The sequence below is a fragment of the Suncus etruscus genome, chromosome 14 (genome assembly GCF_024139225.1).
Source record: "Suncus etruscus isolate mSunEtr1 chromosome 14, mSunEtr1.pri.cur, whole genome shotgun sequence".
NCBI lineage: Eukaryota > Metazoa > Chordata > Mammalia > Eulipotyphla > Soricidae > Suncus > Suncus etruscus.
The window spans coordinates 74,693,711-74,765,361 of NC_064861.1; the positions used below are offsets into that span (position 1 = coordinate 74,693,711).

Sequence of the window (71,651 nt, forward strand, 5' to 3'; positions counted from 1 at the left end):
TATCTGAATGCATACTATCACCAAAGTAAACAACCTTGGGCTCAGGTTTGCCAGTCATTTTCTTCAGAAGTTCATAAAGATGTACAGCATTCCCTTGCGAGTACCAGCCAGGTTTATCCAGAGATGGTAGTGTCTCTTGCTCCTCGTCATTTTCAAGTGTCCAGAAAGGTCTTTGAGTTGGTAAATGAGAGAAGAAACCAGGTTTCAATGCATTTGTAATCACAACATCAAAAAGATCTGGAAAATCATTCCCAAGGATATATTCACAAAGAAGTCGACAGTAATCACTGTGAGAGCTGGTGATTAGCAAAAGAATTTTTCCAGAATTCTTTAGTTGTCGAAGCCACTTCTTTACAGATTCAGGACATCTGTGTATATATTTGCCTGGATCTCTTTTTATTTCTGGAAAATATATGCCATAGTTTTCCTTGAAAGCTGACATTTTGTAATTGTGTTGTATAGCAGCAACTATATCCTTCCAAAAATCAAATGTTTTTTGACCATTGTTGTGCTTTGTTAAAGTGTCTACAACTCTGGCACACAGAAGCGCTCCTGGCAGATCAAAGTAGTTATCATAAAAATAATATTTTCCTGAGCGACATGCCATCTCTGTGTCTGACATGAAGTGCTTCCACTCCTTTCTGCCATATTCTTCTGCAACAGCCTCTGGAGACATCATTTTTGTGCCATTGCTTGCTCTGAGCACAGTGCCATTATCTGCAAGTTTAATGAAGCTCCCATCTTCCAGATCCAAAGCTAAGCCCTTGCAACAGAAATCCCAATCCTCTGGCGTGACAGTAAGCAGTTCCTTGTCATACCCTTTCTCCTTGACTAAGAATTGAGCAAAGCTATTATAAATAAGCTGGCGATGCTCAGGGGTTACTCCTGGCTGTCTGCTCAGAAATAGCTCCTGGCAGGCACGGGGGACCATATGGGACACCGGAATTCGAACCAACCACCTTTGGTTCTGTATCGGCTGCTTACAAGGCAAACGCTGCTGTGCTATCTCTCCGGGCCCCTGAATTGTGTTTCTTACATGTTGGAGAAGTTTCGGGGCGCTCTCGGGCAGGTTGTAGCGGCACAGAGTGTGGTCCAGGTCGAAGCCGACCACGTCGCACGCGGCCAGAGAGAAGTGCTGAGCCATGGCTGCGGGGCTACCGGGGCTGGGCCCGCGTGGGACGGGGCCGGGAGCGCGGGGACCTCCTTTTTTTTTTTTAATTTTTTTTTCCTTCTGTCACTTTCTATGGTGATCCAGCATTGTCTCCTCAAAGGATCTGCTGTTCCTCTAGGGCACATGGGTTGTGGTCTCCAATTTTGGGGACCCCTGGCAGGGCATCTCCTCAGTGCTGGAGATGTAGCTTTGTCTCCTCTCTTTCCCTGCTGTGTGCTTTGGGGTTTCTCTGCATTTTCCACTTTGATAAGTGTCACCCAGACAGCAATAGGTCTCAGACAGTGGCCTCCTGGGGGTGGCATATAAGGGCTTCTGGGATGGAGCACTGGACTCTGAGCTCAGTTGCTGTGCTCATGGCTGCCTTCTAGCTTGACCATCCTCTGACCTAGGGCTCTGAAAGTACCTGCTCTGGCTAGTTTGGGGGCTCAGAGCACCCAGGGTCTCTCAGCTGCCTCAGGGTGTGGTTTCCTCCTCCTTCCAGCCTCTCTTCTTCTGGGTTTGATGGGGAGGGCTGAAGGTGACCCCTTGGGCACCTGCATTGTGGGAACAGTTGGAGGACTGCCGGCAAAGGGGCTGAGTTTTCTGGGGGCTATTTCACTTTCAGGGCCCAGATGCTGGGACTTTGCCTGAGCAGTTGGATTGGTAGCTCGTGCTGCAAATTGAATAGGTAGAAGCCAGTGACCTTGGCACTTCCAGATATACATGAGGGACTGTGGCCCTGAGCACAGACCTGGGGGTTGGGCCATGATCGTGACCCTTAATAGACAGGAGAGGGGCTTACAGGGGGATTTTGGGGCTCCAGCCTGGGAGAGACTGTTCTTGGGGACCAGGAGTGTACCTATCTGAGACCCTGGATTGGGTGTAGCTACCTGAGACCCACCCATTTCTGGGAGGGGTCTTGGGAACTGAATATTAGGTGTTACCTTACCTGCAAGACCCCGCCCATTCCTGGGAGGGGTCTTGGAAAAGTTAGATAAGCCTTGGACCGAGGGAATTCGGCCCTTTTGGCCCTGCTGAGCTCTCTGGCTTTAGGGTTTCTGCCTCTTTTGGTTTTGGACCAGGATGGAGGCCAAGGGGAAGATAGCTGAAAGGGTTTAGATGCAGGGTAGCCTAGAATGGCTGAATGCTTAAAAGGTTATGAGATAGGCCACACACATGTGGTAAATAGGGCATGAATAAAGTTAATGCTTCCTGATGCCTGTCTCTGGATAAGTCTGATTTCCGCCTTTCACCTGGGCCTGGGACCCGCCGGCTAGATGGGGTTGCGGAGCCACGTGACCTGGGATGGCAGAAAGAAATCCATCGCCATCCACCGCCATTCAGCCCCATCCTTAATTATTTGATACAACAGGGGCAAGGTTGTGTTTGAGAAGAACTCCACATGGGGCCCTACATACACACCCTTGTGGGAACCTACACAGGTTCAACCCACTGTCCCCTTAGCGCTGCCCATTCACCCAGCCTGTCCCCTAGGCCTATGGCCAGCCCCCAGCAGTGCCAGTGGCTTAGAGTTCCTCGCTGCAGTCAGTATTGGTGAGAACCATCGTGCCCTCTGCCAGGGGCTATGGGTGCCTCTCAGGACCCCTGGAACATCAAGTCCACAGTGGTGGTGAAGGCTATGGGTAGGAACCCTGCAAAGGGGCGGGGGAGGATCCTGCAGAAAGTTCTGGTTTCTCTCTTGGGGCTGCTGGAGAAGAGTCAGCTGCCCCTTCACCTCAGTGCCAAGCTCAGGACACAGCAGGGGCCCTCCTGGTCTGAGCCACCAACCAGGCTTCTACCTGCACCAGATATACTGTAGAAGGGACAGACCAGATATGGCATATGTCACAGGCTTTATTGCCCGCCAGCCAGTCACTTTGTTCCCAGTGGGGGCAGGTGCCCCCCCCAGGGCTCTATGCTCCCCTCCAGAGTGCCCCTGAGCAATCAGTATGGTCATATTACACAGACCAGTGATTCCCTCAACCCGCCTGGAGCTGGATAGATGGACCTGCTAAACTTACAAGTGAGAAGGTGCTGTTTGCTGTGTGAGCAAAGGCGAGTTGCCATACCTCTCTGTACAGAAAGGGCACTACCTGAGCTGGCTAGGGTCCCTGCACCCTGGGGGTGTACTGAGCACACAGAGGGCTCCCCAGAGCGCTCCGCAGAGGGCCAGCACTGCTTAGCACTGTTGGGGGAAGAGTATCCAAGTCAGGGTACAAGTAAGACCTAAATTGCAGGGTCCCAGAGAGCAGCCATCTCTCTTTGGAAGGCGGGAAGGAAGGAAGGAAGGAAGGAAGGAAGGAAGGAAGGAAGGAAGGAAGGAAGGAAGGAAGGAAGGAAGGAAGGAAGGAAGGAGGGAGGGAGGGAGGGAGGGAGGGAGGGAGGGAGGACGGTAGGGAGGGAGGGAGGGAGGAAGGAAGGAAGGGAGGAAGGACGGAAGGCAGGACGGAGGGAGGGGCGGCGGGAGGGAGGGAGGGAGGGAGGGAGGGAGGGAGGGAGGAAGGAAGGAAGGAAGGAAGGAAGGAAGGAAAGAAGGAAGGAAGGAAGGAAGGAAGGAAGGAAGAAAGGGGGGAGGGAGGGAGGGAGGGAAGGAAAGAGGGAGGGAGGGAAGGAAAGAGGGAGGGAGGGAGGGAGGGAATCAGAATAGGAATAAACCCAAACACATCAACATTGAGGTCATGGGAGGAGGCGATGGGCAGAACCCCTGCGGTGGGAAGCAGGTGAGGGGGGTCACAGGGTGAGGAACGGTGCTGCCTCGGGTAGGTGCTGGGGACCCCAGGTCCCAGCGCCCAACCCAGGCAGGAAAATCCCCGGGGAAACGTTTCCATCCCGTGGCCCCGATGTCGCAGAGCGTTGCATCTCCGACTCATCTTCTGGGCCCGGGGCTGGAACGCAGTCGCTGCCCGAGGGTTAGCAGGGCGTGCCCGGAGGATGGGGTGGTCCAGCGTGGGGGCGCGAACCGCGACATCGTAAGCCGAGGAAAGAGGTCACCGCGGGAACCTTTCGGGATCGCGCTAAACCCGCCACGGGTGCTCCCCACTCCATCCCACCCCCGGTCCGGCCCAGCCCCGGCCGACCAGACACACCGCTTCTCGCACTAGCTGCTAGGGGACCCGCCGCCGCAGGGCAGGGCTGCTAAGCTGGGTGGGCGCCAGGATGGGGGTGCCCTGGCCCCAGCGCTGCAGTCCTCCGGGGGGTACCCCGGTGCAGCCCGCCGGACGGCTGGAGCGGGAGCCAGATCCACCCTGGGGAATCCCGCAGCCAGACCCAAAACCGGGGCCCCCAGACCCAGACCTGCACCTCCCTGAGTTGGACCCAACCCAGAACCCCCACTTCCTGCGGTTGGACCTGCCCGAGCTAATTCCTGGAGGTCTTTTCCATGACCAGACGCCGACTCCCTCCCCAGCGCTTCTCTGTACCCGATTCGGGTCCCGCAGCTCCCACCTGGACGTCCCTCATTTTTTATCTTGGACAAACCCCCGTGCTCCCCCCATCTAGCACTCTCTGGGGATCTCTGCTCCGATAGCTTCTTTCCTGCGCCTCCCTCCCCTCCACCGCCTTCCTCCCCTATCTTTTCTTTCAAGACCCTTTCTCCTACCGGGGGATCTTTGAAAAGGCTACCCCTTGGTGGAGGCCCTCCCCCCTTCCCTGTCAGAGAAGCCTGGGAGACGCACCCCCATTCCTCCATGCAGCATAGAGTAGGTGGGCTTAGGCATCCTAGACTGGAGGGTCTGAGAAATGGGAGTACGGAGCTTTCCCCTACCCTGCCCTGTCCCCGACTTGATTGTTGTGGAAAGTGGGGGTAGTCACTGTCCCCAGTGCCCCCCATGCCCACCGAAGCCAGCTTCCACACCACTGATCTCTCTCCTGCCCCACCCCCTGAAGGTGTCTTCCCAGCTGAGCCTCCTTAGAGCTGTGATTATTGCAGGTGGCCCAGTACCCTGCAGAGACGGAGGATCTCTCCCACACTCTTCATCCACACTCTGGATTGTGACCCCCACACTCTGGCTGTGATACTCAAACTCCTGGGCAACCCTTGAGGCTCTCTACTAGGCTCAGCTGAGGGAATCAGGCAGTTATTGGGGAAGTGACAGCCAACTACAGTTTGGGCTGGTCCGGCCCACCAATCTTACTGTGCCCAGGGGAGGGGACTGGTCTGAGGGATACACAGCCCCTAGCATTAGCAGCATCACTGGTCCCAAAATGCTTAAGCTGGATTTTAAGGCATTAGGCTTAGGTAAAGGATGGAGGAGTGGGCCTGTCCCCCCAGAACTCCCTGAGCCCCCACTCCTGCACCCCAAATCACTCCAGGCCAGACCCCAAGTACCCTTAGCAGCCACCCCTGGAGAGAGTGGGGTGGGAGCGTCCCATTGTGCCTCTGAGGAGCACAGAGGAGCAGGTGACCCCTCAGCCCATCTCTTGAGAGGCCCCTCCTGAGACGGTTCTCCCCATCCTGGCCTGGGTTTTGGGACTAAGGGGGACTTTGATGCCACTGGGTGGGACCCCACACTAATGACTCCTCTCTTTGCAGACCTTTCACTGACTAGGCAAAAGTGGTTAGTTTCCTTGTGTGTGTCCAGAGCTCAGGAGAAGCTGCCTCTGCCATCCCCCTATTCCTCAGTTTCCCCATCTGTAAAGTGGAAATGGAGAAGTTGGATGGTGGGGTAGGAGGTGGTAGGCCTGCTCCCTTCCCTTACCCCAGAATTGCCCCCCATTGCCCCCATAGATGCTGCCCAGATTTGGGGGGACAGGCCAGGTATTCACTGCATTCCCCCATTTGAACAAGTGGTGATGATTCCTGTCTCTCCTGCCCCTGGGGTATCTAGAGGGTTCCTGCAGACAGTGCCTTTGAGCCTCCAGTCTGCACTCCTCCCTGTCCTATAATGTTGGGAAACAGAGACCTCTGAAAAGGAAGGTCACATGTTGGTCACATGTGAATCAAATGCCTGTCACATGTGGGCTACATGCTGGTCATATGCCAATCACACATGTCACGTGCATGTTACATGCCTGTTACACATGGATCATATGACTGTCACATGAAGATCACTTGCCTGTCACATGTGGATCATATGCTGGTCACATGTCCTGCCTGAGGAGCACCAGGATCTGGGGTCCCAGACCCCCAAAGCAGATGCTTTTCGTGTCCCTGGGGTATACAGTAAGACCAGGCATGTCCTGGCACCTGGAAAACGGGAAGCAGCTCCCAGTCCTGGTACTCCTCAGTCAGGTTGAACCAACTGCTGGGGATAGTAACGGGCATGACTGGTGCCCCCTCTGTCGCTTTGAAACACAAATGAGCACGGGGCTGAGATGTCTGACAGCATAGCACATGTGTCTATGTGGCTGTGTACATGTATGACTGCCCATTGCCTGTATGTGAGCAGATCTGTTCACAGGTACAGCAATGTGTGCCCTGTGCCTGCATGTGTGTGTCCATTTTGTGAACATGTGTCCAGGTGTATTTATGTCTGTATGTGCTTATGAATATGTGTGTATCTGTATGCGTGTAGCTGCCTTGTGTACATGCCTCTGTGTTTCTGTGTACCCATATGAGGATTCCTAGGGGTGCCCTGAACCCCTTTAGGCGCCAATGGGCTCATGCATCTTCCTGTGAGAGGTTCCTATAAACACAACTGCACCAACACCCACTCATGGCCCAGCCCAGGCCCACAAGGTGGGGCAGACAAGTAGCAGACAAGTGAGGAACCCTCCTGGCTAGACCCTTCCCAAGGATCTATGTCACTCCCCTAATTGGATGGTGTAGACGGAAAGCCCTGCCAACAGCAGCTCACCACTCTAATCCTGGTCCTCAGGAGAATGGGAACTCTCCAAGGATTTGGGGGCAGACTAGGCTGGTGGGGCTCAGAGGCAGGGCTGGGATCTGCCTTGGGGTATCCAAGGACAGGCAGCTGCTTCACTCCCTGGGTTGCTTTAAAAAAAACCCTTCCTTCCCATAGAGGAGGTCCTGCCAGCCACTCATTAGTGGGGCGCCTGCCTGACCAATGTTCTCAGATTTTCTCCAAGCCTTCAGCTTTGAAGGTAAATGTCAGCCAGAGGCCCCTTTAAAGGTGCCTGGTCCGAAGGTTTTGAGCAGAGCCAGGCAACAGAGCAAGAGGGCAGGACAGGAGGGCAGTAGGACCTAAGGGCAGCCCTGCCAGACCAAGTGCCCCAGTGAACCCAATAGCTGCCTCGGTAACCATGGCAGCTGCCTCAGCGTCTTTTCAGGAATGCGGCTGCTGCATCACACAATGAGCAGGATCTGAGCAGGTCAGGCTGGCTCTGGCCAAGGCCCACCTCATCCTCTTAGAAGGGGGCGTGGTGCCCCTCCACTGTTGCTGATTACTGTGAGGACAGGCTGGGGGGGCTGGAAAGTGCCCCATGCCTACCTGGACACTTCCATGGACCTAGCTTGCACCTGCATTGCATTTGCACACTGCACATATCTCTGCTTGTGTGTGTGTGTGTGTGTCTATGTCTATGTGTCTGTGTGCTTGTACATGACTGCATGCCATGCCTGTGTGTGCCTGTTGGTGCACTGGGGGTGAGATTAGTTTGACAGGCAGAGAAGCCTCTCTCTCTCTCTCTCTCTCTCTCTCTCTCTCTCTCTCTCTCTCTCTCTCTCTCTCTCTCTCTCTCTCTCACACACACACACACACACACACACACACACACAGGAGCAGGTGGTCCTCTGTAAATCAACACTGGGGCTCCCTTTCTAGATGTGGGGGCACCAGTGCAATGGGCCCAGTGTCTCAGTGCCCCCTGCAGACTACAGCTCTTCACCAACTGCATGTTCAGCAGACCCGAGCTCAAGGGCCTCTTCCATGCCATGGACTCCAACACCAAATGAGGGGCCAGCACCACCGCTCTAATAACTCCCCCTCCCTAAGCCCCCAATTCTTCCCTGCTCCCCTTTCAACCCTGTGGGAACTGCTGCTCCATCTGTCCTGCATGTCTGGATTTGGGAGGCCAAGGGTTGAGGCACTGGCAGTTCTGAGTCCTGGATCCAGCCCTTGAGCCCCAAGTGAACCAACCCTCCCAGTTGCTAGGGGCAACTCAGGCTCCTGTGAACATCCTTTCCATCCTTGGTCACCATGTTCAAGTTCTTGGTCTCAGAGCATACAGCTTTGTCCTACCAGCTGCCCATAAATGGGGAGCCCCCATCCCAGGGCCACTCTCCAAACCTCTGTACCTCAATTTCTTGGCTGCGGCTAGAGTAGCCTTTTCCCCCAGAAGTATCTCCAGGGCTGGCCCACTCTGTGCAGAGGTTCTGGGGATCAGTCAGACTTGCTGCACCCCTACCTAGCCCCTGATCCCTGGAACTCCCAGGGTCTGAGCTGTGGGCAATACCCCTAGACATGCCCTCAGAGATGGGCCACCCTCTGCTCAGCCAAGTCAGCATCTGGAACCTGGGCTGCAGAGGACAGGATCTGAGGACCCAAGACCTCCCACTCTTGCCCCTATAAGGTGCCTCTGTGAAGAGAAGGGATGGACACAGAGCTGGTAAGTCTGCTGGGGGTAGTCTACCTTTTGTCAACCCCCCCCCCCATGTTGGCTTTTTGCTGTTTCTTGTCAGAATTCCATTGTTACTGTATGCGGAGAGATGACTCCCAGCTCAGTGGTTTCCTTATCTGCATCATAGATAATGAGATGGGGCCACATTTGAGGGGTGCTTGTTGGCAGTCATTTTTGAAATGCCCAGCTTGACCTCTTTGGGAACAGTTTTGGGAGGTTTGAGCCACACCCTGCAGCACTCAGGAGCTATTTCTGGCAGGCTTGGGGGACCAAATGGAATGCCTGGGATCAAACCTAGGTCAGCCACTCACAAGAGAAATTCCCGCTCAGGCTCATGCACTAGAAAAATCTCTTTTGCTTCTCTCCTTTTTCCCCCTAAGGCATTTATTATTGTTTTATGCTGGTGCTGTCCACTACTCTGCAAATCCATGAATAATCAGGTAAGGTGTCTGCCTCTTCGTTTACACATCAGTTGATAATCAGCATTGGCGTTACCATTAGCCAATGGTGAGGGAATCTCACCCTCCTCTCTAACCTGCCTTTGGGTGGCATCTTTTAGTTAATACACTATGGCCATATAAGGTTCATTCTTCTGCTGAATCACTTTTGAATAACTGAGACTGAGCCCTCCCTTTCCAACCCTAGGCCCTGCTGTTAAAGCAGCCAACTAGGTCTGAAACAGACAAGTGTAGCAATATATTAAGGTTTGTATAGTTCTAGCCACTCATCCCTAAAACTAGATCTTGGTCTGTTATGGGTTTCCACATGCTTATCATTTTCCCTGCCCATTCTGTATACTTCCTCTGTGAACCCTCTTCTCCACTATATATGCTGTTCAGGGAAAAGGAAATTTCTAACAATCAGATTCCAATCATAAAGAATCCACACCTCGGGCCCGGAGAGATAGCACAGCGGCGTTTGCCTGCAAACAGCCAATCCAGGACCAAAGGTGGTTGGTTCAAATCCCGGTGTCCCATATGGTCCCCCGTGCCTGCCAGGAGCTATTTCTGAGCAGACAGCCAGGAGTAACCCCTGAGCACTGCCGGGTGTGACCCAAAAAAAAAAAAAAAAAAAAGAATCCACACCTCAGCCTACATCTCTTAACAAAATGAGGATTTGGGTTTAGATCAGTGAATGCTCTATCTGAATTCCTTCATCACATCTACTGGCAATCTCTCCTGGGCAGCTTCAGCCAGACATATTTCCTGATTTCTGATAAGTACTGGAAATCTCATGATTATGAGTTGCTCCCAGTTGCTTTAGTGGAAGGGGGGGGGGAATAGATGCTGAGACTCACAAATCGGCCTCGGATTCTGTGATGTCACAGCAACTTGTGGTCCAAAGACAAAACAAAACAAGAAAAAAATGAACATGGGCCAGAGAGAAAATGCAGCAGGTATGGCACTGACTTGGGAGTGACCCATTCTATTCTGCACCCCTAAGTTCCCTGGGTGTAACAAGGAAAGTATTCTATTATGCAGAGGCAGAAAATAGTCCTCAGTGGTGCACGATGTGCCACATTAAATGGGAAACAAAGTTTTCTATCCAGTGTAGATTCCCTGCAAAGGTGTGAGGATTCAGGGAAGATCTTCCGCCCATTCCTTCCATACAAGGGGGCCCTCTATGCTGAGCTGTCTCAGATGGAAAGGAAAGCCTGAGGAATGTGGCTTTACAGTTTTTTTTTCCCATTTCAAAGGATTCAATGCAGGGGCCAGATTAATAGGACTGTGGAGAGGGCACTTGCCTTGCAGCAAGCCAAACCTGATCTGATTACTGAAATCCCACAGGATCCCAGAGCATCTTTAGGAGTAATTCTTCAGTGCAGACTAGGAGTAACCTCTGAACATTGCAAGGGTTAGCCCCAAAAAAACCAAAAAATATTTCAATGCAGCAATGTGGTTGTTCACCCTTGGAACTAGTAGCCCAGTAACCAGGCTCAGATTTGGAGCAAAGAATGATACAAAGTGGCTTCACCCCACAGCCCCAGCCATAAGCAGTTTGTGCTTCTTTATTGGGTTCCCAATCCCCATCCTGCCAGTCTCCATCTCTCAGACCTCTTTTATTTTCAGTAGGGGAAGTGCAAAGGCTGGGAAGCTGGGCTGGCTGTGCCAGGGCAACAATTATGATACTGGCTCCTTTCCTACAGAGCACTGAGGCTATGGAAGCTTTAAGACAGAGCAAGCATCAGAGCTTCGAGAGGCTGAATTTGTACAGTCCTCAATAAACTTATTTCACTCAGGAGGACTACTGTGACCCTGGAGTTGATATCAGGATCATACGTGAGTATGAACTTTACAATTATGTATGAGACTGCAGTGAAAGCTTCCCATACCCATGACACGTCTAGGTCTTCTAAAACTCTCTTGTGATCAGTGAGTGCCTAGCGAGTGTCAAAGGATTTCCCCCATTCCAAACATGTGTGGGAACTTCACAATATTGAATTCCCTCATGACGACTAAGATCTGAACACTGAGCAAAGGCTTCCCCACATTCCTTAAATGCTTATGAAGGGTTCACTCCTGATTAATAATGTTTATTTTTCAGTCACACCGAGGAACGCTCAGGAGTTACTTTTGGCTCTGCACACAGGAATCATTCCTGGTGGTGCATGGGGGAATGTATGAAATGCTGAAGATCAAAGTTGAGTTGGCCACATACCAGGCATATGCCCTACTCCCTGGAGTCTATCTCTGAATCCACCAGTATGTATTATAAAATTCCCTACAGACTTTCTCCAATTTAAATATTCTTTTTCAGGACATACTCTGGGGCACTCAAAGATTACTACTGGTTCTGCACTCAGGAATCCCTCCTGGCAGACTTGGGGGACCCTGTTGAATGCCAACGATTGAATCCTGGGGCAATGTACAAGCCAAATACTGTCACTGAAGAATAAATGCTATGGATATAATGTTCATATCTATGAAAAGGTCTCAGGAGGAAATGAAAGCCTTCATCACTCCCTAGGTATCTCAGTGTCTCTCCAGAATGCTGCTAAGATTATTAAGGCATGAGGGAAAAGCAAAAGCCTTTTCTCACTCCTTCATGCATAAGGTTTCTCTCGAGTATGAATACTCCAGTGCCTACTAAGGTTTGACGATTGAGTAAAGGCCTTCCCACACTCCTTACATACATATGGTTTCTCTCCAGTATGAATTTTCCTGTGCTTAATAAGGACTGAGAAGCAACTGAAGGCCTTCCCACATTCCTGACATGTATATGGTTTTTCTCCAGTATGAATTTTCTTGTGCCTACAAAGGCCTGATGATTGCGCGAAGGCCTTTCCACACTCCTGACATATATAAGGCTTCTCTCCAGTATGAACTTTCTTGTGCTTAGAAAGGCTTGAGGATTGAATGAAGGCCTTTCCACACTCCTGACATGAATAAGGCTTCTCTCCTGTATGAATTTTCTTGTGCGCAGAAAGGCTTGAGGATTGAGCAAAGGTCTTCCCACACTCCTGACATGTATAAGGCTTCTCTCCAGTATGAACTTTCTTATGTTTAGAAAGGCTTGAGTATTGAATGAAGGCCTTCCCACACTCCTGACATGAATAAGGCTTCTCTCCTGTATGAATTTTCTTGTGCACAGTAAGGTTTGAGGAATAACTGAAGGTCTTCCCACACTCCTGACATGTATAAGGCTTCTTTTTAGAATGAATTACCTTGTGATTAGAAAGGTTTGAGGACTGAGTGAAGGTCTTCCCACACTCCTGACAAGTATGATGTTTCTTTCGTTTCTGGAGTGTCTTAGGGTCACTTTGGCGTGACAGTTGACCCAGACAATGTCCACCTCGCTGACAATCAGAGGGATTCTTTACACTGGGAGTGTCCGAGGCTATATCATAGTGCAGAACACATGGGAAGGACCCCCTGCACTGCTTACACTCCAGCAGCTCCACTCCACAGAGAATGTGCTTGTGAGACTGTTGCTGTGAAGGGCTTGGTGCAAACACTGCTGGTCTCTTGGCCCAGGGGGGCCCCACCATGGGGGTATGAGTCCAGGGCCTGGGAGGATCAGCCTCAGGGGTGCTGTGCCCAATAATTGGTGGCTGTGGAGCGAAGATGTTACCTTCACTCTGCCCCCCTCCAGAACAGATGCTCCTCGAGTCCTCACTGGCATCAGGATGTAGGCAGGACAATTCCCTCCAGACTGTGTCCCACAGCACAGGATAACTCCCATCTGAGAGGGGCTGGTGACTTCCCTGTGGAATAGCAGAGTTAGTCCAATTACTTCTCTCTCCCTTGACAGTCTCCATGTTCAAATCCAGCCCTGCATGTGTGATTTCCATCACAAAAATACAATTCTCTACATGTGTGGATATCTGTGCAGACAGGCAGATTTCCAACCAAGATGTGCTTATGTAGATAATAGTCTGAGCAGAGGGTCAGAAACTGTTATTTCTGGACCCTAAATGACTAATTACCGGTTTAGGGTTTCAGTGTTCATTCTGGCTTCTTCCTCATACCAAAAAATATCCCTGAGATTTTATTTTTTGCTTTTTGGGTCACACCCTGTGATTGATGCTCAGGGTTTACTCCTGGAAATGCACTCAGAAATTGCTCCTGGCTTGGGGGACCATATGGAATTCTGGGGATCGAACCAGGGTCTGTCTTGGATCGGCCATGCAAGGCAAACACCCTACCACTGTGCTATTGCTCTGGCCCCTAATATTCCTGAGATTTTTGAAGTAGCTGCCCCATACCCTGTTGATAGGGAAAAGTATTGCCTGGTTGATCAATAGATGGGCAAATATATCTATTATATTTTCTATTTTTGCCCAATGGCTTTTTTTTGGGGGGGGGTGCATTCAGGGTTTACACCTGGCAGGCATGGGGGACCATATGGGACGCCAGGGATCAAACCTGGGTCACCCGAATGCAAAACAAATGCCCTACTCTCTCTATGCTATCACTTTAGCCTCTTTCTCCTCATGTTTTATGACTCTAAATGATGGCTGCTGTATTTTGAAGGCAACGCTCTCGTATACAAGGCCATGTATGTCTTGTTTTCTTTTTTATTTTTCATTTCTTTTTTGGGGGGGTCACACCCAGCAGCGCTCAGGGATTACTCCTGGCTCCACACTTAGAAATCACTCCTGGCAGGCTCGGGAAACCATATGGGATCCCTACCTCCATGACATCTCTCTGGCCCTCTTGTTTTCTATTTTTGTGTCATACCCATCAGGGGTTACTCCTGGCTCTGAACTCAGGGATCATTCTCTCAGGGATCATTCTGGATGCTCCTTGGGGGAACTTATGGATTTTGGATATCAAATCTGGATAAGTTCTGAATGCAAGAAAACACACTGCCTGCTGTACTAGCTCCCGAGCTTTATTTCCTTTTCTTTCCTTTTTTTGTTTTTTGTTTGTTTGTTTGTTTGTTTTTGGGTCACACTCAGAAGTGCTCAGGAGACCATATGGGATGCCTAGGAGACCATATGGGATGCCTAGGATCAAACCCAAGTCAGCCTCATGCAAGGCAAATGCCCTACCTGCTTAACAAAACAAGTCAGTTTTTGTTTTGTTTTGTTTTTCGGCCACACCCGGCATTGCTCAGGGGTTACTCCTGGCTGTCTGCTCAGAAATAGCTCCTGGCAGGCACGGGGGACCATATGGGACACCGGGATTCAAACCAACCACCTTTGGTCCTGGATCGGCTGCTTGCAAGGCAAACGCCACTGTGCTATCTCTCCGGGCCCAAGTCAGTTTTTTTAATCCACATTTTTGGGTCCATTCCCAAAACCATTGTTCCATAGATGTTATTTCCATGTAACAATCTAATGGGTTTTTATCACTGTTGATTTTTTTACTAGTAAAATATTTTAAAGATGTAAAGACTCCTCAAGTGTGAGAACATCTCTATTTCATCAAGTCAGTGAACAGGCACAGAATTGTAAATCTATCCCTCTGCATAAACTGAAGGACCAGTTTCAAACATACATACAAGTCATTGTCATTGGGGCTTTGTTAGAACTCACTGTGGGGCCTCTAAGCTCATTAGTGAAAGTCAGATTGGATCCTCACATAAATGAAAAAAAAAACGCTCTTATCTTTAAAATATTTAAATATTTAAAATATCTCAGTGTGCAGCAAACCATAGTTTAATCCCACATCCCATTGGGTTTTCCCTATGGAAAGTTAGCCATGAGTGATCTCTACATTTATAGCCAGGTGACTCCCTGAATATCATCAGGTGTGGCCTCCAAACAAGAAAACAATCAAAAAAAGTCTCACTCTAAACATATTCCTCTCAAACATCAATAAGTTTTTTCTTTTTTATATATTTTGATTTAATATGGGGGGTCTTCACCAGGCAGAGCTCATGTTTGCTTATGGTTGAGTACTCTGCGATCATTTCTGGAGGAGTTCGGGGGCCCACATAGAGTGGCAGGGATGAAACCCAGATTTTCATCCCCCCACACAGCAAGAGACCTTCCCACTGGTAGAGGGATCCAACCAACAAATGAGGCATTTAAACAAAACTCATGCTTACATTCTATCAATCAAAATTACAGTGTTTCTTTCCTCCCCACCTGATTTCTTTACAAATCACAGCATTTCTTGGGTGTGAAAAATATTATAAATTTCTTTAGGTTTGAAAAGTTACTAAATTCCATTTAGCATTCAGGTGAGACCATTGGATGACTTCTCCCAGCACTGGGCTCTTGATCCTTCCAGCAGTACAGACACCATAGATGGGGTGACAGGTCTCAAACTTGGCCCCACTTTACAGATCCTATGTGATTGCAGCACTGAAATATCCCACCACGACAATAATAATATTCATTTGGAACTTGCAAATCTTACCATCTCATTCTTATTTGGAGATCCTGTTCCAATAGCAAACTGCTGAAATGCCAAATTCTGAAGTTGAGGTCTGCATTCTGAAATCAAACCAAATATGTAGTGTAAGAATTTGTTGAATGAAACCTAGCTGAAGGCAACAAAATAGGTGAACTGAATGCATGTTGTTTTTTTATTTACTAAATCAGCTTACAGAAAAGGGAAGATAAGTTGGGAGAATCACAGTGAGTTGCTGGGCAAAATCCACATTAGCTTAATGCTGGGTTCACTTGTCAATAGTTTAAATGTACAGATTAAAAAAAAAAAAAGATTTCCGAGTGAACCAGACAGAAAGCCCAGGTAGGAGAGTGTTTGCCTTGCAAGTGACTGATCTGAATTCAATTCTCCACCTCCAATATAATCCCCAAAGCCATGCAAGAACAAATACAGGAGCACAGAGCCTGGAGTAACCCCTGTGCATCACTGGGTTTGTCCCAAAAGAAAAACAAACAAAATATTTCTTTGTGTTCTGAAAAATCAGGTTAGAGCCATTGTATAACAGAGGATGCTTACCTTCCAAGTAGTGGACTCAAAAGTAACCCCAAGTACCAACAATGAGTGGGCTCCCCCAAAAAAGGAGGCAAGAACCCTTTGTGGGGGGGCACTCAGGGGTTTTTCTGGCTCTGTATTCAGAAATCACTCCTGGCAGGCTCTGGGGAGCATATGGGATGCTGGGCATCGAACCCAGGTCCATCCCTGGTTGGCCGCATGCAACACCCTACTGCTGTGCTTTCTCTCTGACCCCAAGAATCCCTTCTTGAGGTCCCCCACTAATGATCTAAGGGTGAAGGCAAGTGTGAAGACAGACAGGCAAAGAGGTGTTCATCTGCCCCTGAGAAGGAAACTTCAACATGGGGCTATGCAGCCATACTGAGAGCACAGATGGGGGGGCGGGTGAGGACTCAGAATCTTACAATCTGTTCTAAATGCCCACATTGGGGGAACCAGAAAAGGCAAAGCCAAGACAGCAAAACTCCAGATCACTCTGGGACTCAGCATCAGGGGCAGTGAATGGGAGCGGGAGAAGTCCTGCACCCTGAATCTGGGAACATGACTCCCCATGCCCAGCACCCACATTTACCATGTGTCCCTGGCATTCCACACCCACCCTTGTCCAGAGCCTGGGGGGAGGAGGGCTCTCCCCACACTCACCTGCAAATACACCTCTCTGCAGCTTCCCCAGGGCTCTTCCTTCCAACCAGGAGATCAGCACAGGCTTTACCCTGCAATGTCCTGCTTCAGAGGGATGATTCATGGGTTTAAATCAAGGAAAGGGACAGCACACACACACACACACACACACACACACACACACACACACACACCGTGTGAGTCGGGGTCCCTAATGACAGCAAATGACAGCATCTCTGATCTTTATTTGCATGTTGGTGTTTGCACAGATGAGACAGGCTGAAATGAAAGAGTCCAAAAGTGGGACAACACTGGCCTTGTACATGTACAAAGTGCATCTGATCTCTGTACCCTCTCTAATTCTCTGAGCCTCAGGAGTGAGCACTGAGTGCTAAGTCAATAATTAGACCAAAAATGGCAGGGACCAAACGTGCCTTAAAAAGTAGGGGCTGGCGTGATAGAACAGTGGGGCAGGCACTTGCCTTGCTCAGGAATGACAATGATTTAATCTCCAAAACCATATAAGATCCATCAAGCCCCCCAAGAGTGTTTCCTGAGTAATGACCCGGGTGTAAGCCCTGAGAACTGCTAATTGTGGTTCAAATGCATAAAAATAAACAAAGAAAAGTCAAACTGGCCAGGGAGTGATAGAAGCAATGTATTGGGGAGCATGCTTTGCATGCAGGAGCCTCACATTTGATCCCCTGCTCACACAATCTCCCAAGAAACACAGAACCCAGGCTCTGCTGTGTGTGTCCTTTATGAATTCATGGAAAGAACTGGAGTCACAGGGCCAAAGAGATAGCATAGCAGAAAGGGCATATGCCTTGCATGCAGTCAACAGCTTCATCTCCAGTATCCCACATGGTCCCCAGAGCCTACCAGGAGTCATTTCTGACCAAAGAGCAAGGAATAACCCCAGAGCACTGCTGGGTGTGGCCCATAAAATACAACAACAACAACAACAACTAAAAAAGCAACTTAATTCACTAATAAATTTTGCAGTCAGTCTCATAAGGACTAAAACATTAATAGAGAGGGTAGAACATGACCATGTACAAGGCCAAGCAGGGATTTATTAACTCCCTAGAGGATACCTGAAGCCCACCAAGAGTAGTCCCTGAGCTGGGTCCAGAATAAGTCCTGCATACATCCAGGTGTAGCACACCCAAGTTATGAAATCACAAGACTTTCAGGCATGTCCTGCGGTGGTCAGGGCTGACTCCTGACTGTGTGCTCAGGGAGGGCTTCTGGCAGGTTCAGGGGACCATATATGGCAGTGGGAATTGAACCTGAGCTGGTCCTCTTGATCCAAAATGAGATTCTTCATGTCCTCCCACAAATGTAACCCGGACAGTCATCCCAGGGCAGCTCTCACCTATGGCCCACAGGTGCTGGTATGTCTCCAACATCACGTCTCTATAGAGCTGCTTCTGAGAGGTGTCCAGGCACAGCCACTCTTCTGGGGAGAAGCTCACAGCCACATCAGGGAAGGTTACCATGTCCTGAGTCAGCACACAGAGAAAGGTGTCAGAGCCCAGTTGTACCCCAGTTCCTGGATTTAGTTCAGGAACCCCACGGCCATTGAGGGACTCAGTGCCTCTTCGTTCTTCCCTTGGGAGGAACCAGTCTCAACAACCTTTTTGCCATGAGCACCCATTGGAGACAGACCTAGACATCACTTTAAGTCAGGTCATCCAACATATGAACACTATTCTAAAGGTTCTTGGAGTGTTGGTGTTGCACACAGACATCCCAAGACCAATCCCCAACACTACTTGGTCCACTGAGAGCACTGCTGCAAGTTAATACCCAAGCACAGAGACAGAAAAAGTTGAAAAAGCATCTCTCGTTGTGACCCAAATTGCTAAGCACATACCAGCCCGGCCCTATGCCTTCTGCCCAGAGCACAAGGGGAAATAAAAAAAAACTGATGGTACAATAAATGACTTAAACCTGTGTTTGGTGTTATCATGATTCACCCCTAAACAACCACTTCAGAAGCACTCATGGTACACCCCCAAACAAATCCTTCCTGATGCAGGTAAAAATGAGCCGACTCTCAACTCCTATGCCTTTCCCAAAGAACCTTCATTCTCCTTTCCCTCTTATAGCCACAAAGCCATGGGACTGCAGACAAGGAGATTTAGAAAGTGCAATTGGTTTACTGAGGAGAAATGTGGCTACAGGGAGGAGGTGAGACTCTGCAGAGTGAAAAAAATAAGAGCTGAACTGCAAGGGAGTGGGAGTTGTGGAGCAAGGGTCAAACCTAAGCACACATTATGTGACTAGAATGATTCCTTAGTACACAGCAGAGAATAAGCCCTGAATACCACCGATGTGACACAGAATTCAATGCAAAACAAAATAATCAAGAGAAAGCACAGCACAAAGAAACCAAAACAAAACCACAAGGAAATGCATTTGCAGGAAAGGACCCAGCAGTGTTCTTTTCAGTAAGGCAGACAGTACTTCACCCTGAACCAAGAGTTATGAACCCCAGGGGGAGTGTGCCAGACCCCCATGGAGGGTCCTGAATGAAGACAGGAAAGAGACCTGGGTGTGAGCATTGGCCTTGCAACTGGGAGCAGTTGCAAAATAAAAAAGAACTTTGTGCTGGAAAGACAGGAGTGAGGAAGGCATTTGCTTTGAACAGGACTGTGAAAGAATGAATCCCTGACACCCCATGTGGTCCCCTTGAAAAACAGGATAGATATATGAGTCCAGAGCCAGGAGTATTCCCTTTTTGGGTTTGGTGCCCAAAACTAAAATAAATCAAAGAGCTTTTCCCCAGGTGAGCCAGGAATGATGCTTCATGGCATAAATCTTGAAGTCGAGGTCTCATTCCTCACCAACATAGGGTCCATATTACGAGGAATTCAACCCTAGATCCTAGATCCATAGGGTCTGAGACTTGCCAGAAGTGACCCAACAGCACTGAGCCTGGAATGAGGCCTGAGTACCACTGGGTGTGGCCCCAAACCAAACAAAACAAGGACAAAAATGCTCCGAAACAGCAGATTCCTGGTGCCAGTGTGATGGCACTGCAGGGAGGGTCTTGCAAGCAGTGGACCTAGATTCCATCTCTGGCATACCATATGGTCCCCACGCCCTCCAGTAGTGATTTCTGCACACACAGCTAGAGTAACCACTGAACACTGCTGGGTGTGACCCAAAACATAACAAAACACACCAGCAGTGCCCAGTGCCCTGCAAGGCTCTACACACTGGACCAAGATTCCTTCCTTCTACTCTGTACAGCTGCCCCTGGGGCTATGGACTCCTATCCCCATTCTCTGAGCCTACACTTGCCTCCCTACCTGAAGACAAGATGTCAGAAGGTGCGGCCCCATCTTCTCCCGCCTGGGTTATTCCAGAAGAGCAGCAGCAAAGCCCTCTGCAGGAAATCCTGGAGGAAGAAATCACAGTCTTGAGCACCAGAGATAAGCACAACCCCCTCTGCCATAACCAGAAGTACTTGCACCGGGGCTGGAAATGCCCTGATGGGCAGCATCCTTGGGAACCAGCTCAGACCCACATAGAGAGATGCAGCCAGGGATTCCTTCATCTCCTGGGAATGCAGAAGTGGGTTGGGATCTGGACTGCGAGGGAGATAGGAATGCAGGAAGGAAACTGCAGAGTCCTGCATCCTCCCTAGGCTTCACAACTTCCTCCTGGGAGCCCAGGACAGGAGCTGACCCTGGGGCAGAAGGCCCACACGCCAACACTACCTGCACTCAGCCCAGAATTGGCTCTGCCAAAGGGTCTCGGGGGACAAACCCTCTGCTGCCCTCCTGCCTGGGCGCCCACTCCTGAGGAACAGGGTCACCTCAGAGCCCAGTGAACATGGAACTGCCCCAGCTCCTTCCTGCTGGCCAAGTGCACTAAAACCCAGAGAGAGCTGGACCCCTGCCCCCCCACCCCCCAACCTCTCCCAGACAGGCAACAACAGAAACAAAGGCCAAGAGAGGACTATCAGAAACCATCAACTAGCCCCAACCCTGCCCCTGGCAAACTTCTAACTACAGGACTCTGACTTTCATCAGGGTATTCAGGGTTATCCACTCGGAGCTCAGGAATTACTCGGAGCCACCTCTGGGGACCCTATGAGGTTCAGGGGATAGAGCCCTGGTCGACTGCGTGCTAGGCTAGCACCCTCCTCGCAGTCCAGGGCTAACTTCCCTTCCCTACAAAGCACAAGTCCTGCATCTCCCAGGCACTTCTGGAGAGTCAAAAGGGAAGATTCCTTAACGGGGTAGCCGTTTCTTCCCCCCCAATTCACATGAGCCACCACCAGCATCTGTGTGGTCGATTTTTTTCCTCTGTTGTTTCTAAAACTTCCTGCATGAGTTTGCTCAAACTGTCTTCTCCTTGATCACCTGCTTCCCCTTCGCATTCTGCATTTATTTTGGGGTGTCTCGCAGGGAACCCCGCTCACTCACGTGCAACGTAAGCACCCTCGGGCTGCCCGACTCCCGCAACTATCCTCTTTCTAAGTCACTTCTGTCCAATAAAGACTATCTTGTTTCATTCAACAGAAATAAATGCAATATCAAGCTGTCAGTCTGCTGGAGGTGCCACCCCGAAACCTCCCCGGGGCGGCCCAGCTGCTCACCTGGCTGAGACCCTGGAGCTCAGGGCGGCCCCTCAATGTCTTTCAAACCCCCCCAGCGCCTGCGGGAATCCCTCAATTGCTCTAAGGTCCAAAGCGATGGCGGATCATGGGAACCGCCCAGAGAAAATCCAGCGGAAAAAAATCTGCAGATTCCGTGATTTTACAGCGACTTCCTGCAGGAGTCTTAAAGGGCCACGTTCCAGCTCTATACCTGACCTGGAAGGTGAGTTTTTGCTTCTTGATTTGGATTAGGTGATGCAAAATGCTGCGGGTATCCAGGTCATGGAGAGTAGGGGGGCTGATAAACTGACAAGTACAGTAGAGATTGTATTTATTTATTTATTTATTTATTGTGGGTTTGGGGTCCACAACCAGAGATGCTCAGAGGTTACTCCTGGCTCTGCTCAAGAATTAATCCTGGTGATGCTCAGTGGACGCTATATGATGCAGGGGATCAAACCCCTGTTGGCCACATGCAAGGCAAATGTCCTGTCCGCTGTGCTATTGCTGTGGCCTCAGAGTAGAGATTTTGTTTTGTTTGGGGGCCACATCTTGTGGCAGTCAGAGGTTACTCTTGGTTCTGCACTCAGGAATCACTCCTGACAGGCTCAAGGGACCATATGGAATGCCTGGATGGATTCCAGGTCCCAGGTATGCAGTGTGCAAGGCAAATGCCCTCCCCGCTGTGCTATCAGTCCAGCCCACTAGAGAAGAAATATTTTCAATAGGGACTAGAGAGATGGCATGGAGGTAAGGCATTTGCCTTTCATGCAGAAGGACAGTGGTTCGAATCCTGGCATCCCATATGGTCCCCTGTGCCTGCCAGGGGCGATTTCTGAGCCTAGAGCCAGGAGTAGCCCCTGAGCACTGCTGGGTGTGACAAAGAAAGAAAGAAAGAAAGAAAGAAAGAAAGAAAGAAAGAAAGAAAGAAAGAAAGAAAGAAAGAAAGAAAGAAAGAAAGAAAGAAAGAAAGAAAGAAAGAAAGAAAGAAAGAAAGAAAGAAAGAAAGAAAGAAAGAAAGAGAGAGAAAGAGGAAAGAAAGAAAGAAAGACAGAAAGAAAGAAAGAAAGAAAGAAAGAAAGAAAGAAAGAAAGAAAGAAAGAAAGAAAGAAAGAAAGAAAGAAAGAAAGAAAGAAAGAAAGAAAGAAAGAAAGAAAGAAAGAAAGAAAGATTTTCAATAAAAATTGCATACTCCAAATTCCTGCAGCATAAGTACAGCAGGTAGGCATTTCCCTTCCAAGTGGCCTACTGGGATTGAATCCTCAGTATTCCATAGTGTCCCCTAAGCCTGCCAGTTCTACTTTCTGGAGCAGATCCACCTGATCACCTCCTGGTGAATCTCCCTTCCCTCCCCCCGCCAAAAAAATTGCATACTCCAAGAGTCTTTCCAATAGTACAGTGAGAGGGCTTTGCTTGCAAGTGGCGAACCCAGGTTTGATCCTCAGCATTCCATAGGGTCCTATGGAACAAATTGATCCTACCAGGAACAATTCCTTTGTCATGAGCAGGAAGTAATCCTTGCACACCTTCTGATATGGCAAAACAGAAAAATCAAAATAGAATAACAAACTCCACCCACCACCTGGCCTATTCTCCAGCCCCACCCACCAAACAAGAATCAAAAGCTCAGAAATCACTGGACACTCTTTTTTTTTTTTTTTTTTTTTTTTGGTTTTCGTTTTGGGTGTCACACCTGGCAGCGCTCAGGGGTTACTCCTGGCTCTGCGCTCAGAAGTCAACCGTGGCAGGCTTGGGGGACTATATGGGATGCCAGGATTCAAACCACCATCCTTCTGCGTGCGAGGCAAACATCCTACCTCCATGCTATCTCTCCAGCCCCGACACTCATTTTCTGATGTGTGATGTTTTGTATTCATGCATTTGTTTTTTTTTTTGGTTTTTAGTTTATTTGTTTGTTTGTTTTTGGGTTACACCCAGCAGCGCTCAGGGGTTACTCCTGGCTCTACACTCAGAAATCGCTTCTGGCAGGCTTGGGGGACTATATGGGATACCGGGATTCGAACCACTGACCTTCTGCATGCAAGGCAAATACCTTACCTCCATGCTATCTCTCTGGCTCCAAGCCTGTGAAATCTTATGAAATGCTCGAGATAGAATTTGGGTCTGCAGTGTACAGTGCAACAGCCTTCTAAGCTGAATTTTCCCCTTGGGTCCCCATATTTAGATTTTTATTACATTCACAAAGCCAGAGTAGTTATTTAGGAAAAGTATCCTCTTAGTATATATGGTGTATATTGAGTATGGCATGGTGTCTTGAATATACTAGAGGTGAGAATAGTTGAAATAGATTTTGAATTTGGTTTGCTGGTTTGTTGGAAGGAGGGAAGAAACATCTGGGATGTTTTATAAATGGTGGGAACATGTGCCTGCCTCTGAGTCTTTTAACATCTTGGCTAGTTATTGCCTTTAGATGTAATCATGAAGGAAATGTTAAATCACTGCATTACTTTTTTTTCACTTAGTTTAGTGATTTACAAAGATCGTTGAGTTTTATCATATCATATTTCAACAATGGTGCCAGCTCCCATCATCAGTGCTCCTATACTCAATCATGCCCCACCCCAACCATCCCTACCTGCTACTTTGATAGGCACTTGGTAGAGTTCAGTGGTTGCAGCTTAGATGTTAGTGTTGCTGGGTCTAACACAGCTTCCCCATTACTTCCCTTTGTCTACTTCACCATCCTGCCTAGATTTCTCTCCTTTCTGTCCTGGATCTGCTGCATGCAAGGCAAATGCTCTACTGCTGTGATATCTCTCAGGCCCCTGAATAGACAAATTTAATATAGCTCTCCCAGCTGTATTATCTAGACCCCTCTATTGGACACTTTCATTTAAAACTGTTAACATCTATGTGAAAACCAACATGCATAAGAAGAGCAGAGATTATGTTCTTCCTCTGTTCACTGATTCCACCTCTTTCATTAGGGACCCAAATTCACATAGGGGTGCTGTCCCTTTCCTTGTCTTTAACCCATAAATCCCTTTGGAGCAGGGCATTATGGTGTCAAGCCTGTGCTGATCTCCTGATTCGAAGGAGGAGCCCTGAGGAAGTGCAGAGAGGCTGTTTGTAGATGAGTGTAGAAAGAGCTCCTTCCCCCTTTTGTCTGTAGTGGAGTCTAGTGGGAACTTGTGAAATGTGGGTTCTGGTTGAAGGGTGTCAAGTTTCATGGGGGACCTCTTCTGTTTCCATTCACTGTCCTTGATACTGAGTCTCAGATGGTCTGGAGCCTTGCTGTCTTGCTTTGACTTTGCTTTTCCTGGTTCCCTGTCTGAGACATTTAGAACAGATCCAGAAAGTCTGAGCTTTCACCCTCACATCTGTGCTCACAGCCTGGCTACACAGCCCATGTCATGTCAGGGTGCCTTTTCCAGGGCAGTTGGACACCCCACTGCCCTTTCTGTCTCCACATTGCATTGCCCTTGTATCATTAGTGGATTTTTTGAGATCCTCAAAGAGAGGCTTTTTTCTCTTCCTTAAGGCCTACTTAGTATTGCTCAGGGCTGACTCCTGGCACTGTGCTTCAGGAATCACTCCTGGTGAGCTTCAGGGATCATACATGATACTGGGGATCAAATCTGGGTCTACCACTTGGAAGGTATCACTCTCCTAGGTGTATTATGGCTCTAGCCTGATTTTTGAGAATAATAAAATTTTTTTCTTTTGTTGTTGATTTTGTGTGACCAATCCAGTGATGCTCAGGTCTCTGCACTTCTGTATTACTTTTGTCAGTACTTTGGGGAGAATATGGTATGTCAGGAGTTGAACTCGGTTCTAGCACATGCAAGGCAAACACCCTTTCTGCTGTGTTGTTTCTCTGGCCCACTCAGAAATAATTTTTTGGTCTGTACATTTAAACCTTTGACAAATGAGTCCATAATAGAGCTAAAGTTGATTACCACAATCCTCCCAACTCACTCCCCTTTTTGGTAAGCTGATTGAGTATGTGAAAATGATATGTACTCCCCCACCTTTGTGTGGGGAGAGAGGCTGGGAGATAAGGAAATTTCTGCAAGCTGGCCTTGAATATAAAAGAAAGTCTATGTTTAGAGACTTGTGTCCCTGCTGTTATGAGTGCAGGATGAGCTTAGGAGAAAGTTGAACAACCCACTACCCTTTCTGTCTCCACATTGCTTTGCCCTTGTATCATTAGTGGATTTTTGAGATCCTCAAAGAGGATTTTTTCCTCTTCCTTAAGGCCTTCTTAGTGTTGCTCAGGACTGACACCTGGCCCTGTTCTTCAGGAATCAATCCTGGTGAGCCTGTCTAGGCTAATAGTGCCATAGCATTGCAACCATTATCTTTTTTTTTTTTTTTTTTTTGTCTTTCTGGGTCACACCCGGCTGAGCTCAGGGGTTACTCCTGGCTTTAGGCTCAGAAATCACTCCTGGCAGGCTCAGGGAACCATATGGGATGCCGAGATTCGAACCACCATCCTTCTGCATAAAAGGCAAAAGCCTTACTCCATGCTATCACTCCGTCCCGCAACCACTATCTTTACATACTTCCTGATTTAACGATGCCATGGGCATTGTAACTATTATTATCTTTGCATACTATCCAAATCAATGATGCCACCTTGTGACTGTTGTCTTGACATCTTGTTGCTGTAATGCCTAAGCTGTCTTACCCCACATTCTGTTTCCTGCCTCAAGTTTGCCCTTAAAAGCTTTGTCCCTACCTTCAATAAACAAAGTTCATTGCTCTGACAATGCTTCCCTGCCAGCAGTCAAGAGCAGTCTGTGGCTCTTAGTCTTCCTTCCTTTTCCTCAGATTCTAGCCTCTGAGGCTACGGGCTGGAAAAATCCCTTATCCACCTTTGCATTGGCCCGGTCAGGGTGCCTGGCACCAGAACCCTACACCTTTGTTGCTGCATTGTTTTAGGTTTCATTTAACTAATTCTTGCATTGCATATTTCATTTTATTTTAGAATGCAGACCACAATTTCAGGATTTAGCAGGTCAGCAATTTGCTTTGGAATGGGATCTTTAAATAGGAGTAAGATGGTAAAATTTCAAGTCCCAAATAAATATTATTATTGTGGTGGTGGGATAGCTCAGTACCAAAAACACATAGGATTTGTAAAGTGGGGCCCCGAGTTCCAGTCCCATCACCCCATCTATGGTGTTTGTACTGCTGGAGGATCCAAAGCCCAGTGCAGGAAGAAGTTGCCGTTAGTTTCTCCTGAATGATAAATGATTTTAATAAGTTTCCAAACCTAAAGTAAATCATTTATAGTATTTTTATACCAAAGAAATATTATGATTTGGGGGGGGGAAGAATAGAGAGAAAAAAAGGAATACTATAAAACGAAAGCTCGAGTTTTGTTTAAACTTTCTCATTTCTTGGCTGGATCTGTATTCCTGTGGGAAGGTTTCTTACTGCGTGTGAAGATGGAAACCTGGATTTTGTCTCTGTCACTGTAAATGGTCCCCGAGTCCCACCAAGAGTGACTGTGGAGTACACAGCTATGAGTCACACCTGATGAGGACTTCATAAAGTAAATAAAAACAGTAGAAAAATAACAAAAATTTCATTGATGTTCAAGCAGAATATGCTTATTGTGAGACTTTTTTTGTTTTGTTTTGGTGGGGGGGGGGGACCACACCTGGCAATGTTCTGTGGTTCCTACTGCATCTGCACTCATGTTTCCCTTGTGGCTGCCTCAAGGGACCCTATAGGATGCTGACATTCCACGTCAAAGGCAAGTGACTTCCTCACTGGATATCACTCCAGCCCTACTGAGATATTTTAAATGGCAAATTGGGCCCTTTTCGAACTGTTCTGTGGGAAATTTTTCCTGGCTTTCACATATGCACTCATAGGCTCCACTAGGAGCTCTACCCAAATTCCAAACGTGAATGTGTTTTATACTGACTTGATCTGGTGATTCAGGTTTTTCTTTCTTTCTTTCTTTCTATTTTTTTTGATAAAGTTTTACACTTCCATGCCTGTTCATTGAATTGAAATAGTGACATTTTCAAAAAAAAAAATGGGACTCTCTACATCAGTAAAATTTCCTTGTCTGTCTATTTAAAAACATAAAATAAACCAAAAACAACAAAAAGTCTTAGATTGTTGCCATCCAGGTAAGTGAGAAGGATTGAGAAGAGGGGGTTTGTAGGGGGCTGGAGCTATAGTACAGCGGATAGAGCATTTACCTTGAGCAAAACCTACTCTGCAGCATCCCATATGGTACCTCAAAACTGCTAGGAGTAATTTCTGGGCAAAGCTAGAAGTAACTCCTACCAGATATTACTCCAAAACAAAACCTGAGGAGCTGGAGAAAGATTGGGATGCTAATCCTATGATACATGGACCCCAAGGATCTGCAGCTTTGGAGACAGGCAGAAAGTAGAGCCCCCCCCCCACTCCCGTCCCCAAACTTTTCAGAACCTATTGCTTCCACAGATATTTAGAGAACTTGCCCTCATTCAGTCCTGCCAGGTAACTTCTGAGTGCCACCGGGTGGGCCCAAAAACAAACAAACAAAAATAAGGAAAAGAAAAGACAACAAGACAGAGCCATCAAATAGGGGAGTGTTGTAAAACATATTATAGAGTGCTGGATGGTGATGGATGATGGTGAGATGGATGGTGAAGACTTTCTCCTTCAGCCAGGGCCATGCACCTGCAATTTCTTCCAGCCCTTGGGTCTCAGGGTGGCAGCATGGAAATGATTCACATGCAGTCAGGTTTCAGAAGACATGAAGCTTTATTCAAAGCCCTAGCCAACAGGTCTGGCTTTTCTCATAACCTTTTAAGCAGCCTATTTCAGCCGCCCAGCATATCAAACCTGTTTCCTATCCTGTCTACTCCAGCCAAGCCTGTGACTGATCCCTCTGGGTCCCCCTTCTGCCTCTCAAGGTCAGCAAAACAGGAACCCTAAGATCCCTCCCAGATGTGGGCAGGTCTGTCTCTCTAGGTGAGCAAAACAGGAAATGGGGGAAGGGACTAATAGTGGAGATGGTGCAGCAGGTAGTGTGTTTGCCTTGCACTTAGCAGATCCAGCTTGGATTGGTTCCCCTGAGCAGTGCCTGTGTGATCCCCGAGGGCAAAGCCAGACTCAAATGGAAAGAAAAAGAGACATACATTGGATTGAAAAGCATGGACAAGGGGTTTCGCAACCTGGTGGACCCAAAGCCCTGTTGGCAGTGAGCTTTTCCATATTAAGGAGGTCTGGGGCAGCTACTGCAAAAGTCTAGGGAATGTCTTGGGCAGGGGGCAGATGCTAAAGTGAACACAGAGCTACAACTTACTGCGAGGTTCCCTGGCCATTTAGGGTCCAGGAATCATCTCTCCTGACTATCTGCTCACACTATTCTGTCACTAAGTGCATTTCTTGGCTGAATGTCGGATGCGCAGGAATACAGAGGTAGGGAGAACTGTGTTTCTGTGACTGGAATCACATGTGCAGGGTTAAATTTGAACATGAAGAATCTCATGAGAGAGAGAGAGAGAAAAGTAACTAGATTAATCCTTTGCTGTTCCACAGGGAAGCATCCACATGCCATCCATCTAGTCAGCCCACACGCTCATCTCAACATGATCTGGAGACCCGCAGCCTTTTGGATGACCTGATCCAAGTTCAGAAGAAGCCCCCCACCCACCCACCCACCCAAAAATCACCTTCCAGGTCAGGAATTGCCTGGTTAGTAGCTGGAGCCTGGCCCTTTAAGACTGTGACGGAGGAGGCAGTGACGTCACGGGCCCGGGTGGTGTGGGGGAAGTTGTTCTGGGGTCTGAACTTTGAGCTCGCCCAATTCCGCTGTCTTTGCTGCGGACCCCAAGAGCGATCGAGTGCGCTCCCGAGGGTGCAGGGGTGTTGGAGGTCCAAGTTTCTCTCCAGCCACCGAGGGGCGATTCTGAGTGTCCCAAAGCCCCAGGGTCTCGGCTAGGTGAGCGGAGGGGCACCCCGGGGAGGTTCTGGGGTGGTTCCCCCCAGCAGACGGGATCATCCGAAGTTCGGACAGTTTGATATTGTTGCATTTATTTCTGTCGCTGAAACGAGATCGTCTTTATTATTTCTTATTTTGGGGCCACACCCTGGTGTGCTCAGGGCTTTACTTCCTGGCTCTGCGTTCACAGGCTTCGGAGGGTCTTATGGGATGCCGGGATTCGAACCCGGGTCGGCCGCGTACAAGGCTAGCACCCTACCGGCTGTACCAGCGCTACGGCCCGCAAGATGGTCTTTATTGGGCAGAAGTTACTTAGATAAGAGGCGAGTCTCGGGGGGCCTTAAGGCTTGGGCAGCCTGAGGGCTTTTGCTTTGCATATAGATGACTAGGGGATCTAATTCACGACCCCCCCCCCCAATGAACAAGATGTGGGGTGATCCACATGATCGATAGAGGGTGAACACAGGGCTGAACAATCTCATGCAGGAAGTTTTAGAAACTGGAGAGTAAGGAATCCATCAAACAGATGCCAATGGGGTCTTGGGTAAATCTTGTTATTTAGGATGAAGAGGCAGCACCCCCTAGAGGGGAATATGTCCCTTTACTCCCTCCAGCTCTGCCTCTCAGGAAAGGCTGAGAGATAAAGGACTTAAGCTTTGCAGGAAAGTCAGGCCTGGGAGGGCACTGGTGATCCCAGATTGCAAAACCGGGAGTAACCTCTGACCCTCAGTCCCCAGTTCAGGGGGGGAGATGCTGCCACAGTGTCCCCCTGCGCAACACGCATCCTTTGTTCCTACTTGGTTTTTCTAGGGTTTCTCCCAACCTGTCCCATCAGGGTCTTTCCACTTGGGTGAGTCCTGTTGCTAGGGTGATTGCCAAGGAGAGGGCTGGGATGGTCGTAGTTGATGGTCTTTGATAATCCTCTCCTGGCCTCTTTTCCTGTTGAAGCTTCTCAGGGGTTGCAGGAGGCATCCAGCCTTCTCTAGGCCTGGAGTAAAGGTCTTGCTTCAATTCTTTCTCTGGGTTTTAGTGCATGTCAAGATTTTATTGTCCCAGGGATCCCTTTTCTGCCTGCCTGTTTGCTTCCAAACTTAGAAGAGAAAGTTTTAGAAGCTGGATAGTTAGAGGCCCTCAGGCCAGAACCCTGCTGGAGACTTGGTTTCCATAAGATGATAGAGGATGAGGCCAGAACAGAGTTAAATTGCTTTTTTTGTTTGCTTTTTTTTTTTTTTTTTGTGCCTCGCCCATAGGTGCTGGGCACTGACACCTGACTGCACTATAATCACTCCTGGTGGACTTCGGGGACTCTATGGGATGCAGAGATCGAACCCAGACCACCTGCTCCAAGGCATGTGCCATCCCCAATATACTATCACTCTAGACCCTCATAGGGGATTCCTGAGCATGGTGTGAGCTGCGAAGAATCAGCGCCTTTGCAGGCATACTGGCTGATCTGGTTCAGTGATGCTGATCAGGATTAGTATAAAGCAGGATTCAGGAACCCCTGGGCCAGTGGGACAGAGCTGGGGTTGTGCTTGTGTTTACCCAGGCCCTGGTAACCCTGGTTCTCAGGAGGACATACCCAGGTCCATGTCCCCATTGTAGGAGGACAGCAGAGGCTTTGTCCTTCCATGAGTCCCTATGGTAAAGCCACTTCTAGGCTGTGTGCAGGGGGTGGGGAAGTGCTGCTGCCAGCCTGCAGGAGGGCTTTGATGTGCTAGGCTACTGCCCCAAACTCAGCCCCTGTCCTGGACTCCCAGGGACTGTGTGTGCCCTAGGGGGGATTTGGAACTGCAGTTTCCACCCTGTAGAACGAAGCCAGCACTCCTATCCACCTCACAGCTGAGATCCCAACACACATCTGTGTCCCCAGAAGAGAAGGAGCTTCTAGCCATGACTTCCCATTTGGGTCTGAGCTGGTGATTGAAAGTATAGTCCATCAGGGCATTTCTGGCCCCAGTTCAGGCACTTATGGTCAGGATATGGGGCTGTGTTCATCTCTGGTGTTCATGACTGTGACTTTCTTCCAGGACTTTCTACAAGGGCCTTGCAAAGGCTCTTTTGACATAATCCAGGCAGGAGAAGATGGGGACGCACTGTCTGACATCCTGTCCTCAGGTAGGGGGGCCGAGTGTGGGCTCAGAGAGGGTGAGGGTGGGGGACAGGATTGTGAGGCTCCCCAGCCAAGTGGGATCCAGAGATATTGCAGTAAGGAATCGAGGGCTGGAGTGTGGTGCTGACAGTGTGTCATTGGGCGCTGCTGTTTGAGGCCACTTTTGTTCTTGTAATTGGTGTTGTGTTTGGTTTGGGGGCAATACTTGATGGTCCTCAGGCCTCACCCCCTTTTTTTTTTTTTTTTTTGGTTTTTGGGTCACACCCGGCAGTGCTCAGGGGTTACTCCTGGCTATCTGCTCAGAAATAGCTCCTGGCAGGCACGGGGACCATATGGGACACCGGGATTCGAACCAACCACCTTTGGTTCTGGATCGGCTGCTTGCAAGGCAAATGCCGCTGTGCTATCTCTCCGGGCCCAGGCCTCACCTCTTTATCAGTGCTGTTGGATCAGCTGGGACAGATCTTAGACTCTATGGGGTGCTGATCAGGGTTGAGCTTCTAGTTATATTGACCCTGATATTGGTGAGGAATGACACCTTGATCTAGGTTTTCTGCCATGAAGCATCATTTCCACTTCACCTAGGGAAAAGCTCTTTTATTGATTTTTAGTTTGACACCACAACCAAAAGCATTTGATTTACTCTTGTCTCTGCACTTAAGTGTCCATCCTTTTGGATTGAAGGGTGTTGGGGACTCAGTCTTGGGTAACTAAGTGCAAGGCAAATTCAAAGACCTTCACTTTGCTCCAGCACAAAGTTCTTATCTGTCACTTCAGCACAAAATGTTTCTGCTACTCCCAGATGCCAGTCTGATGCCTGCACCCTATCTCCTTCCTGACTTCACTCAGTACCCTCCAGGTGATTTTGGGACACTCACACTGGGGTCCCTAACTCTGGGTTCTTTTTTGCCTTACTGGAAAGAACGCTTGCCGGGTCCTTTCCTGCACGTGCATTTCCCTGTGGGTTTGGTTTGGTTTTAGTTTTGGTTTTGGTGTGCTGTGTTATCTTTGTTTTGTTTTGTGTTGAATTTTGTGCTACACTGGCGGTGCTCAGGGCTTCTTCTTGGCTCTGGGCTTCAGAGGTCATTCCTGGCAACATTGGGGGACACTAGAGTATGCCTGAGATTGACCCTGATTTGGTGCTTTATGCGCCTTCACTGGCAGTGTTTCTGCAAACCCACGACATGCAGTTCAGTGATTTTTGTCCTTCACTTTGTAGAGTCTTGCCTCCTCCCTGCAGTCACATTTCTCCTTAGTCACAAAGCCTCCTTTTCTGCACTTCAATGGCTTTGTGGCTCTAAGAGGGAAACAAGAACAAAGGATCTTTAAGGAAGCTATAGGGATTGAAATTGGGTCATTTTTACTTACTCCTAGAGGAATTTGTTTTGGGGTAGACTTAGTGCTGATTCTGACCAGCACAGATTTGATTCACTTTCTGGTTTTTGAATTTTCCTTCTTTCTCTCCCTAGGACCAAGGGCAGAGATGGGCTTTGGATGTAGGGTTGGACTGGAATGTGTTTGGACCATACCCAGAGTTGCTTTTTCAGCTTCTTCTGGCTCTATGCTCTGTAGTTACTCCTGGCAGTGTTCAATGGACCTAGTGGTACAGGGAATTGGCCCAGAGGTGTTGATGTGCAAAACCATTTTCTCCAAGATACTTCTAGAATAGTGTCCGCATGTCATGTTTGCTGATCTGGCTTCCTAGGGTAATTTATGGGGTCCCTTTCACAAGGATACTCATGAAGTGAAGACCTTTGAGACTAGTTCTTCCCAAGGGGAGAGGGGAGAGGCCCTGAGCTCGTCTTGGGTGCTGGAGGGGTTGGGGGGCCACCTTTGTACCACCAGGGCCTTGAACCTCTCCTTTGTGTGCTGGCTCAGGATGTGGTGACCTTCCCCGATGTGGCTGTGAGCTTCTCCCAGGAGGAGTGGCCGTACTTGGACGCCTCTCAGAGGAAGCTCTACAGAGATGTGATGCTGGAGACATATCAGAACCTTCGGGCAGTAGGTGAGAGTCTCCCTGGGGTGTTTGTGCTAGATTCTCTTGTAGAGTGATACCTGGATCTTGTCGGGAATATGAATTCAGTTGAGGGTGAGATTCGACAGATTACCCAAGGACAAGCCCCACCCAGTCATTCTAATTCTCAGCCTCTGAATTTATTTCTTAGATGAGAACAATTTTATAGCTTTAAATGTCATTTCATAGTCCTCAGGATAGTACATTGTGTTGGATACTTGCTTTTTCCCACACAAAGGTTTGATCCCAAGTTCCACATTGGTCTTCTAAGGCTGCTGGAGTCATCCCTGAGCACAGAGCCAGGAGTAAGTTTTGACCACTGCAGAGAGCAGCCCAAATTTCACACACACACAAAAAGTCATTTAATTTTTGTACATTTTGGAGTGGGAGGGTCTGTTGGTCACTTCTGGGCATACTTGGCTTGCTCTGTAGGCTCTGATGTCAGGGGTTGTTAATTGGGGTGTTTGTTATCACACCTGGGTAATCATTGGGCAAGGTGATTTCCTCCCCTCTGTATTTATTTATTTATTTATTTATTTATTTAGTTAGTTAGTTAGTTAGTTAGTTAGTTAGTTAGTTTTTGAGCCATACCCGGTAGTGTTCAGGGGTTACTCCTGACTATAGGCTCAGAAATTGCAATTGCTCCTGGCTTGGGGGTCCATATGGGATGCCAGGGGATCAAACTGCGGTCTGTCCTAGGTTAGCACATACAAGGCAGACCCCCTACCACTTGTGCCACCGCTCCAGCTCAACCCCCTCTGTATTCTTGTCCAATTTTTGGTGAGTCCAATTTGAAGGTGAGCAAGTATGGCTTAAGTTTTGCTCACGATTTGTTAAGGGACACACAGTATCAGCGCCTCCTGATCTTCTTGGGGATTGTATTGGTGGGGGATCAAATCTAAGGCTCCTGCAAAACATGTTCCCCAGTACACTGTGTTGTGTCTGGGACTTCACTTTGTGTTTTATTTGTTCCTTTTGGGACTATATCAGCTGGTCTCAAGAATTCCTAATGGCTCTGAATTCAGCAGTCACTCATTGCAGGACTTAGTGGTATTGGGGTCAAGCAAGGTATGCCCCTGTGCTAGGTTATTGCCTTCCCCACTGTACTGTTATTTCAGCCCCATTTTATTTTCTGCACTCAGGAATCACTTCTGGTGGGTTTGAGGTACTATAGGATTGAACCCTGCTCAGCACCATGCAAAGCAGGTGCCCTACTCTCTTATCTCTGTCTCTGTCTGTCTCTCTTTCTCTCTCTCTCTTTCTCTCTCCCTCTGTCTCTCTCATGCTTTGGTATTAAAGCTGGGTGGGCTTAGTGGTTGATAGAAGGAAATGGAGCTCAAACCTGGGTTCTCCACTTGCAAGGTAAATGCCCTCCCTGTTGTGCTATCTCTCTGGCCCACTCTAAATAATTTTTGTCTGTACATTTAAAACATTTCTTTTTTTTTTTTTTTTTTTTTTTTTTTTTTTTGGTTTTTGGGCCACACCCTGGTTACTCCTGGCTGTCTGCTCAGAAATAGCTCCTGGCAGGCACGGGGGACCATATGGAACACCGGGATTCGAACCAACCACCTTTGGTCCTGGATCGGCTGCTTGCAAGGCAAACGCCGCTGTGCTATCTCTCCAGGCCCCATTTAAACCATTTCTGAGTGAACTCATCACAGAGCTAATAAGGATTTTGCCAAGCTATTAATGTAATTCTCCCAACCTATCTTCCCTTTTCTGTAAGCTGATTTATTATGTGAAAACAACATGTGTTTATTCCACCTATGTTTCCACATTCAACTATTAAATTAATTAAAATTAATTCTTACATTGCATATTTGGTTTGATTTTAGAATGCAGACCACATATTCAGGACTTGACATTTCAGCAGTTTACTTTTGGAATGGGATCTCCAAACAGGAGTGAGACGGTAAGATTTGCCAGTTCTTTTTTTTTTTTTTTTTTTTTTTTAATTTTTGTTTTTTTTTTGGGCCACACCCGGTGACGCTCAGGGGTTACTCCTGGCTATGCGCTCAGAAGTCGCTCCTGGCTTGGGGGACCATATGGGATGCCGGGGGATCGAACCGCGGTCCTTCCAAGGCTAGCACAGGTAAGGCAGGCACCTTACCTCCAGCGCCACCGCCCGGCCCCATTAAAGACAATCTTTTTATTTTTTTTTAAATTTTTGGTGATTTGCCAGTTCTAAATGAATATTATTACTGTGTTGGCATGACAGTTCAGTGCTGCAAGCACATAGGACTTGTAAAGTGGGGCTCTTGGGTTCCAGCCCAATCAGCCCATTTATGATCTGTGCACTGCTGGCAGGATCCAGAGTCCAGTGCAGAGAGAAGTTGCCTCTTAAGCCTCACCTGAGTGCTAACATGAATTCCACAAGTTTTCCAACCTAAAGATATTGATAGTATTTTTCACACTAAAGAAATTTTACAATTTTTTTTGGGGGGGGAAAGGGTATGGGGAGGGAAGAAATACTTAGATTTTGATTCGATAAAATGTAAGCTTGAGCCCTGAGAACTTCAAGTGCTCTTTCTTTGGGGTTGGAGAGATGGTGCAGCAGTAGGGTGATTGCCCCAACATTCCATATGATCCCCTAAGTACTGCCAGGAATAATTCCTGAGTGCAGAGCCAGGTGTAGTCACCAAACAAAAACCAGAGAAACAAAAGCATTCTTCCCTAAAAAAAAAAAAAATGTAAGCTTGAGATTTGTTAAATTTACTCATTTGTTGCCTGGATCCATATTGCTGTGCATAGGGATGGAAACCTAGGTGTCAACCCTGCCACTGTATATGAGACACCAAGTCCCAGCAAGTGTGATTATGGAGTGCACAGCCAGATTAAATATGAGCACCACTTGGTGGGACCCCCGTAAAGTACATTAACATTTTTTCAAATGAAAGTGAACTCAACGTTTGAGAGGAATATGCCTTGTTTTTGTTCTTTATTTGTCTTGTAACCACACCTGGTGATGTTCAGGGGTTCCTCTGGCCCAGGGAACCTATGGGATACCAGGGATCGAACTGGGGCTAGCCAACTGCAATACATGCACCCTCCTTGCTGTCCAATGGCTCTAACTTTAGTGTGGTATCTTACCTGGTAAATATGAGTGAAATGTGAGCATTTTTCTTGACATTATGTGTGGGATCTCATCTGGCCTTAATCATGCACTTATAAATCCCAAACTGAGTGCTAAGTCCCAAAGAATTTTTGTTCGTTTGTATGTTTTTTGGGGCCACACCTGGAGGTGCTTAGGGGTTGCTTACTACTGGCTCTGCACTCAGAAATTACTCTTGGCAGATTTAGGCCAAGGCTTTTCCTTTCCATTTTGCTGGGCCTATACAAACAACACTTGTCACTCTTATACCATTTTTACTGTTTTTTTTTTTTAACTTTTACCCTTAAAAAAAAGCTTACCAAACCTTCTGCTACTCCTTTAATGAGTTCATTGGTGATTCAGTAATTTCCAAAACTATACTTGCTACTGAGCTTTTTCTTCTTTCTCTTCCATCTCTTTAGATTTTTCTTTCAATTTTCTATTTTTTAAATAACTTTTGCTTTTGGTCTTCCTAAAACAAATGTATTATAATCAGTTATGTCAACTAGGTGATGCATTTTCTTTAATAAATTTAAGAAAAGGTTTTTTGCTTTAAAGCAAAAACACAGAAAGACATACACACACAAAAAAAAAAAAAAAAAAAGAAAGAAAGAAAGAAAAGAAAAAGAATAAAGAAATTACTCCTGGCAGGCTTTGGGGACCATATAAGATCTAAAGATCTAAGATCTTTAAAGATCTAAGATCTAAAGATCTAAGCTGGGTTGGCTACATGATAGGCAAACTCCCTGCTGTGCTATCAATCACCTCAGCCCCACAAGGATGTTTTCATATTTGTTTTTTGTTTTTTTTTGGGGGGGGGCCACACCTGTCTATGCGCTCAGAAGTCGCTCCTGGTTGGGGGACCATATGGGACGCCAGGGGATCGAACTGCGGTCCGTCCTACGCTAGCGCTTGCAAGGCAGACACCTTATCTCTAGCGCCACCTTCCCGGCCCCTCGTATTTGTTTTAAACTGGTACTTCAGTTTCTGCAGAGGAATAGATTTGAATTTGTTTGATGTTCATTGAATTAATAAAATATAGACAGTTTCACAAGTCATGACTCCTGTCAGTAAAATTTGCTCATGCTACTAGAAAAGATTAAAAAATGGACCAGAGTAATAAATATAGCGGGTAGGGCATTAGCCTTGCACTCAGCCAACCCAGGTTGATCCCCAGCATCCATAGGTTCCTAAGCAGTGCCAGGGGTTGATCCCTTTGTGCAGAGCCAGGAGTAACCCTTGAGCACTGCTCAGTGAGATCCAAAAACTTAAAAAATAAAATAAAATATGGCATTCATAAGATAAAAAGGCATGGTGTCAGGGGTTTCGTAACCTTGTGGACCAAAAGTCCTAACTTTAAGTATTCTTACAACTAGTAAACAGGGGAAAAATGGGAAACAGAACATATAATCTACCAATCTATAGGCATAAGCTTTTCCATATCAGCAGGGTCTGGGTTAGCTACCTTCAAATTCTCAGGAATGTCTGAGAGAGGTTGCAGGTGCCAGAGTGAACACAGAAACTCCACCGAGAAGGCCTTCCCTTTGGGACCTGGTAATTGGTCATTTAGGGTCTAAAATCACCTTTGCTGACCCTCTCCTCTCACTATTACCTAATTAAGCAAATTTCTTGGCTGGATGCAGGCCTGTCTCCACAGACATCCACACATGTGGAGAATTGAGTTTCTGTGATGGAAATCATACATACAGGGCTGGATTTGAACATGGAACTCAAGGGAAAGAAAAGTAATTGGACTAACACTCTGCTATTCCACAGGGAAGCAACGAGCCCCGATGGGATGGGGATGATCCTGCGCTATGGGACACCATCTGGAGGGAAGCATCCTGCCAACATCCCGACGGGAGTGAGGAATCAGGAGGCATCAGTTCTGGAGGGGGGCAGAGTGAAGAGAGTATCTTCACTACAAAGCCACCATCCACTAGGCACAGTACTCCTGAATCTGCTCTGCCCAGTACCTGGACAAGAACCCTCGCTATAGGGCCACATTTGGTTGAGCAAACAGCAGTGTTTGTTCTGAGCACCTCATTGTGTCAAGTTTACAAGAACATTCCCCATGGAGCGGAGCCACTGAAGTGTAAGCAATGTGGGGGTTCCTTCCCATGTGCTCAGCACTGTGATGTGCCCTCAGGCACCCCCAGTGCACAGAATCCTTCTGACTATCAGCAAGTTGGACACGCTCTGGGTCAACCATCACACTGGAGTGACCCTAAGGAAGTCTGGACAGGGACGAAACGTCATATTTGTAAGGAGTGTGGCAAGGCCTTCACTTATCCCTCACGCCTTACTGTGCACATGAATGTTCATACAGGAGAGAAGCCTTTTATATGTCAGGAGTGTGGGAAGGCGTTTGCTCGATCCTCAAGCCTTTTTAATCACAAGAAAATTCATGTTGGAGACAAGCCTTATAAGTGTCTGAAGTGTGGAAAGGCCTTTGCTCGATCCTCAAACTTTAATAGACATCGGAAAATTCATAGTGGAGGTAAAACTTACGCGTGTAAGCATTGTAGAAAGGCCTCCAACCAATCTTCAAGCATTTATAAAAACTGGAATATTCTTACTGGACAGAAACCTTATATATGTAAGTGTAAATGAAGCTGTGTGATCTTGGACCTGGACAACTGGAGCACTTACAGATTTAAGCCATCCATGAGCCATTTTGTGGGGAAAAACTCTATTTTAGGTGGGAGTGGGATATTTATGTTTTCAGCTTATGGGGAAAAAACATGATGTTTGCTTTGCTTTGGGGAAAAAAACAGGGTGTGTTCTCTGTGTGTTTAGCTATATCGCCCCCTTTTATATTTGCTAAATAAGAAATTGAGATGGGCTAGATCAGGGGTCTCAAACTCAATTTACCTGGTTCCGCAGGAGGAAAAGTCAGGGTGAGGCAGGGTCGCATAAGGGATTTTGCTTACCGAATATTTGCAATAAAAAATCGCATTAGTAAGGGGAAAAAATCGCATTAAGCATTAAACGGAACTGCTCGGGGTATGTGAATGTTTAATGCGATTTTTTTCTTAGTAATGCAATTTTTATTAATTGCGAATACTGCGATATTTGAAGGCCGGCTGCGGGCCACAAAATGTATGGAGGGCCGCAAATGGCCCGCGGGCCTCGAGTTTGAGACCCCTAGGCTACATAGTCCATGCTCTCTGTATGTACTACTTTTTTCTGCAAGAGGCAGGATCCCAAAATGAGTACCAGAGCTGCCAACAGGAAGAGTGAGCAGAACCATTATACCCAGAGCACTTGCTGCAATGTGTTAACAGTGGCTATTATTTTGCATAGGTGCAGTAAAAACTAGGATTAAAACTCTTAACCTACATTTAGATTAGAGCCGGATGGTCTTTCCCAGAAAGCATTTGGTCCTATCTTTCAGCTGCAGGCTTTGGGCTAGTCTTTAGTTTACCTAACACCAGAGGGTCCTTTTCCTTGGGGAAAGTAAAGGTTCCCTTTCCTTTATTATTATTTATTTATTATTATAATTATATTATTATAATTATTTATTATTAGTTAGTGGCTGTCATTGTAACACATCAGCTTGATCTCTTGGGCTCTCTCATATGTCATTTCCAGGGTGGCACAAAGCCTGCTCCAGTTCAATCTAAGTCCTCAGTGGGACCTATATTTTGGGATATATGGCCAATCTCAGAACAACAGAAGCATATGTCAAGTCAATATGACAAATGTTCAGGGTTTCATAGGACCCACCTACATGCACAACTGGATTTTGAGTTTCTAGGTCTAATAGATGGGGACTCCTTTCTTTTAGTAAGATAACCCATTTTACTGGGTCTGTGCAAAAAAGGAGGAAAAGAAAGGATATTGCCACAAACTATTAGATCAGAAGACCCACGGAATGGGGAACTTTGTGAATTTGTGTGGGCAGGGTGCTACATTAATTTAGTGCTGGGCTCACTCACCAATGGTTTAAAATACAGATTAAAAAAATATTTCTCAGTGGGCCAGAGAGAAAGTACAGCTGGCAGGATGTTTGCCTTGCAAATGGCTGACCTGGTGTCAATTCGCAGCATCCCATGTACTCCCAAAGCACTGTTAGAAGTAATTCCTGAGTGCATAGCCAGGAGTAACCCTCGAGCATCACTGGGTTTATCTAAAAATAAAAACAAAAACAACTCTAGTATTCTCAAAAATTGGGCTAGAGCCCATAGTAGAGAGGGTGTTTACCTTCTAAGTGGTGGGCCCAGTTTTGACACTGGCATTCAGGTCACCTGAGCCCATTAGGTGCTGCTCCTGAAGCATGGCAGAGCCAGGATTAACGCCAAGCATCACCAATGTGTGTGGGCCTTTAAAAAAAAAAAAAGGAGAGAAAAAAAAGAACCTCTTCTTGGGTGGTGACCTGGATGGGTCTCTTGCAAGGAAAGAGCCCTACCTGCTGTGTTAGAACTTTGGCTCATCTTCAACTCTGTCCCAACAACCCCCCCGCCCCACCAAAAAAAATGGTGTTCAGAAATTACTTGCCTTGCACAAAACTGGCCTGGGTTTAATTCACAGCATCCATAACTTACAGCCTTGAATACTGACAGCCATAGTTCCTGAGCACAGAGCCAGGAGTAACCGCTGAGCATCACCTGATGTGGCACAAATTCCCCCAGTAGATACAAAGATAGACTAGACTATTAGGTTACCCCCACTGAGATTTTCTAAATTGAAAATGAGTGATTTGTTCATAAAAGCATGAAGCAATTTCAATGTTGAATAATCAGAAATACATGGTGATGGCCTGCAGAGATTTGAGGGGATGTGGGGCTGGTCCACATTCCTACCACGTATAGAAATTTGATCCCAGAGATTTCTTCCATCCTTCCAGTAAGCTGCCTTACATTTTCTCAAACTCCATTCATAATCTCTAAATAGAGCATATTCAAAAACCCAGCCAGAGGGATATTCCTTTCTCAGAGGACAGTTTGCCTAAACACCCTTTATGCTGATGTGAACATAAAATAAAAAGTGAATATTAGATAGGATTGGAGCAGCAGTATAGTGAGGAAAGCACTTGGCTTGCATGCAGATGACCAGGTTTATCTCCCAGAAGAACAATCTGCTAGGAGTGATCCCTGAATGCTGAGCCAGGAGAATGTCCTGAGCACAGCCACATGTGACCTAAAAATATTTAATATTGGGACCATAGAGAAAATGTAGCCGACTCAGATTCATATTCACTGGCATGAAACGTACTATTCTATGCTCAGCATCCCTAAGTTCCCAGAGATACCCCAGGAGTATGTACCATTGTGCAAAGCCAGGAGAAAGTCCTCAGTAGTGAAATATGCCTCACTGTACAGTAGTTTTTTTTCTATATTGTGGACTCACTGCCAAGAGGAGAGTGTGAGGATCCAGTGAAGACCTTCCCCCTATCTTTTCCACATCAGCGGATCCTGTTTTGAGCTGTCTCAGATGGACAGTAAAGGCCTGAGAAATGGGGGTTTGCAGTTTTTCCCATTTTGAAGCATTCCATGCAGAAGCCAGAACAACAGGACTGTGGAGAGGGCACTTGCCTTGCAGGAGGCCAACCTGGATTTGATCCCTGCATCCCATAGGGTCTCCAGGGTATTCCAGAGGTAAATCTTGAATGCAGAGGCAGAAGTAACCTCCAAACACTGCAGAGGTTGGCCCCCAAAGTATTCCATGCAGCCTTGTGGTTGCTCACCAGATTCCTCTGGAACCAGTTACTAGCCCAGACACCGTTGTGGTTGCTCACCAGATTCCTCTGGAACCAGTTACTAGCCCAGACACCATTCCCCAGAGTCGGAGCAAAGAATGACACACAATAACGATGCTGGGGATCAAACCTGGATCAGCTGAGTGCAAGGCAAGTGCACTGCCTGTCATACTATCTCCCTGGCCCCGATTTATTTTCTTTTTTGGGTTGGGGTGAGGGCACACCTGATGACACTCAGGTTACTCCTGACTGCTCAGAAATTGCTTCTGGCTCGGGGGACCATATGGGGATCGAATCCAGGTCCATCCTGGGTCAGCTGCGTGCAAGACAAACATCCTATCGATGTGCTATTGCTCCGGCCCCACTGATTTCTTGATCTGCGTGTTGCCCCTGCTATTGGCCCATTTGCTGGCACAAAGTTCCTTAGATGGCACTTTCATACAGCAGCCTATTCTGTTTTCTTTTTTTTCTCCCTAACTAGAAAAACAAGAATATTTTACAGATGTGGAGAGACCTGAGTTGTGAGAATGTCTCTATTACACCATTCAGTGAGCTGGCACAGAAGGGAAAATTTATCCCTTCCCATAAACTGAAGCACCAGGTTCTTTAGTTTTTGGGCCACACCCAGCGGCACTCCTTGCTCTGAGCTCAGATATCGCTCCTGGGCAAGTTTGAGGGAACATACGGGATGCCAGGAATTGAAACCAAGTCTGTCCTGGATTGGCCACGTGCAAGGCAAATGCCTTACCGTGTGTTATTTCTTCAGGCCCTTTTCTTTTTAAGTGGCTGATTTGGGGAGTGGCGGCTTACACCAATGGAGTTCTCAAGAGTTATTGCACTAAAGAATCACTCCTCACAGGTTTGGGGAAACATATGATGTTGAGGATCAAACCTAGGTGGGCTGCATGCAAGGAAAACCCTGCTGGGCTATTGATCCAGCCTTGTCTTCTTTTCTTAGTCCACATGTTGCCCCAGCTTTGGGTACATTCATCCAGGAAATGTTCCATGTATGGCATTGTCAGCCATGTTTGGCTCTTGGGTAGGAGTCATTGTGGAGCCTCTGAGCACATGCGAAGGCCAGGCGGGATCCTCCCACACCTGAATGAAAACCATATTTGCCATTTAAAATATCTCACTGGGACCAGAGCAATACTATAGGACGGAGGGTGCTTTCTTTGCACATGGACAGTCCAGGTTCAATACTCAGCATCACCTAGAGTCCCCCCTCAGGTATAAATACTGAGTGCAGAGCTAGGAGGTACTCTTGAACATAGCCAAGTATGGCCCAAGGGGGGAAGAAAAAAATCTCACTACAAGCATATTTCTCTCAAACATCAATGAGTGTTTCATTCTTTTTTATGTTTTTATTTAAATTTTTTTAATTCTTAAAATTTGTTTTTATTTTCTTTATGGGGTCCCCACCAGGTGATGCTCATGGTTTCTCTTGGCTTTGTGCTCCGTGATCACACTGGTGGGGCTCAGGGGCCCACATGTAGTGGCAACCATGAAACCCAGGTTTTCATCTCCAGTAGGAACAAGGATCCAGCTAACAAGTGAGTGAGTTTAAGCATTAGTCAGCATTAAGCACTAGTCAGGCTTACATTTCACCCAATAAAAATCACGATGGCCAGGAGTAATTCTTGAATGCATAGGTAGGAGTAACCTCTGAACACTGCAGGGGTTGGCACCAAAATAAATCAGCAAACAAAAAAAAAAAAAAAGGATTCACCGCAGCATTGTGCTTGCTCACCATATAGATCTCTGGAACCAATGTTTCAGACAGCAGGCTGAACTGGAACAAAGAATAACTAACAGAGACACAGTCGCTTGACCTAAAAGCCCCAAGACACGAATTGTTTTTGTTTCTTCATTTGTCTCCCAATCCCCATCCCACTGGCACATATCTCTCAGACTCCTTCTATTAGTAGATGAGAAATGCAAAGTCTGGAAAACTGGCCTGGCTGTGGCCAGGGTGACAATCCTGGTGCTGGCCTCTTTCTTGTAGGACACTGAGGCCATGGGAATTTGTAGAAAGCACCAGCACTTCTAGAGGCTGCAGTTTTGGCTGCCCTGGTAAAAAAACGAACTGGTTTCACTCATGGGGACTACTGTGACCTTTGAGTTATATCAGGCAATCAGTGAGAATGAATCTTACAGTTAGGTGTGGGGCTACAGTGAAAGCTTCCCACATACATTAATCCTCTAGGGTTTTTAGATCAGTGAGTGCTGAGCAAACATCATTGAAGGCTTTCCCTATTCTGAATATAAGTGGCTCTTCAGACCAGTGTGAATTCCCCGCATGACTATAAGGACTGAATGCTGAGCAAAGGCCTCACCAGTCCTTACATGTTTTTTCCACACCTGGCAATGCTCAGGAGTTACTCTTTGCTCTGTAGTCAGGATTCACTCCTGAGGTGTATGAGGGACCATATGGGATGCTGCACATCAAAGTCAGGACATGCCTTGCCATGTGCAAGGCAGTTGTCCAGCTAAGTGAAATCTAGATCTGACCCCACCAGTATAATTACTATGTTCTTATATACAGTCAGGCTTGAGGATTGAACTATGTTGTTTCCACATTCCTTATATATGTCAATATGAAATTTCCTTTACATAGTAAGGGTTGAGGATTAAGTGAAAGCCTTTCTTCATTCCTCACATATATAAGGCTTTTTTAAATGTAGAATTGTGCTATGTCTAAGACAATTAGAGGAAGTGAAGGCTTTCCCCCAATCCATATACATACAACGTTTTACTGCAGAATGATAATTTTGATGTGTACAAAAGCTTAAGATAAAGTGAAGGCTTCCCAAAAGCCTTACATTTATAAAGTTTCTTACAAGTATGACTTTTCATATGTTGCCAGTTATGGAGAACTTGAAGACTTTCACAAAACATGTCTTTGTCCAGTATAAAATCTCATATGCATAATAATGTGAAAATTTAATGAAGTCCCTCCCACTCTCCTTTTATGTATAAGGTTTCTCTCTTGTATACATCCTTTTGCTTGTTTGTTTGTTTTCGGGCCACACCTAAAAGCGTTCCAGTGATATTCTCAACTCTGTTCTCAAAAATTACTTATGATAGACTCAGGGGGCCATACAGGATGCTGGGGATTGACCCCAAACCCCAGGACAGATGCTTGCAAGGCAAATGCCTTACCTTCTGTGCTGTTGCTCTGGCCCCCGAATATGCATTTTCTTATGCAGAGAAAACCTTCAAAAGTAACATTCCATGCATGTCAGAATTCTCTCCAGTTTAAAATTTCTTTTATTTTTTGGGGGGCCACACCCTGTAGTGCTCAAAGGTTACTCCTGCTCTGCACTTAAGGAATCCCTTGTGGCAGGCTTGGATGGCCCTACAAGATGTGAGGGATCAAACCCAGGCTGTGTTGTGTATGGACAATGTTGAATATCATTCAGACACTCCAGATACAATTTTTATATCTATGAAAACGTTTGAAAAGGAATAAAGGCCTTCCCACACTCCTTAGGCACCTCATGTGTCTCTCCAGAATGAATTCTCTTATGTTTGTGAAGGCCTGAGGGGGAAGCGAATTCCTTCCCACACTCCTGACATGAATAAGGCTTCTCTCCTGTATGAATTTTCTTGTGCACAAAAAGGTTTGAGGATCGAGCGAAGGCCTTTCCACACTCCTCACATGAATAAGGTTTCTCTCCTGTATGAATTTTCCTGTGCACAAAAAGGGATGAGTATTGAGCGAAGGCTTTCCCACATTCCTGACATGTATAAGGCTTCTCTCCAGTATGAATATTCAAGTGGCTAGTAAGACCTGAACATTGAGTGAAGGCCTTTCCACACTCTGGACATGAATAAGGCTTTTCTCCAGTATGAATATTCATGTGTGTTGTAAGGTAGGAGGATCGAGTGAAGGCCTTTCCACACTCCTGACATGTATAAGGCTTCTCTCCCGTATGAATTCTCTTGTGCACAAAAAGATCGGAGGAATCAGCGAAGGCTTTCCCACACTCCTGACATGTATAAGGCTTCTCTCCAGTATGAGTTGTCATGTGCCTAGTAAGGTGTGAAGTTCGAGTGAAGGCCTTCCCACACTCCTGACATGTATAAGGCCTTGCTCCCGTATGTATATTCATGTGCCGAGTAAGGTGTGAGGATCTAGTGAAAGCCTTCCCACACTCCTGACATGTATAAGGCTTCATTCCTGTATGAATATTCATGTGCTGAGTAAGGTGTGAGGATATAGTGAAGACCTTCTCACATTCCTGACATGTGAAAAGCTTCTCTCCAGTATGAATATTCAAGTGGCGAGTAAGGGCTGAATATTGAGCGAAGGTTTTCCCACACTCCTGACATGAATAAGGCCTCACTCCAGTATGAATAGTCAGATGCCTCGTCAGGTTTGATGATCTAGCAAAGGCCTTCCCACACTCCTGACAGGCATAAGGCTTCTCTCCTGTATGAATTTTCTTGTGCACACAAAGGTTTGAGAATCGAGCGAAGGCCTTCCCACACTCCTGACATGGATAAGGCTTCTCTCCAGTATGAATATTCACATGTCTAGTAAGTTCTGAGGATCGAGTAAAGCCCTTCCCACATTCCTGACATGTACACGGCTTCTCTCCTGTATGAATTTTCTTGTGTACAGTAAGGGCTGAGGGGTAAACGAAAGCCTTCCCACACTCCAGACATGTATGTTTCTTTCGTGACTGGACATGCTTGGGGTCATTTGGGTGTGATGGTTGACTTAGAGCATGTCCACTTTGCTGATAGTCAGAGGGATCCTGTGAACTTGGGGTCTTTGAGGGCACATTGCGATGCTGAACACACAGGAACGACTCTCTACATTGCTTACTCTCGGGAGGTTTCATTCCACTGGGAACGGGCTTATGAGCCTGTTGTAGTGAGGGGCTCTGAGAATACACTGTTGCTTGCGCAGCCAAGTGCGTTTCCACTGTGGAGGTCTGAATCTGTGGATTGGGTAGAGTAGACTCAGGGATACTGTGCCCAGTGAACTGGGACTCCACAGCAAGGATGCTCTCATCACTTTGGCTCCCTCCAAAACAGATGCTGCCTGAGTCCTCACTCCCAGTGGGATGTGTGCAGGATGGTTTCCTCCAGACTGTTCCCCACAGCACAGGATCACAGTCCCAGTGGGGCTGGCTGCTTCCCTGTGGAACAGCAGAGGGTTAATCCAATTAATTCTCTCTCCCTTGTCACTCCTCTTCTTTATAACCAGGCTTCCAAGATTTTTAATCACAAAAATCCAATTTGCCACATCTGTGGATGTCTGTGGAGACAGGCAGACTTCAAATGAAAGTGTGCTTAGTTAATATTTAGTTATTAGCACTTGGTAATAGTCTGGTTTTTTTTTTTTTGGTTTTTTTTTTTTTTTGGTTTTTGGGCCACACCCGGTAATGCTCAGGGGTTACTCTTGGCTATGTGCTCAGAAGTTGCTCCTGGCTTGGGGGACCATATGGGACACCGGGGGATCGAACCGCGGTCCGTCCTAGGCTAGCGCAGGCAAGGCAGGCACCTTACCTTTAGCGCCACCGCCCGGCCCCTGGTAATAGTCTGAACAGAGGGTCAGAAACCATGATTTCTGGACCCTAAATGATCAATTACTGGGTTCCCACAGGCAGGCCCTCTCGATGGGCGTTCTTTGTTTACTCTGGCATCTGCCCCTTCCTCAGAAATCATTCCCGACACTTTTACGGTAACTGCCACAAACTCACTGATAGAGAAAAGCATAACAAACAGATCAGAAAATATTTGTTCTGTTTTCCATTTTCTTTCCTATGTTTACAGGCTCTAACAACAAATACTGTATTTCAAGGACTGTAAGTTCTGAGTCTACGAGGCTATGGGCCCCCTGACCCAGGCTATTTTCTTTATGCCATTGCTCTGGCTTATTTTTTTAGTTTTACAACTATGAGAGAAAATTTTACAGATATGGAAAGGCCTGAATTGTGAGAGTGTCTCTCTATTTTTATCAATTCAGTGAACAAGCACAGAAATGTAAATTGGTCTCTCACAGAACCTGAGTACCAATTTGAAAAAAAAAAAAAAAAACATAAAACTCATCCTCATATGGAATTTGGTTAGAGTTCAGTGTGGAGCCTGTGAACACATGAGTGAAGGCCAATCAGGATCCCCCACAACAGAAAGGAAAGGAAACAGCCCTACCTCAGTAGGGCTGGAATGATAGGACAGCATGGAGGAGGGCACTTACATTGCAGTCAGCTAGCCCAGTTTCAATCACAGACTTCTCAGTGTCCTTGCAGCAGAGGAATCCCTAAACATCACCAGGTATGGAACCAAAACAAGAAAAGTCCCAATATAGCCATATTCCTCCCAAACATCAGTGAGTTTCCTTTCCTTTTTTTTTTTTTATACTAAGGAAGTAGTGCTCATGTTTACTCTGGCTGTATGCTCCCTGATCATATTTGGAGGGGCTTGGGGACCCACATACAGGGTGAGGTTGTTGAGGTGAGGAAACCCATGTTTCCATCGCCATGCACAGTAGGAAGAGAACTTCCCAATACAAAATAGATCCAGTTGAGAAATGAGCAAGTTTAAATACTCAATCTAACATTCTATCAAATCAAAATCACAGTAATTACTTTGGTCTGAAGAATACTATTATTATTTTTGTTTTGTTTTGTTTTTGTTTTTGTTTTTTGTTTTTGGGCCACACCCGGTGGTGCTCAGGGGTTACTCCTGGCTGTCTGCTCAGAAATAGCTCCTGGCAGGCACAGGGGACCATATGGGACACGAGGATTCGAACCAACCACCTTAGGTCGTGGATCGGCTGCTTGCAAGGCAAACACCGCTGTGCTATATCTCCAGGCCCTATTATTATCTTTATGTTAGAAAACTTATTGAATTGACTTTAGCACTCAGGTGTGACTAATGAGTGACTTCTCTCCACACTGGGCTCTAGATTCTCCCAGCAGTGCAGAGACCATAAATATGGTGAGAGGTTTGGACCAGGGCCCCTTTTTCCAAATCCTATGTCTTGCAACACTGAGCTATCCCACCACCACAATAAAAACGTTGATTTAGAACTTGAAATCTTACCATTTCACTTCTATTTGGAGATCTCGTTCCAAAAGTAAATTGCTGAAAGGTCAAATCCTGAACTGGTGGTCTGCATTCTAAAATCAAACCAAATATGCAATGTAAGAATCTGTTGAAAGGGCAAACCAATAGCACAGCAGGGAGGGTGTTTGTTTGCCTTGAATGCAGCTGACCTGAATTCAATCTCTGGCATTCCATATAGTTCCCCTAACCTGCCAAGCACACTCAGGTGTGGCCCAAAAGCAAAAATACAAACAAAAACATAGTTGAATGATGGGCTGGAGTGATAGCACAGAGAGTTGGGCATTTGCCTTTCACACTGCCGACTTGGTTTGATCCCTGGCATCCAATATGGTCTCCCAATCTTGAAAGGAGTAATTTCTGAGCACAGAACTAGGAATAACCTTTAGCAGTGCTGGTTGTGGCCCCCCCCCACCAAAAAAAAAGTAGTGGAATAAAAATGATGACTAGGCAATTTAGTGACTATATATTGTTTTCAGGTACTAAATCAGTCTACAGAAAAGGGAAAATAGGTTAGGAGGATCACATTGAGGAGCTTGGAAAAATAAAGATTAGCCTTGTTTGGGCTCACTCTCCAATCATTTAAACATACAAACAAAAAAATATATATATGTATATATTTCTGAATGGCCAGAGAGAGCACAGCAGAGAAGGTGTGTGTGGGTGACCTGAGTTCTATTCCTTGCATCCCATATACTGCCCAAAGCACTGTCAGGAGTAATATCTAAGTGTAGAGGCAAAGTGATTCATGAAAATAACTGGGTTGCTTCCAAAAGAAAAACAGACAACAATTTTCTTACTATTCTCAAGAATCAGGCTAGATCCATAGTATTAGAGGGAAGGGCGTTTACTTTGCAAAGAGTGGACCCAGGTTCGATCACTGGCATCACAAATGGTCTCCTGAGCACACTAGGATTGGTTGCAGAAGCACTGTGCCAGAAATGACCCGCAAGCAGCACCACCAAGGTGGCCTCAAAAAAAAAAAAAAAAGAGCAATAGCACAGTGGTAGGGCGTTTTCCTTTCACTCAGCTGATCCAGGACAGACCTCAGTTCAATCCCTGGCATCCCATATGGTCCCCCAAGTAAGGAGCGATTTCTGAGTGTATAGCCAGGAGTAACCCCTGAGCATCACTGGGTGTGGTCCAACCCCCCCCCCCAAAAGAGAGAGAGAGAGAAAGTTTCTGGGAATCTCAAAATTCCCAGTAATGATCCAATGGCAAAGGCAAGAGTGGAGACAGATGGTGGGGGAGGTCCAGCTGCCCCTGAGAAGGACATCCCAACATGGGACTGTGTAGTCAGGCTGACAGGAGAAATGGGGATGAAGGCTCAGAATCTCAAGATCTGTTCTAAATGCTCACACACCACACAAGAAATTGTTCTAAATTCCCACACCAGAAAGAGCAAAGCCAAAACAGCAAGGCTCCAGAACATTCAGGGACTCAGCATCAAGGGCAGTGAATGGAAGTGGGAGAAGCCCCACACCCCGGATCCAGGAACCCAACACACATTGCTTAGCACCCACATTTCACATGTGCTCACGATGCTCCACACACACCCAGTGTCTGAGTCTGGGGAGTTCTTCCCACACTCACCTGAAAGCTCACCTCTCCGCAGCCTCCTGAGGGTTCCTTCTTCCAACCAGGAGATCAGCGCAGGCTGCACTCCACAATGCCCTGCCCCAGAGAGAGGATTATTGGGTTAGACACAGGGAAGGGGACATCATCCCTACATAAATTGAGGTCCCTAACAAAAGCGGCCAAATCATGTAATTGACGAAGAACAGAATTTTTGCTCTCCACATGCAGGTTGATTGTCACATAGATGAGACCAGGTTTAACTGAAAGTCTAATTGAGGGGAACGGATAATACAGTGTGAGGGGCAATAGTACAGTACTGGGTTCACACGCAACTGACATGCATCGATCATTGCACCCTCTGTAGTTCAATGAGCTATTTTATAGGTGAGCACTGAGTACAGAGCCAGGAATTACTGCAAACATTGCCAAGGTTGACAAGGATTAAAAATAACTTAAAATTTAGGGGCTGGAGCAATAGTACAATGGGTCAGATATTTGCCTTGTACTTGGTCAATGTGGGTTTGAACCCTGGCATTCCATATGGTTCCCCAAGCCCACACAGAGTAATTCCTGAGCATATAATCTAGAGTAACCTCAGTAATCCCCCCATTGCCAAACTTGGAGGCTATGCCAAGAACACAGCAGGGAGGGCATTTGCCCCACGGCAATTCCATCCTCGGTGTCCCAGATGGTTCCCCAAGGATGCCAGAATAATTTCTGAGCACAGAGCTGCTAGGAGTGGCCTAAAAACAAAGAAACAAAACTAAGGGGCTGACATGATAGTACAGTGAGTGTGGTATCCCCTCTCCCAACTTCTTATTTATCCCACTTGAATGATCAGAACCTAGAATGAGCCGGTAGAGGAGTCTGCATGGGGGGAGAGAGGGGAAAAGAAGGAGAGTTAGAGAGAGAAGTGTGAGAAAGGCGATGGCAGAAGCGAGAAGAGGCAGAAGTGAGAATCAACAGCAAGATTCAACAGAAAAATTTAGTATCAGCAATTCAGCAACATGGACCGGAGAGATAGCATGGAAGTAAAGCGTTTGCCTTTCATGCAGAAGGACGGTAGTTCAAATCCCAGCATTCCATATGGTTCCCTGTGCCTGCCAGGGGCGATTTCTGAGCATAGAGCCAGGAGTAACCCCTGAGTGCTGCCGGGTGTGACCCAAAAACCAAAAAAAAAAAAAAACCCAAAAACATAACAACAAAGCAATTCAGCAACAGATTCAGCAGCAGCAGCATAGGCAAAGGGAGTTAGTTATCCTGGAAGCCAGTTAGGAAGCCTGGAAAAAGCAGCTGAAAGAGATAGAGGCCGAGAGAGCCAGAAGGAGTAGAGAAGTAGCTGCTAGGAAAAGACTTAGTATAGAGGCCATGGAAGGAGATGTACATGGTGGTAGGGACTGTGAAATAAAGCTGGCTGACTCCTGGAACTTCATTTGACTGCTTTGTGAATCTCTCTGCCCTCACCCTGCAACATCAGACCTTCCAGACCGTAGGGGCTGTGGGAGCTGGGCCTAGCTGAGAAAGGCCTCATCATCCCCCTACCAACTCTAGGACTCATTAATATATTAAAACAACAAGTGGGGAGGACACTTGCCTTGCACAGGGGCACCTCAAACAATTCCCTAAGCTCAGTGGCCAGAGTAAGCTATGATGTGTGGACAAGAGCTTCCCCAAACTTACAAAAATTAAATGACTTGTATTTGGGAGAATGTTGGGATATAACTGTAATGGTCAGGGCTGATTCCTAGCTCTGTTCTCAAGAATGACCCCTGGAGGCTTAAGGATCAGTGTGGAGCCAGGATCAGACTAGGTTCACATGGGCCAAGACAAACACCCGACATATTGTACTATCTCTCAGGACTGTGAAATGACATTTAGAACTATAAAGTTGGGCTCATCAAAGAAATAAAATCAGGGCTGGGGGTTAGAACAATGGGGAGGGGATTGTCCTTGGGTATGTGCAAAGTCACTTCCCCTGTTGAACTAAGATCCCTGGCTAATATGTAGTCCCCCATGGGTGTGTCCCAAACAGGTGCCCCATTATGGCTCTCACCTATGGCCCGCAGGTGCTGGTAGGTTTCCAGCATCACATCTCTGTAGAGTTTCCTCTGAGAGTCGTCCAGGCAGGGCCATTCCTCTGGAGAGAAGCTCACGGCTACATCGAAGAAGGTTACCATGTCCTGAGCCAGCACACATAGAAGGGAATCAGAGCTCAGGTTCACCTCAGGTCCTGGAGGTAAGGAAAGGTCCTCCCAGGGACCAAGAGGAACTCAGACCCTTTCCTTATCCTCTCAGGACAAATCAGCCAATTTTTAAAGAGGACCCTTGGGACACAGGCTCCAGAAATCCCCCTACTTCAGCCAATATAATGTGTGAACACTGTTCTAGGAGGTTCTTGGAGAAAGTGGTATGTACACAAACTTATCTGGGCCAATGCCAAGTACACTAGGCCCATTGAGCACTGCTGGGAGTAACTCCTGAGCATAGAGTCAGAAGAAGCTAAAAAGTCACTCTGAATGCTAAATACATACCAGCCTAATCTCACCCCCAAAGCTCATCTCTACCCTTGGTACTATGGAGAAATGAAGGAAAATTTATGGTTCACTGAGTGACTCAAATCTGTGCTTGTTTGAATCAGCACTCACAGTTTTTTTTTAACCACAAATAATCCCTCATTGTGCAAGTAAAAATGACCCACTCCCAACCTCTAAGCCTTCCCAAAAGAAACTTTGCTCTCCTTTGCCTCTTAGAGCCACAATGCCACGTGACTGCAGAGAAGCAGGGTTTGAAAGTGCAACTGGTTTACTGAGGAAAAATGTGGCTGCAGAGAGGAGGTGAAACTGCAAAGTGAAAGACAAATTAGCTGACCTGTATGTCCCATAGCTTAAGCAACAATGCAATATAGGAATAGCATTGGTCAATCCCAGGCAGACACTAGGGTCCTCTGGTGTCACCAAGAGTGAATCTAGAGCCCAGAGTCAAGAAGAAGCCCTGAGCAATGCCAATGTGGCATAAAATTCAATACAAAAGAAATCAATCGAGGGCTGAAGCATGTGCGTCAAATGTCTGCCTTGCAGGCGTCTGACCAGGGCTATATCCTGGCATTCAATATGTTTTGAGAGCCTGCCAGAAGTTATTTCTGAGCAAAGTCAAGAGTAACCCCTGAGCACCTGCATGTGTGGCCCAAAAATCACACCCCCTAAAAGCAGAAATAACACAAAAATACCAAACTATAACAACAACAACAATACAATACAATACAATACAATACAAAAACAAAGGAAAATGCCCGTGCAAGAAATGACCCAGCAGCATTCTTTTGTGTAAGGCAGAAAATTCTTCACCCAGAGCCCAGAGCTAAGAACCCTGGGGGGGAGTGTGCCAAACCTGCATGGAAAGTCCTGAGTAAATATAGGAAGAAGACATAAATGTGGGCATCAGCCTGGCATCTTGGAGCAGCAACAAAATAAAAAAATAAGAACTTTGTGCTGGATCGACAGACAGGACAGCAGGACAGCAGGGAGGGTGGTTGCCTTGGACAGGGTGGTCACAAATCGAATCCAAGAACTTCATATGGACACCCAATCTTAGCAAGGGGGACAACTGAGTGTGAAGCGTAAGTATCCCCAGTTGGATGTGGTGCCAAAAACTAAAAATCATTAAAAGAGTTTTTTCCCTAGGTGAGGCAGGAATTATACTTCATGGCAGAAATCCTGGGATCAAGGTCTCATTCCTCACCAACATTGGGTCCATATTACCCAGAGCTCAACCCTAGATCCCAGCACACTATAGAGTCAGAGACCTGCCAAGATGATTCTGGCAAGAGCACTGAGCCAGTAGTAGAGTCTGAGCATCATTGGGTACATTGCAAACAAAACACAACCTAAAACAAACAACAAAAGTGGCCTCAAAAGCAGAGTCCTGCGCCCCTGCCAGGAACCACATCCTGGAATAAAATTTCTTCCTACAAAATCTCTGGGCCCCAGCTAGTCCTGGGGACACTGTCCCTTTGTAAGCCCACACATGCCCCCTACCTGGGGACAGGACTTCAGACAGTGTGGCCCCATCTTCTTGCACCTGGATTATTCCTGAAGAGCAGCAGCAAGTTCCTTTGGAGGAAGCCCTGAAGAAAAGTCACAGCTGTGAGCACCAGAGAGAAGCATAATCCCCTGCCCTGACCGAAAGAGCCTGTACTGGGGGAGGAAATGCCCTGATGGGCCACATGCCTGGGCACCAGCTCTGACCCACATGGGAGAGGCTCTTTCCTCTATTGGGGATACAGAAGCGGATTGGAATCCAGGTTGTGAGGGGGACAGCAGTGCTAGTCTGACTCTACAGAAGTGAAACTGTAGCCCTGACCCTTTCATCCTCTCTGGGTCCCATACACAGCCCCGTAGAGCCCAGACAGGGGCTGGTTCAATAAGGAGCTCTGCACAACAGTTCTCCATGCAGGCCAGCAGTAGTCTTGCCCCCAGAATTCAACCTGGAAGTGGTTCTATCACAGGGACTCAGGGGACAAAACTCGATGCTGCAATCCTGAGGGGCTGGTGGGGATGTGGGCCTGAGCAACCTCTCGGGGACAAGTCACCTCAAGGTCCTGGTTAAACATGGGACCACCCCAGCTCAAATGCACTGGCCCAGGGCTCCGGTGGATCTGATCCTGGTTTCCTATGATTCTGAACAGCACAATTAAACCCAGACAGCCAGTGTCCCTGCAAAGACACTGATTCTTTTTTTTTTTTTTAACCCTGGCAGCGCTCAGGGTTTACTCCTGGCTCTGCGTTCAGAAATTGCTCCTGGCAGGCATGGGGACCATATGGGATACTGGGATTCGAAACACCATCCTTCTGCATGCAAGGCAAAATGCCTTACCTCCATACTATCTCTCCGGCCCCACAAAGACACTGATTCTTTGGAGTTTACACCATGCTGGGATTCCCAGATGAGGTTCCAAGTACAGAGGGCAGGGATTTAGCATTACAAACAAGAGACCTGGGTTGGATCTCTACATCCTATAGGGTCCCTAGAGCTCACCAAGAGTGATTTCTGAGCACAGAGCCACAAGCGAGGCCCAGCACCAAAGGGTGAGGCACAAAATCATGCAAACAAAAGACAATCCCCCCAAAACAAAATAAAACAAAACACTCTGGGGTGGAGCGATAGCAGAGGGGTAGGGAGGACCTTGCACAAGGTTGACCCAGTTTGATCGTTAGCATCTAATATAGTCAGAGTGCAGAGTAGTGAGGAAGTAATCTCTTAGCTCCACTGGGTATGGACCAAAAACCAGAAAGAAAAAAAGGCACTCCAGACTGCCCTCCTGCACATCCTCCATCAAATCTTCCGGGAAACTGAGGTTTCCAGGGGGTTCAGGGCTTTGAGCTCAAGGCCACTGTGTCTGCTTGCCTAACCAGCTTCTAAAATTTCTGTTCTTGGTTTGAAAGCAAATAGGCATGGAAGGGACATACAGGGCACTAAAACCCAGAGATGGTTTTGAAGACAAGATCTTTACCTGGGACCACTGCAGGCCCAGGGAAGACTAGAACACCCCCAGAGAGGCTCCAGCAGCCACAGAGGCCAGGACAGGAAAATCAAAGACCATCAACTATTCCCAAATCTGCCCCTGGCAACCACCCTAGCAACAAGACTCTCACCCAAGTGGAAAGAAAGGGGGGAGGGTGCAGTCAGGTTGAAAGAAACCCTAGAAATGCCAACATGGAACCCATGAGGGGCTCACATGTGTTACCTAGAAATATGGTGGCATTATCTCCCCTCTTGTCTTGAAAGGTAGCCCCTCAAAGTTTCACTCTTAAATGCGATCTGTCTTTGGTGAAGCCTGAGAATTCTAGAGCATAGATCTAATTCTTTCCTCCTTCCTCCCTTTTTCTCTCCTTACCCCTCAGCTCCCTGCATGCAATCCAGGACAGACTTTCCAGCAAACCTCATGTCAAGGATTTTTCTGAGCTTCCAGAAAGGCAGGCAGAGGTGGAGAGATCTAAAGGGACAGATTCCCCTTTCTGGTCTTGCAGCCTCTTCCCCCTAAATTCACACAAGCCACCTGGACGCCAATGGCATAAATAGGATCTTTTTTTTTTTTTTCTCTGTCGTTTCTAAAACTTCCTTGCATGAGATTGTCCAAGCCCCTGTTCTCCCTGGATCACCTGCTCCCCCTTCGCATATCGCACCCGGGTAGGGCACCTAAGGCTCCTGAGCTCTAGGTACGTCCCTTCTGCAAGGGGGGCCGACTCCCCAAAACCCTCCCCGGGGCGCCCCTGCCACTCACCTGGCGGCCACCCTGAGCTTGGCTCAGAGCGACCCTTGGGACGCCCGGAGAGAAGAAGATCGTCCCTCCAGACTCCCCTGCGCCCGCGGGACACCCTCGCCAGGTCTCAGGACTGCAGCGGCGGAGGCAGATTTGCGAGACCCCAAAACCAAGACCTGAGTATAACCGGCGGATTCCGTGACGTCACAGCCTCTTTCCAGGCGGGTGTCTTAAAGGGCTAGGCTCCAGTTATTTACCTGGCACTCCCTGGACCCTGAATTTTTGCTTCTTTGTGATCAGGTGACCCAAGCCTTTGCGGATCTCCAGTTGGCGGGGGAGGGGGCCGAGGGAGGCTGATCCGATGGCATAAGGTGTAGAGTTTTTTTGTTTTTGTTTTTGTTTTTTTTATTGCATGCTCCAGGAGCCCAGCACAAGTGCATAATAGTGTTTAAGGGATCCAGGCTCAGAATGGGTGATGATTTATGCTCCTGTGTGGGTGTAATCTACGTGCCTAACTCACCCTTGACCCCCAGAACTTGACCCCAGAACCAATTGTTATTTTCAAAGCTTCCTGCAGACTCTGCACTTAGGGATCAAGCCTGAGGAACTGGGGGGGGGGGGGGGGGAAGGGGATAGCACAGGGTGTCAGCAATCTAAACATGTTGACTATGTCCAAAGCAAGCATTCTAACCACTATCCTCTTTCTAGAACCTAACAACAGGCCCTTCAGATATAGAAAAAGAAGACCCAAATGAGAGGGGGAAGAAAATAATGGCATTTAATAGTATGGAAATGAAAAGAACAATACACAATAAAAAAAAAAAACAGCACTTTTCTTTTTTGAAGTAAAAGCCCAAATGAACAGATAGATTGAACAATTTGATGCTGGGCCACCCCAGATCCCTCTGAGGTGAGTATGAAATGTTCCGTATGACCAAATGGTTTCAGGTAAGAGACCACCAGTATTGTAAAGATTTTGAATTTCTAGTTGCCTGGCTGCACATAGAGGGCATTTAGGGAGCCAGCTGGGATTTATGCTGGACTTTCAGTGGTAATTCAGACCTGTGTGGTGCCTCTTCCGGGTAGAAATAGCAGGTCCTTTGCAGGGATTAAGCCCTGAGCACCATGGGATTTAGGCTCCTTGGCCCAGAAAAACTTAAATAACATATAGGATTTCAAACGCTTCTAATAATAACTATTTGGGTTAGTTGAAATGAAAGAGATTCTAATCCTTCTAGTGGGATGATAATTATACTTGATGAGCCATAGAGTTCGAAAATGAACCATTGCTGAATCTAATCTCCAATAGTTGCAAGAGTGTCATGGTAACATAATCTTAGCACAGCACTGCCAAGTCATCTATTAGTTGCAGATAATGGGGGAAAAGTGTGGAGAGCCAGGGAGGGGGTGGCCTCCATGAAAAGAGCTGCTGCTGTCCTGCCCTTCTGTCCACCTCAGTCTCCCCTGGGAAGTGCCTGATATTGGGGTAAATGTCAGGGGTCTGGAACACTGGACTCAGTCGTCAGTGGCATTCCAACTAGTCCACTTAATATCAACAACTGGTTCATATAATTCAGGATTTTGGGGAGGTTCAGGCCTCCAGCATAGATGCAGGAGATGCTTTTTTGTTTTGTTTTGGGACTCAGTTTTGCTTAGTGTTGACTCCTGCAAATGTCCTTGTTCAATATAATGTGACAGGAACAGGCATCGGGGATGCATGGGACATGTACTCCACCTAGTGACTTTGAGTCAGAGAAGAGCCATGTGTCTGAGCCCCTTCAACCCAACAACACAGGGCACAAGCTGCACTGGAAAAAAGACTTAAGGAAACAAACATTTTAACCCTCATGACCATGATTTGATTGAGGTACCAAGATGTTTGCACTGGTAACTGCCTTCCCCTTCCTGTCCTCATGCCTGCCCTGGAAGGAACAACTATTTTTCAAGTCTCACTTTGCTTCACTCCACAGTGCTAACCCTCTGGCAAAGTGTTGATCGATCAAAATGCTGGATCAGCCCACTTTCTCACTAGCAATAAATGAGTGTTTTTATTCCCCCTCATCAGTGCCTGCACTGGTTGTTCCTTTTGGTGAGTGCCAGTCTCTATGGTGTGAGGTGATACCTCATTGTTCTTTTGATTTGCATCTCCTTGATGATGAATAATGTGGAGTATTTTATTTTTATGTACATGCCTTTTGACCACTGGTATTTTTTCTTTGAGAGAATTTCTATTCATCTCTTGTCAATTTTGATAGGATTTTATGTTCTTTTCTGGTTAAGCTCTAATAGTGCCTTATCTATCTTATATATTAACCCATTATCAGATGGGAATTGGTGAATAATTTCTTCCATTTCATGGGACGTCTTTATATCCTAATTATCATTTGCTTTGGGGTGCAGATGCTCCTTAGTTTAATATAGTCCCATTTGTTTATCTTTTCAATTGGTCAGTGAAAATGTCTTTAGCTTTCTTTCTTTTTTTTTGGTTTTTCGGTCACACCCATTTGATGCTCAGGGTTTACTCCTGGCTAAGCACTCAGAAATTGTCCCTGGCTTGGGGGGACCATATGGGACACCAGGGGATCGAACCACAGTCCTTCCTTGGCTAGCGCTTGCAAGGCAGACACCTTACCTCTAGTGCCACCTCACCGGCCCCTTTAGCTTTCATTTTATGAAGAGTTCTTCCTGTGTTTTTTTCTATGTACTTTCTGGTTTTAAGTTCAATATCAAGGTCTTTAATCCATATTGATTAGACCCCTATGCATGGTGTCATAAAGAACTCTGAGTTCATTTGCTTGTTTGAGTCTGACCAATTTCCCCAGCACCATTTCTCTCTGTAATTTACTTCTATTTTCAGTATATCATTGTCTGAGAGATACTTGATACAATTTCTATCCTTTTGCTTTTATGGAGGTATGTTTTATGGCCCAGTAAATGGTCTATCTTGGAGAATGTACCACGTCCATTGGAGAGGAATGTATATTTAGCTTTGCATGGAAAAAAATGTCCCATATATGTTGAATAATATGACCTGATGAAGTCATATCCAAAGATATAGAAGCCACTGGTGAGGATGGATCCCGGGCGAGTTGATTACTCACAAAGAAGCATCCACCAGCTACTTCAGGAGAGTAACTCAGTTTATTGATGGAGGGAAATGGATATTTATATTAGGGGAGAGAAGGGTGTGGGACTCTGTCAGCCAATCAGGTAGGATGTGAGAGGGTATTAAAACAGGGTGTGTGCTTCTGTGTTTAGGGAAGACAAGTTAAGGGGATCAGGGAAATTAGGATGTGTGTTCAGGGTGTTTAAAAAGAGCATGTGCTGGGCCTGGAGAGATAGCACAGCGGCGTTTGCCTTGCAAGCAGCCGATCCAGGACCAAAGGTGGTTGGTTTGAATCCCGGTGTCCCATATGGTCCCCCGTGCCTGCCAGGAGCTATTTCTGAGCAGACAGCCAGGAGTAACCCCTGAGCATCGCCGGGTGTGACTCAAAAACCAAAAACCAAAAAAAAAAAAAAAAATAGAGCATGTGCTTAAGATGATTAGCTATCTCCCCCTTTTTTGTTTGTTAAACAAGAATTGAGATAGTTTGTTAAACACAAAAAATAAAGACGACTAGACAAGTCATGCTAGATTGTCTTCCAGTAGAGGCAGGATTCACAGAGTTTATAGCAAAGTTTTATGTTATATGAAGACATAGTTGCTATTGATGTCCATCTTCAAGTCTATTATCAGTTGCTTTAAGTATTTTTCTGGCCTCTCACAGTGGGCATATGTGTTTCAGAGTGAGATTTCTTCCTGATGTGCATATCTTTTGATTATTAAGTATTGACCCTCTTGGGCCCGGAGAGATAGCACAGCGGTGTTTGCCTTGCAAGCAGCCGATCCAGGACCAAAGGTGGTTGGTTCGAATCCCGGTGTCCCATATGGTCCCCTGTGCCTGCCAGGAGCTATTTCTGAGCAGACAGCCAGGAGTAACTCCTGAGCATCGCCGGGTGTGACTCAAAAACCAAAAAAAAAAAAAAAAAAAGAATTGACCCTCTTGGTTTCTTATAACCTTTTTAACCCTGAAATCTTGTCTTCTAATATTAGTATGGCCAGCCTTTTTAAGGAAGTTGTTAATTTAAAGAATTGTTCTCCTTGGAGCCAGAGCAATGATGTATAGGTAGGGCATTTGCCTTGCATGCAGCTGACCCAGGATGTACTGCAGTTCGATCCCCAGCATCCCATATAGTCCCTAAAGCCAGGAGCTATTTCTGAGCACATAGTCAGGAGTAACCCCTGAGCGTCACTGAGTGTGTATCTCCCCACCCCCCCAAAAAAAAAAAGAATTGTTCTGTAACCTTTGTCTTCGAGTGTGTTTTCTATGACTATTAAAATGTGTTTCTTGGGCCCGGAGAGATAGCACAGCGGCGTTTGCCTTGCAAGCAGCCGATCCAGGACCAAAGGTGGTTGGTTCGAATCCCGGTGTCCCATATGGTCCCCCGTGCCTGCCAGGAGCTATTTCTGAGCAGACAGCCAGGAGTAACCCCTGAGCAATGCCGGGTGTGGCCCAAAAACCAAATAATAATAATAATAATAATAATAATAATAATAATAATAATAATAAAATGTGTTTCTTGTAATCAGCAAATGTTGGATTCATTTTTCTGATCCATGTTGCCACTTTGTGTCTCTTAATTGGTGTATTAGTTTCTGGGCATTGAAAAAGATTATTGTCATGGAAATTTGTGCCATATTTTTTGTAGAAGTTTGGTGTTTGTAGAGTCTGTCTTTCCTTAAAGTAGACCCTTCAGCACTTCATTTAAGATTGGTTTTGAATCTTAAACTTGCTAAGCTGTTGTTTATCCTGGGTCTGCAAACCTGAATGAAAGTCTGGCCAGCAGATAGCTTGTGAAAAATCTGTTGTAAATCTTAATGCTTCCATGTAAGTAATTGCTCTTTTTGATCTTGTTGATTTCAATATTCTATCTTTTTTTTTGGGGGGGGGGGCCACACCCGGCGGTGCTCAGGGGTTACTCATGGCTATCTGCTCAGAAATAGCTCCTGGCAGGCACGGGGGACCATATGGAACACCGGGATTCGAACCAACCACCTTTTGTCCTGGATCGGCTGCTTGCAAGGCAAACGCCACTATGCTATCTCTTCGGGCCCTCAATATTCTATCTTTACCTGTGGGTTTTCATCATTGTGACTAGGTTGTGTCTTAGGGTGCATTCAGGATGTCCCAAGGGTGCATGCATCCTTCAGCTCTGGGAACTTTTCAGCAATTATGTCTTTGTTGCTTCTTCATAGGGATTTTCTTCTTGTCTATCTCTGGGACACCAGTTATTATTATGTTGTTCTGGATGAATTTATCCCAAAAGTTTATTGTTATCTGTCCCCTTATTCTCATAGGTGCGCTGCCGCTGCCCTGTGGCAGCAAAGAACAAACAGCAACCAAAGAGCCAAATCATCTGGCCTTTCTGCTTTAGTAACCCTTACCTCTGCTGTACTCCCTTAGTACTGATATCCACATCACATGAACTCAGTCTTGCAGATGGGTCCACACCATACACCACAGCTACCATCCCCACAGAAATCCAAGTCAGGGCACCACTCTAGACTTTTGGCTAGACTTTTGGCCTTAGCAACTCCACTACCTGGCCTCGCTGCACTGCTGGCCATTTCATAAATAGTTGTTTCACAGTCAAACCACAGTTGTCCATATCAAACTTGTTTATATTTTTATTGAGAGTAGTAATATGAAACAATGTTTACATTTTAAGAACAAAAAGAAAGGGCCCGGAGAGATAGCACAGCGGTGTTTGCCTTGCAAGCAGCCGATCCAGGACAAAAGGTGGTTGGTTCGAATCCCGGTGTCCCATATGGTCCCCCCGTGCCTGCCAGGAGCTATTTCTGAGCAGACAGCCAGGAGTAACCCCTGAGCACTGCCGGGTGTGGCCCCCCCCAAAAAAAAAAAAGAACAAAAAGAAAAATAGTATTTACAGAACAACACACATAATTAGCAAAATCTATGCACAGAAAGGTCTAGAATATTTCATACCAAAGCTTAACAATAAAAACTTATGGGTGCCAACTATTTAATCTTAACATTTAAAAAAATTTCCTTATGATTGCTTGAAATAACCCACTGGCTGGTGGTGAGTAGTACAGTATCACTGTCACATATAACTCACTGGCTTTGGTCCTGACTCTTGAGTGAAGTGAAAAGTGCATTCTCACTGAGAAAAGCTTGAGCATCTCTGGTTCCCATTGATAGTCTCCTTCTAACCCTCTTCTCACATAATTGTGCACTACTTATATACCATTTCTGCTCACTTACATTTACTTTTTATTTCAAATTCATGAATCAGCTACACATGCAACTACAGGTTTCACATACACATACACACACACACACACACACACACACACACACACACACACACAAAAGGCCAGGCAGCATATATTTTCCAAGGACATAGCATCAGCTTTGGACATACGTAAAGATTCTATGAAATAACTTTTGACATCAAAGTCGTGATTAGTGGCTGTCATGGTTGCAGCTAAGTTACTAAACATCCTTTCTTGTTAACCTATAGTTTCTTTTTTTGGTTTTTGGGCCACACCCGGTGACACTCAGGGGTTACTCCTGGCTATGTGCTCAGAAATTGTTCCTGGCTTGGGGGACCATATGGGACATCGGGGGATTGAACTGCGGTCCGTTCTAGGCTATTGCAGGCAAGGCTGATGCCTTATCGCTTGTGCCACCACTCCAGCCCTAACCTATAGTTTCTATGAACTGTTTCTGAAGTTACTTCTCTCAGTATTACATATGTATATGCTATTTTTGTGCCAAGTAAAAATTATATTTTTTGTGTCACACCCCATGGTGCAGAGGTTACTCCTGATGGGTTTGGGGACCCTATGGGATGCTAGTGATTGAAATGGTATCAGCTTCCTGCAAGGCAAGTGCCTTACCGACTAAACTATTGCACAAGCCCCAGAAACTTTCTGTTGGTAGTGTTTGGTTACTTAAATTCCCTCCACTCTAAAAAAGCAGAGTCAATCACTTTGTGGATATATTGCAGAAGCACAGATTCCAGTCTATGTTTGAAAAAGATAGGTGCCTGAGCTCTGTAAGTATGAGGAACTCAAAGGAATGGCCAAAAGTCCAAAATGAAACCAAAAATGTAGCTTCTAGCAATTCAGTCTATCCAGGTAGCTGAGTAGTGGCAATAACAGCTTGCTTTCCACAGTAGCTATGTACTCTTAAGCTAGTACTAATCTGTACAAACTATTTTGGAATATTCTGGAAATGTTAACTTCTTTAATGTTTGGAACTTACTGAAGTAACAATTAGGCTACTTGTCCTGAAAAGCAGACCATGGTCCAGGAGCAGATCAAATAAACCTTGATCAGAAATGCTCCCTCTCCCATAAGGCAGCAAGTAAAAGAAGAAAGAAGATATACCAGGTCAGCAAGAATGCCCTGGAATTAACAAAGTGAAATGCTTGGATCCAGCATCCTGTGTCCAAATGCTGCAAGTCAGACACAAAATATATGCAAAGGTAACTGCCCCACATGAAAGAGTAGAGAGTACCTCACTGAACATTAAAGTGGGATTAGGGCAGAGAGTGCCTCAACGTTTGCTTAAATAACACATTCTTCTGGAACTTTGCTTCATCCAGTCTCCTGAAGGGAAAGAAAGGAATAGGGAAGAGTAACACTTGTGGAAAACACTACTAGTAAGGATTCAGTCTTTTCCTGAGTGATACAATCTTGACTTCAGTTGAACTCTGAGAACAACTATTTTGTATATATAAAGTATATTTGTATTCATATACATATATATTTATGCACATATACTTATTGATTTAAATTGAGGGCTACATGCTTCTAAATTATGAACAACAGAAATCTCAGGTCAGATAAAAATGATTAAATAGAACATCTTATATCTCAGGATTGTGGGAAGACCTTCTTTTACCCCTCATACCTTACTATGAACATGAATATTTATACTGAAAAAAAATCTTATACATGGGGCTGGTGCGGTGGCGCTAGAGGTAAGGTGTCTGCCTTGCCAGCGCTAGCCTAGGACGGACCGTGGTTCGATCCCCTGGCGTCCCATATGGTCCCCCAAGCCAGGAGCGACTTCTGAGTGCATAGCCAGGAGTAACCCCTGAGCATTACCGGGTGTGGCTCAAAACCAAAAAAAAAAATCTTATACATGTTAGGAGTGTGGGAAGACCTTTACTTTATCCTAAAGTCATTTTACACACAAGAAAACTCATACAAGAGACAAGCCTTATACATGTCAGGAGTGTGGGAAAGCCTTCATTTACCACTCAGAACTTACTGTGCACAGAAGAATTCATATGGCAAGAAGTCTTATAAATGTCAGAACTGTAGGAAGTCCTTCACTCTATCCTCAAGTCTTTTTACACACAAGACATTTATACAGGATATAAGTCTTATACATGTCAGAACTGTGGGATGGCTTATATTTAATTCTCATATTTTTCTGTACACAAGAAATATAACACTGGAGTGAAGCCTCATACTTGTCTGGAGTGTGGGAAGGTTTTAGCTTGATCCTCAAGCCTTTCTATGCACAAGAAAATTTATACAGTTTTTAAGCCTTATACATGTCAGTGTGAGAATGCCTTCAGTTATTCCTCAAAACCTACTGTGCACAAGAAAATTCAGAGGAGAAAAGCCTTATTCATGTTAGTAGTATGGGAAGGCCTTGCTCAATACTCAAGTCTTTTTGAGTACAAGATAATTCATACTGGATAGATGCTTTATACATGTCAGGAGTGTTGGAAAACCTTTAGTGATTCCTTAAGCCTCTTTGTGTCATACAGGATACAAGCCTTTTATAATTTAGGAGTGTATGAAGGCCTTCAATCAATCCTCAAACATTTTTCTGCAGAAGAAAATTCATACAGGACAGAAGTCTAATTCATGTCAGGAATGTGGGAAGACCTTCACTCAATCCTCAAGTATTTCTAAATATAAAAAAGTTCCTACTGGAGAGAAGTCTAATATATGTCAGGAGCATGGTAAGGCCTTAATTTTATTCTCAGACCTTGCCTTTGTAGGCACAATAAAATTTATACTAGAAAGAAACTCTATACATGACGAGAGTGTGGGAAGGTATTTATTTGCTTTTCAGTTTTTATTAAACTCAAAAAAATTCATACTGGAGAGAAACAATATGTATTGTGTTAACCACTTTTCACCCTAAACAAAGATGCCTTTCTCTTTACATGTCAAAGCCACACCTAGGCAGGAAGAGTTTCTAGATAGATCCTTTGCCTTTGCTTTCCCCACCCATGCAGATAGTCTTAATTTCTCAATAAATACTGCAGTCTCGCTGGTCTCTTCCACTTGCTCCATGAGGTGGAAGACTTCAAGACCACAAGTTTTCATCTTCATTCTGTTTGGATGATATCCTGCATCAATTCTGCCCAAGACCCATTCTTCAAGGATGAGATTACAGCATGTAGAGCCTTTAGATCTGGCATCCAGAACAAACAACTGAGAAGAAAGACCAAAACTATCGTGAGTGATGTGAAATCTTGGTGGATTAGGAAATAACCCCCTCATGAGTTAGGAATAAAATCCCATGGTGGATTAAGGTTATGACATTGTCCTGGATTTGGAATGAAGGTACTAAACCTTTTATTTATTTTTATTTATTTTTATTATTTTTTTATTTTTTTGGTTTTTGGGCCACACCCTGTGACGCTCAGGGGTTACTCCTGGCTATGCGCTCAGAAGTTGCTCCTGGCTTCTTGGGGGACCATATGGGACGCCGAGGGATCGAACCGCGGTCCGTCCTAGGCTAGCGCAGGCAAGGCAGGCACCTTACCTCCAGCGCCACCGCCCGGCCCGGTACTAAACCTTTTACTCTGCTCTTTACAGCAGAATTCCAAGGGGCCAAAGACTGCCAAAGGTGCAGGGCTGCAGGCTACAGAAACCCAAGAATGATGTAGACTGGTGCTACAAGACATGCAGGTGTTTGTGGGGCCCAACTGTTGGGAGGGGCCTCATGCCCACCTAGTGAAACCAACGTGTTGTGATGGCCCCCACCCAGGACTAAGAGAGAGGAGAGAAGAAACAAACTATATGTGTTATTTCTTCAGGAACCTGAGAACTGCCGCCACTGCCCAGGGGTACCCCAGAGAGAGCGAGAGAGAGAGTTAGGTGGAAATTTACTGGCCAGAAGTGGTTGGGAGAGGCACCAGTTCAAAGAAGATAGAACAGAAAATATATGCAAATCAGAAAAAATTCTCTGAGGCTTTATCTCTGGCCCCTCATAAGTAAGTAGGCCTTGCTCTGGTCACTACACTCCACCCTCTAAAAAAATCCAAAGTTCACCTTTTTTGATTTTTGTTGGGTTTTGGTTTTTGGATAACACCTGGCAGTGCTCAGGGGCTACTCCTGGCTCTACTCTCAGAAATTGCCCCCAGCAGGCTCGGGGGACCATATGGGATGCCATGATTTGAACCATTATTCTTCTGCATGCAAGGCAAGCACTCTACCGCTATGCCATCTCTCTGGCCCCAAAGTTCTCCTTTTATACTGGCATGGCAAGGGGGAAAGTTCAGAGGAATGTCCAGGCCAAACTACCATATTTTTTCAAACTGACTCCAGCTGTCTCTTCCAACTGCCAACGGACTCTCTCCGATAGTCTCTTCCAATTGCCAACCCACTCTCTAACTGATCTTACAACTGTCAACCGACTCTAACTGTATCTTCCAACTGCCAACAAAACACTCCAATTGTCTCCTGCAAATTCCAATTGACACTCTCAAACTGTCGTTTCCAACTTCTAACCTGCTCTCCACTGTCACTTACAACTGACAACTGACTATCTTTTCCAACAGCCAAGTGACATTCTCCAACTGTCTTTTTCAACTGCCAACTGACTCTAACTGTCTCTTCCAACCAGGAAAGACTCGAAAACCATCTCTTCAAATTGCAAACCGAATCTCCAACTGTCTCTTCCAACTGCCAACTGACTCTCTCTAACTGTCTCAACTGTCAACCGATTTACAAACTGGCACTTCCAAATGCCAAGTGACTCTCCAAATGTCTCCTACAACTGATAATTGAATCTAAGCAGCTGTCTCTTCCTTCTGCCAACTAATTCTCCAACTATCTCTTCCAAATGGAAACTGACTCACTCCAACTTTCTCTTCCAATTGTCACCAAATCAACAACTGTATCTTCCAACTGCCAACCAAATCTCCAACTCTCTTTAAACTACCAACACTAACTGTGCCAAATGGTTCTTCAACTGTCACTTCAAACTGCCAACCGATTCTGCAATAAACTTTTCCATCTGCAAACTGAATTTCCAATAGTCTTTCAACTAAAAAGTGACTCTCTCTCCAATTATCTCCTCCAAAAGACAACCAACTCTCTCCAACACTGTCTTCTAACTGCTGGCCAACTCTACAATAGTCTGTCTCAATTGCCAACTTACAACTGTCTCTTCTAACTGCCAAATGACTTTGCAACTCTATTCCAATGGCCAACCAACTCTCCAACTGTGTGTTCCAACTGCTAGTGGACTTTGCAGCTGTCTCTTCAAACTGCAAACCAACTCTCCAATTGTAACTTCCAACTGCCAACTGACTCTGAACAACTGTCTCTCCAAATTTCAACCAATTGTTTATTAAAACTAACAGAATGTCTATCTGTATCTTTCAACTGTCAACTGATTGTACAATTGCCTTCCAACTGCCGACTGACTCTCACCAAATGTCTCTTCTAACTGCCAATCAACTCTTTTCAACTTATTTTCCAAATACCAACTGTCTCTTTCAACTGCCAATTGACCTTCTCCAACTATATCTTTCAATGGCCAATGGGCTCTCCAATTGTCTCTTCCACTGCCAACCGATTCTCAAATGTCTCTTCCAACTACCAAATAACATTATAACTGATTTTTCTAATTGCCAATCAACTCTCTCCAACAGTCACTTATTCTCTTAATCAACTCTCCCCAACCTTCTCTTCAACTGTCACTTTCAAGTACCAATTGGCACTCTTCAATGGTATCTTCCATCTGCTTACCCACTTTCCAATGTCTCTTCTCTCAACCAATTTAATCCAACTGTCACTTTAACTTCCAACCGACTTTCCAACTGTCACTTCAAACTGCTAACTGACTCACAAACTTGTCCCTTCCAACTGCTGCCCAACTGTCTCCAACGGTCTCTTCCAACTGTCAACCAATTCTCCAACAGTCTGTCTCAACTGCCAACTTACACACTCCAACTGTAATTTCAAATGTCTTTCCAAATATCTCTTCCAATGGCCAACCAACTCTCCAACTGTCTCTTCCAACTGTCATCTGACTCTCACCAACTGTCTCTTTCAACTGCCAACCAATTCTCAATGGTCTTCTGCAACTACCAACTGGCTCTCTCCAACTGTCTCTTCCGACAGCCAACCAATTTACACACTGGCTTTTTCAAATGCCAACTGACTCTCCAACTGTCTCTTCCAACTGCCAACCAACTCTCCAAGTGTCTCTTACAACTAACACTGACTGTCCAACTGTCTCTTTCAACTGACAACTGATTGTACAACTGTCTTCCAAGTGCTGACTGACTCCCACCAATGGTTTCTTTAACTGCCAAAAATTATCAAAGTCTCATCCAATTCCCAATTGACTCTCTCCAACTGTCTCTTCCTACTTCCAACCGATTTACAAACTGGCTCCTCCAAATGCAAACCAAATCTCCATATATCTCTTCCAACTGCCAACTGAATCTATCTCTTCCTTCTGCCAACTGTCTTCCACCTATCTCTTCCTTCTGCCAACCAATTCTCCAACTGTCTCCTCCAAATGTAAACCGACTCACTCCAACTTTCTATTCCAATTGCCTACCGACTCAACAACTGTCTCTTCCAAACTGCCAACCAAATCTCCATCTGTCTCTTTGAACAGCTCTCCCACTGTGCCAAATGACTGTCTTCAACTGTCACTTCAAACTGCCAACCGACTCTTCGACTCTTCCTTCTGCAAGGTAATCTCCAACAGTCTTCTACCTAAAAACTGACTCTCTCCAATTGTCTCTTCCAAATGACAACCAACCTCTCCAACAGTCTCTTTAACTTCTGATTGACTCTACATGTCTCGTTCAAATGTAAGCCTACTCTCTAAAACTGTCTCTTTCAACTGCCAACCAGCTCTCCAACTGTCACTTCCAAGTGTCAACTGAATTTCCAACTGTCTCTTCTATCAACTGACATTCTCCACCTGTCTCTTTCAACTACCAACCGCTTCTCCACTTTTTTTTCCAACTGCCAACCGACTATCTCCAACTCTCTTTTCTGCCATTCGACACTGTCCAACTGTCTCAACTGACACATGACTTTCCAACTCTCTCTTCCAATGGCCAACCGACTCTCCAACTGTCTCTTTTTTTTTTTGTGGTTTTTGGGTCACACCCGGCAGTGCTCAGGGGTTACTCCTGGCTCCATGCTCAGAAATTGCTCCTGGCAGGCACGGGGGACCATATGGGATGCCGGGATTCGAACCGATGACCTTCTGCATGAAAGGAAAACGCCTTTCCTCCATGCTATCTCTCCGGCCCTCCAACTGTCTCTTACAACTGCCAACACACTCTGCAACTGTCTCTTCAAACTGCCAACTACTCTCACCAATTGTCTCTTCCAACTGTCAAATGACCCTACAGTTGACTCTTTCACCAATCGACACTGTCACTTCCAACTGTTAAACGATTCTTCAAAAGTCTCTTACACATCCCAGTCTACTCTTTCCAACTGTCTCTTCCAACTGCCAAACGACTTTCCAACTTTACCATCATATAGCCAAACGACTCTCCAACTGTTTCTTCTAACTCTCAACCGACTGTCTCGGACTGTCTCTTTTTTTTTTTTTTTTTTTTGGTTTTTGGTTTTTGGGCCACACCCAATGGTGCTCAGGGGTTACTCCTGCTTGCAGGGCAAACACCGCTGTGCTATCTCTCCGGGCCCGGACTGTCCCTTCTTACTGCCAACAAAATCTCCAACTGTCTCATCTAACTGCCATCGGACTCTCCAACTGTCTCTTCTAACAGCCATATGTTTCTCTACATTTATCACTTTCAACTGATAACCGACTCTCCAACTGTCCCTTCTACCTGCCAACTGACTCACAAACTCTCAATTACAACTGCTAAACAACTGTACTCAATTGTCTCTTCAAACTTCCAACTCTTTCCCACTGTGCCACATGACTGTCTTCAACTGTCACTTCAAACTGCCAAATGACTCTGCAACAGACTCTTCTATCTGCAAACTGAATCTCTAACAGTCTTCCAACTAAAAACTGACTTCAATTTTCTCTAACAACTGACAACCAACTCTCTTCAACAGTCTTCTAACTGCCGACCACCTCTCCACATGTCTCAAATACAAACCTACTCTCTAAAACTATCTCTTCCAACTGCAACTGACTCTCCAACTGTTGTTTTCAAGTGCCAACTGAATTTCTGTCTCTTCTAACTTCCAATTGACATTCTCTACCTGCTTCTTTCAACTGCCAACCACTTCTCAACTGTCTCTTTCAACTACCAACTGAATCTCTTCAACTGTCTCTACAAACTGTCAACTGATTCTCTGTTT

General features: G+C 46.3%; 2 protein-coding genes and 1 pseudogene across 2 annotated transcripts in view; 1 reads left to right on the forward strand and 2 right to left on the reverse strand.

The window, feature by feature from the left end:
* Positions 1-1,163, reverse strand: part of LOC126027249 (5'-nucleotidase domain-containing protein 1-like) — a 1,745-nt gene extending 582 nt beyond the window's left edge. The window contains exons 1-2 of the mRNA XM_049786245.1: positions 1,037-1,163; positions 1-862 (exon numbers count right to left, since the gene is read on the reverse strand). The exon at positions 1-862 is cut by the window's left edge and continues 582 nt beyond it. Of these exons, the coding sequence (XP_049642202.1) occupies positions 1-862; positions 1,037-1,144 (970 nt within the window). The 5' untranslated portion in view covers positions 1,145-1,163. The remainder of the gene's footprint in view (positions 863-1,036) is intronic.
* Positions 1,164-11,058: 9,895 nt separating this feature from the next.
* Positions 11,059-50,071, reverse strand: LOC126028466 (zinc finger protein 493-like; annotated as a pseudogene).
* On the forward strand, positions 30,478-39,142 carry LOC126027242 (zinc finger protein 420-like). Its single transcript, XM_049786238.1, has 5 exons — positions 30,478-30,515; positions 31,198-31,295; positions 33,169-33,295; positions 35,140-35,216; positions 38,172-39,142. Exons 2-5 carry the CDS (start codon positions 31,263-31,265, stop codon positions 39,006-39,008), a joined length of 1,074 nt encoding a protein of 357 aa, XP_049642195.1. The 5' UTR covers positions 30,478-30,515; positions 31,198-31,262; the 3' UTR covers positions 39,009-39,142.
* Positions 50,072-71,651: the final 21,580 nt, after the last annotated feature.

What these genes read in the sequence shown, in the direction of transcription:
- LOC126027242 (XM_049786238.1), top strand. Translation starts at nt 31,263, where the DNA reads ATGGGGACGCACTGTCTGACATCCTGTCCTCAG. An exon ending in TCAGAACCTTCGGGCAGTAG is followed by an intron (nt 33,296 to 35,139) that starts GTGAGAGTCTCC and finishes GTTTGATTTTAG; the next exon opens with AATGCAGACCACATATTCAG. An exon ending in CTCCAAACAGGAGTGAGACG is followed by an intron (nt 35,217 to 38,171) that starts GTAAGATTTGCC and finishes GCTATTCCACAG; the next exon opens with GGAAGCAACGAGCCCCGATG.